Here is a 53,121-nt window from a genome sequence, read left to right as displayed (position 1 = left end):
AGGCCCAACAAAAATACCCTCCACTAAAATATCCGAAATGTCAGATTACAAATGTACCCATCAATATATTTCAGGATTATAACGTTACAAAGTTATTTAGTGCAGTAGTCGTTTCCAAATCATTCAAGATTTGTATCTCTCCTCCTTCTTCTCGTTCATCCAGTTGCCGTAACTGCAGCAACATATTTTGAAAACGAAACTGAAAGAAAAAACGTCGATCAAAAACAGAAACAAAACCGTCGATATATATATATCATCATAACCGCATCATTTGAATCATCTGTACTTTGAAGAAAATAAAAAACAGTGCAAAAATGATCTAAAATTAGGTATTAGTGAGTTTACTGAGTTTCAAGAACAACATAAAGATTACACAGGTAAAAACACTAAAATCCCCATAGATGTATTGTACTTTGTGACTATTTTGGTGTTGATTTTGACTAATTACAGTTTTACGATTTCGATTTTGAAATCAGATTCCATTTGAAGAAAAAAAATTATTGCATGTATGATTTATCATCAATTCCTAATACTAATATGTTTGATTTGATTTGGTATCTAATTAGTTTCATATCGAATTGATTGATTTTGGTTTTAAGTTAGTTTAGGCTGTTTCAGACGTTGGAGTTGATTTTCATTTTCATCAGTTGCAGTTTCAGATAAAAGAGGTAAGGAATGATTTCTTCAGTTGATTTTGATTTTCACACCATATATTGTTCTCTGTGTGTGTGTGTGTTCTTCAGTATTTGCATGTTTATGTCAAAAAGGTATGCAAAAAAATCAAGTTTCAGTTGATGTTGATGTTAATAGGGGGTCAATAATAAGAGTTGATCCCATAAAATAGTTTATTCTCTGTGTTTTGTGAGTTGTAATCTAAAATAATAGCATGTTGATTCTACAAATATTTGATGAATAATGTTACAGTTATCTGTTGAAATAAGAATAAAAAAGTTCAATGAAATAAGAATAAAAAAGTTGATGTTTCAGTTGTTGTTGGTGATGCTAATGGTAGACCATATATGGGGTCAACAATAAGAGTTGATCCCATAAAATTGTGTCAACAACCAAAGTTGACAGCAAATAAATGTTATTGTAAGTGATCTCATTACTTAGAAGTAGTTTTTTTTATCATTTTTGTTGGTGAACATGCCATTCCCTTCTTTTTTTCCCTTCTTTTCAACAACAGAATTTGATCTAATTAATGGGATCAACAATATGGGTTTATTTCATTGATGGGATCAACAATAGTAGTTGATCCCATAACAATTAAAAACCAAGTACAAATATACCAGTAGTTGTCAACAACATGAGTTGATCACATTAGATAGGATCAACAATAGGAGTTGATCCCATTTTACTAACTGTTCAACTGTTGTTGTTGTTGTTATGTTATTGAATGAATAAGAATGCTGACTATATTACTTCTATTTGAAATATAACAATCAAATGAGGAGATCACCGCGGTTAATCCAAAAGAATCAAGAAGAGGATCAACCGAAACAGATTCCAAAAGATATAGGAAACAAACTGAAGAAGTTATTGGAAGAAAAACAACAACAGATTAAAAGAAGTACAAAGTAGAAAAACAACAACAGAATGAACAAGTCAAAGAAACAAAAAGAACAGAAGAGGGACAAGAAGATTCATAAGAAGACGAATCACAAGAGATTGAAATAGTTAAAGCAACAAAAAGAAAGAAGGAGAACAAAAAGAAATTAGATGATGAACAGAAAGAAAATGTGAAGAAGAAGAAGAATAAAAATGAAGAGGAACCATCAGGTAAAAGAAAGAAGAAGATGGTAATTGAAGAATCATAAGAAGAGGAAGAACAAAATTCATACGAAGAAGAGAACAAATCAGAGGAGGAGGGAGAAGAAACAGAGGAAGAAAAAGTAAACGAAGATGCGAAGCCGGAAAAGAAACTCAAAGGTAACAATATTGATTTGTATTTTATGCTTCCATATCATTAAGTTGTTTAACTATTAAAAATAAATAAGTCAATGGTTGAGTTGCATGTATGCAACTAGGCCAAGGGAGAACGAAGTTACATTCAAAGGAGGCCTCATTCCATTGGCTGAAATGGGGAGTTTTCTATACAAGTTGTTTGAAGTAGAAGAAGAAGGAAATAAGAAGAAACCAATCCTTGCAAAAGCACTGAAGACCAATCCTTTGTGGGATTTCTTCAGCCCATTCTACACAGCAGACAACAACAGTATAGTGACTCCTAAATGGTTAGAAAGAATCAATCTTGCAATACGGCTGCTGCTTAGTGGATTTAATAAAGAAACAAACAATATCGCATTTGGAGATCCCAAAAATGAGAAGAATTATACAGAGTGCTCTGTGGAAGCAAGGGAATTTGCATTGATCTTCAAAATGAGAAGAATTATAGAGAGTGAAGATTTTCAAAAGGAGACTCAAATCAAATCACCAAGATTATTAAAGCATTGCTCGGTTGAACCAAACAAGCGTTGGTATGTCAAGTTTGGTTGTCATATTTTAGTGAATTAAAACTCATGTTAAGATTCGCTTGATTATGTATTAGAGTCAACTTCATATAGGTTAGCTTGAAAGTATTAGGATATGAGACATTACAAGTATTGCGAAGTCTTGAAGATGTGAAGAAGCAAGGAGCTTAAACGACAACAATCATCCTTCCACTTGAGGTTAGTGATATTTGACTTAAACTGTTTCATTCCCTAACGTATCTTTCAAGTCGTGCATATTGAAAACATAAATGCGAAGCATATTTGAACTCTAGATAGACATGGTATTAAGGAATACAATACGAGGTTTATTGCTTAACCATTAAACTTCGTAGATAAGACATCGCCATAATAATTTGAACGATATTGTGATTTTGTATGGGTATGAGGTGAGGATTTCATCCTAGGGAACAATGTTTACATGTGTTCTAAGGAAGTATGTTCATAAACTTGTTTGTGGACCGAAAAGGAAATTGCCAGGTGTTATTGGTTTTGTTATTCATTGCATATCTTGTGAACAACCAATACGTGTGATAGAGTATAACCGCTCACAACTTGTTGTGTTCTTGGTAGAACTCTTCACAAAGGCCTGACTTATGTATTGGTATAACTTTTATTAGTAAAACCGATCTTAAGTAATCACTTGTGGTATGATCGGATTTTGTATGTCTGACCAATTAAAAGGAAAGGAGGAACCGATCCTTATAAAGGGTGCAGTATATCAAAGGGAACCGATCCTTGTATAGGGTGCAGCAAGGTTTATAGCATAAAGGGAAACCGATCCTATGGACATGTGCAACACATATAAGTTAGATACCATATATATGTGCGGAACTGATCCTAGTACCTAGTCAACCGAATTTTTGGAAAGCTAGTGTGACTATGCACAGTACTCACATGGAGGTAGAACCGAAACTTGTTTGGTAGAACCGTAAACCCATGATTGTGATTGAATGTTGGTTTGACCAATCACATAGTTCTTAAAAGTCATATGAACCAATTCTAAACTTGTTTGGAAGTGTAGAAAATCGATTTCAAGGTTGTAAATGTGAAAGAGAACTTAAAAAGTTAAGATGTCGACAAACTTTGAACACGTGCTGTGAATGTTTATTTCTTTAATTTTTCAAAGATATTCCTTAACGGCTAAGGGAAGAGAATCCCAGGATCGAAACATAAGTAAGTTAAGAATCTTTCAATTAAGGTTATTAATTTCATTTTGTAGGGAAATTACAGAATTAGTAATGTGCATTTACTAATAAGATTTTCCGAGAGATTTCGATCGTTATTTTTGGACAGAGCATTTCCAGGAATTATGGAAACCGAATTTGTGCTTTAATGAATATCTTGAGAATAATTTCGGTTTTGGAAATTCCTTGGTTTCCAAACTTCCTTGTCTATAAATACTTGAAGTTTGCCTTTCTAGCAAACTAATCCTTCGTAACAACAGATTTACTCTTTTGTTGTTGTTACTGGTGTAGCCGCCTATTCGGAGAGAAGAGTAACCTAATTAGGCGAAATCTCTTACGGCCGCTTAGTTTAAAGTATTCTTTGGGATTGAGAAGCTCTAGCGCGACCCGTTGGTGAGAAACTAGATAATGCGGTTTATCTTTTGTTTTCGATTGATTTGATTGACTAACGGTGGTTGAAATCTGATTGCACCTAGTTTGTTTATTATTGAGAATCTTCTCTTCTGATATAAGATTCACTCAAACTAGTTCAGAGTTTCGACATGGATCTTTAGACTGTTGTTAGTTCTAAAGACGATCTTATGATAATCCATTGTTAACATACTCCGTTCCGTGCGTGATTGATCACAAGAGATTCAAGTGATTGTGTGCAGGTGTTTATTGAAGATTTAAGAAGATTTAAAGACAAAGAATATATTGAAGATCTGACTTGGGTTTTATAATCTTTGGTGTGCACAATACATGTTTCAGTAAAAGAGGATCCAATTAATAACCGGTTTATCCTTGTGGTAGATTGGGTTGATTAATTGAGTAGATCGGCATCAACACGGTTCTTCGGATTAAAGGTGTTGTTGGCTTAAAATTAATCGATTGCCTTTGGGTGATTGAACATAAGATAGATCTAAGGACCTGACGAAGGAGTTTATGTTGAGATAAATGGAAGAGCCTTTGTCCGACTCGTATCACTTGGTTGAATAGAGTTGATACCAAACATATTTGTTGTTCCTTTACTGTTTGGAATACGAACCAAAGGAATTCTTCCAAGTACGTGACTTATTTATAAGTTGGAGGCGTGGGAATACAGAAAGAACTAGGGGAACTATAGGGTTAGTTACTTGGTCTCAACTATACGAAGTTAGTGTAATTTTGTGTAGCGGATTAATCCTGAGAGTATTCAGTTCTGGACTAGGTCCCGGGGTTTTTCTGCATTTTCGGTTTCCTCGTTAACAAAATCTTGCTGTGTCATTTACTTTTATATTCCGCATTATAATTCTTTTATTATAATTAAAGTAAATGACACAAACGTTAATTCCTATTTAATTGATAAGCAATCCTATTGTGTTTGATTAAGTCCGAACCTTTGAATCAAGTAAACATACTTCGTTGTCATATTGTCTCGATCTCATATCCATAGACGATCACACGAAGTGTGAAACGATTAGTTGTATTGTCTCGACTCAGTCCATAGACAATCACTTTCGGAGAAAGGACTTATAGGTAGGAAAAGTTTTAGCTTGAGGTATATTTGGGTACCCTCGCCTTTTCAATTGGTATCAGAGCAGGCAAACACGAAAAGATATAACAATCTGTGTTTGGTGCGATCCAACCTGTAAGAAATGAATTTAATGTCTGATTCAGTTAACGTTGAGCAAGAAGATGATATACTTTTTAAAGAAAGTTTGTTTTCAAAAATTGATAAACAGGTATGTACTGTAAGTTCACTAGTGGAAGATAACAATATTAACCATGATGGGTTAATTAGAAAACAAACTGATGTGGAAAAGAAGTCAGGTTCAGATGTCATTAATGAGATCAAGTTTTTCAGAAAGCTTGCTGAAAAATATAATCTAAAGGATAATACCTATTATCCATCTGCCAAAAAGGTCGTCAGAGATTTCTTGATTCATGTAGGTGCTGAATCTAAAGGCCTTGAATCTTCTCAAGCCAAAGGAGTTATATTAGTTAAAACAAGGATTTGTGATTCTAACATGAAGAATCTCTTGACTAATATACAACATTGTAACACCTCTCACAAGGATCATGATGGATGGATTTCTAGGGATAATCTTTTGACTAATATCCGGTCAAAATCAATGATCATCAATTGTGACAATGATTATCTCTCAGACGGTTGTAATAATCAACTCTTACACACAAAAAGGAATGATTTCAGATCATGCTGTTTTGTAGTTGATCAACTGTCTAAGATTGAATCCAAGAAACAATCTCATCAAATGATGATATCATATTCCAAAAAATTCCTGGGTCGATACAAGAGTTTTGTTTATCACATGACTAAAAAAACTTCATGTCACAATTATGATGATCAAGATGATTACTCTGTTAAATCAGATTACTCTTGTTGTGACACATTGAAAGAAGTTTATTCTTGGAAGAGTCTCAAAAATATATATATTCAAAAACATCTTGATGGATCTTATTTCACAAATTCTGAGTTATCAATAGCTCACACCAACGACTGATGTTAGTTTATAGAATTTCCCTTGATGTGCTTGGTTCAAATAAAAAGGGAAATTATTAAAAAGAGCACAAGAATTTGAAGAAAAAAAATATTTTAGATTCCAGTATATTTAAAGTATTTATGCTTTGAGTATCTTTCTATCCTTGGGAAGTCCCTGACCAAAGTTTTTGGAAAAAATTTCATGACCTTTTGGTCATACTGCCTCGGAAATACTCATGTTGTTTCCAAGAGTATACTTTCGCAAATAAGATACCACAATTAGGTATTTCGTTCTTGGAAATCAAGTTTGAATTATTATATAAACCATCTTTTAGACCGATACTCTTGTCTGCGGTCAAATATGGGTGAAAATATTATATTATATTGAATCTCAACTACGAAAACTTGAAACCTTTCCTGTTGAATTCAAGTGTTACTTCTCTGAGGAACATAAAATGAGTCATATCTCTCTTGAGATTATGCTTGCGTTAATGGGATATTTTCAAGTTACTCGTGAACTTTTGGAAACAACAGTAGTAAATGAAAAAATACTTGGATCAAACCTCTTGAAGTCGATTGTGGAATTGAATCTTCTGAAGCAAAGACTCAATCATCTAAAAGAAAAGAGAAGGTCCAAGAATCAAAACACCGAAGAATCTTTGGTAAATAATTAGAAGTCTTCTAAGAGATTAAGTTATTTGCTGTAATACTTAATCTAGTTTAATAGAAATCAATTTTTGATTTCTTTCATTGATTGTATTGGTCTATTATGAATAAAATCATTTGATTAGTAATTTTTCTTGTGATAGTTTTCGGTTTACATAGCCTGTGCTTAATTGCTTTTACCTTATTGCTATGTATGTTTATGGGATGCTTGATTTCGGTTTTACTACCTTAATATTCGATCTCATATATTGTGAACCCTTATGGTTTGGGTGACTTTTTGATTTAGCGAGATTAAGTTCTATCCCTAGTAGGTAGGCTTTATCAAAGGATCATGAGGGGTTCTGATAGAAACAATATGTGAAAAAGTCACTATATGTTGAATCGGTTTTGGTTTAGCATAAAAGCATATGTGTATCGACGGTTTTCAACTTTTGCTTGCAATTGTTAAAACCGGCTTTCAACATTTCTCTGGTAAAGGTTGAGGTGTGTTGTTATTCTTTTGTTTATGCATAAGGATGACATCATGGTGATATTTCGATATCAATTCTCCCTGGACGAAGATGCTATCATATTGGAGAAGTGGATGCGAAATTTGAGGTAACAATCTTGTTAGTTAATTGTTTTCCTGTTTAAGAAAAGCCTGAGTTTATATTATATATATATATATATTTGTTGCTTTTGCTTAACAAAATTTCGGTTCAATTGAGATTTATTTCATGATGTGTGTGTGGATGTGTGTTTCAATTGGTTCCAGTTAAGAAAAACTATTGTTATCTTGCTTTATTGTGTGGTATCAATTGTTTAGGCTTAAAAAAATTCGGTACAATTGATGTGTGTGTGATTCAATTGGTTCCTGTTAAGAAAAACCATTGTTATCTTGCTTTTGTATGGTATCAATTGTTTAGGATTACAAAATTACTGTGCAATTGCGGTGCTTTTAATGTCTATGTTGTTTCAATTGCTTCCAGTTGAGGTGAATAATTATGCAAGTTGATTTATTTTGGTTTGTATGAATTATTTATGGGTTAACGAAATAATTTGTGTACGGGATGAGTTGTTTAGTCCAATTCGATTCCGGATAAGAAACTAAGTTAATTCTGATCTTAGTTTTTCTTATCAAAGTGAGGTTTCGGTTATTCAAGTCTAATCGAATGCCTAAACAAGGAATGCTAGTTAACTAACCTAGTACTTATCTTGTTTAAAATTGAAAGGTCTAAGTTTAGGATAATTAGAACCTGATGATAAAAATGGAGTTTATCTTTATTTTGGTCTTATCGAATTAAGCGGTTGTTCTTGAACAATCGGTTTAGCAAAGGGACTAATGTGATTAGTTGTTTTTGGCTTGCTAAACTAAATTGGAAAAATTGTTTCAGACAATTGTTTCCTTGGTAACATATCAAAATAAGACTACTTTTAGTTTCAATTTTGATATTGGTTACCAGAATGTGATGTGTGGAACCCTCGTGCCTAACTCTACAAGTTTTCAAGTCTATTAGATTTGTAAGATTCTTTTCGTGTTGTCCTTTATTTTTTTCGTTTCTTTGTCATTTTTGTAACATAAAGGGGGAGAAATATATGGAGTAAACAGGTGATGCTGGCATTTATTTTATATTGATTGGCATCGTTAGGGAAAAGAACATTGGTACTTGAATGTTTTATCCAACGAAAGAGTGAAAGCACAGACTAAGGGGGAGTAACATGTCATATATATTGGTATAACAAAGACGTGTGGACTGAATATCTACCTATCTTCCTTAGGGGGAGTATTAGCTTTGTTATTATAATGTCAACAACGGCATTTTCAAGAATTGAATGTAAGCAGTATTACTGTGCTGCTGAATCGGGAATCAAGCGGATTGTAATGAATTTTTGTAATTTGTTTATCCATATTATGTAAGAGTGTTGTCACTAAAATTGACAAAGGGGGAGATTGTTAGAGCATTGCTCGGTTGAACCCACCAAGCATTGGTATATCAAGTTTGGTTGTCATATTTTAGTGAATCAAAACTCATGTTAAGAGTCGCTTGATTATGTACTAGATTCAACTTCGTATAGGTTAGCTTGAAAGTATTAGGATATGAGACATTACAAGTATTGCGAAGTCTTGAAGATGTGAAGAAGCAAGGATCTACAACGACAACAATCATCCTTCAACTTGAGGTTAGTGATATTTGACTTGAACTGTTTCATTCCCTAACGTATCTTTCAAGTTGTGCATATTGAAAACATAACTGCGAAGCATATTTGAACTCTAGATAGACATAGTATTAAGGAATACAATACGAGGTTTATTTCTTAACCATTAAACTTTGTAGATAACACATCGTCATAATCATTTGAATGCTATTGTGATTATGTATGGGTATCAGGTGAGGATTCCATCTTAGGGAACAATGTTTACATGTGTTCTAAGGAAGTAAGTTCATAAACTTGTTTGTGGACCGAAAAGGAAATTGTCAGGTGTTATTGGTTTTTTTATTCATTGCATATCTTATGAACAACCAATATGTGTGATAGAGTATAACCACTCACAACTTGTTGTGTTCTTGGTAGAACTATTCACAAAGGCCTGACTTATGTATTGGTATACCTTTTATTAGTAAAACCGATTTTAAGTAATCACCTGTGGTATGATCGGATTTCGTATGTCTGACCAATTAAAAGGAAAGGAGGAACCGGTCCTTTTAAAAGGTGTAGTACATTAAAGGGAACTGATCCTTGTATGGGGTGCAGCAAGGTTTATAGCAAAAAGGGGAACCGATCCTATGGACATGTGCAACACATATAAGTTAGATACCATATATATGTGGGGAACCTATCCTAGTACCTAGTCAACCGAATTTTCGGAAAGCTAGTGTGACTATGAACAGTACTCACATGGAGGTAGAACCGAAAATTGTTTTGGTAGAACCGTAAACCTATGATTGTGATTGAATGTTGGTTTGATCAATCACATACTTCTTGAAAGTAAGATGAACCAATTCTTAACTTGTTTGGAAGTGTGGAAAATCGGTTTCAAGGTTGTAAGTGTGAAAGAGAACTTACAAAGTTAAGATGTCGATAAACTTTGAACACGTGCTGTGAATGTTTATTTCTTTAATTGTTCAAATATATTCCTTAACGGCTAAGGGAAGAGAATCCCAGGATCGAAACATAAGTAAGTTAAGAATCTTTTAATTAAGGTTATTAATTTCATTTGTAGGGAAATTACAGAATTAGTAATGTGCATTTACTAATTAGATTTTCCGAGAGATTTCGAACGTTATTTTTGGAGAGAGCATTTCCAGGAATTATAATAACCGAATTTGTGCTTTAATGAATATTTTGAGAATATTTTCGGTTTTGGAAATTCCTTAGTGTCCAAACTTCCTTGTCTATAAATTCTTGAAGTTTGCCTTTCTAGCAAACTAATCCTTCGTAACAACAGATTTACTCTTTTGTTGTTGTTACTGGTGTAGCCGCCTATTCGTAGAGGAGAGTAACCTAATTATGAGAAATCTCTCACGGCCGCTCAGTTTAAAGTCTTCTTTGGGATTGAGAAGCTCTAGCGCGACCCGTTGGTGGGAAACTAGATAATTGCGTTTTATCTTTTGTTTTCGATTGATTTGATTGACCAACGGTGGTTGAAATCTGATTTCACCTAGTTTGTTTATTCTTGAGAATCTTTTCTTCTGATATAAGATTCATTCAAACTAGTTCAGAGTTTCGACAGGGATCTTTAGACTGTTGTTAATTCTAAAAACGATCTTGTGATAATCCATTGTTAACAGATTCTGTTCTGTGCGTGATTGATCACAAGAGATTCAAGTGATTGTGTGCAGGTGTTTATTGAAGATTTAAGAATATTTGAAGACAAAGAAGATATTGAAGATCTGAATTGGGTTTTATAATCTTTGGTGTGCACAATACTTGTTTCGGTAAAAGAGGATCCAATTAATAATCAGTTTATCCTTGTGGTAGATTGGATTGATTAATTGAGTAGATCGGCATCAACACGGTTCTTCGGATTAAAGGTGTTGGGCTTAATTATAATCGATTACCTTTGGGTGATTGATATAAGATAGATATAAGGACCTGACGAAGGAGTTTATGTTGAGATAAACGAAAGAGCCTTTGTCCGACTCATATCACTTGGTTGAGTAGAGTTGATACCAAACATATTTGTTGTTCCTTTACTGTTTGGAATACGAACCAAAGGAATTGTTCCAAGTACGTGACTTATTTATAAGTTGGAGGCGTGGGAATACAGAAGGAACTAGGTGAACTATAGGGTTAGTTACTTGGTCTCAACTATACGAAGTTAGTGTAATTTTGTGTAGCTGCTTAATCCGGAGAGTATTCCATTCTGGACTAGGTCCCGGGGTTTTTCTGCATTTGCGGTTTCCTCGTTAATAAAATCTGTTGTGTCGTTTACTTTTATATTCCGCATTATAATTCTTTTATTATAATTAAAGTAAGTTACACAAACGTTAATTCCTATTTACTTGATAAGCAATCCTATTGTGTTTAGTTAAGTCCGAACCTTTGTATCAAGTAAACATACTTCGTTGTTGTATTGCCTCGATTTTGTATCCATAGACGATCACAAGAAGTGTGAACCGATTAGTTGTACTGTCTCGACTCAGTCCATAGACAATCACTTTCGAAGAAAGGACTTATAGTTAGGAAAAGTTTTAGCTTGAGGTATATTTGGGTACCCTCACCTTTTCAAAGATGAATGCAGGTAATTATTGAATACCAAGTTTAGACCATAGAAAGAGCCAGATTGTAAGGATAAAATAACTAAGACTGAGGTTGAAAACGAACTAAGAATTGCAGCTGGAGATAAGTCCGACCCGGAGTATTTTGTCAGACTTTTTGCCATGTGGTTGTGTGCGGTGTTTTTCTTCACAGATTCTGGAACAACAAGCTTTGTGAGGAAATGGTTACTCATGTTCTACAAATGGATAAAGTGTTATGGCCAGATTACATTGTAGAATTTTTGATTTCGAACATCTCAAAACAAAAAGGAAAAAAAAAAGGATTGTTATTGGATGCACTACAATGATAGCGGTAAGTAAAAGACATTTATTTCAAAGTAAAATGTTGCATCCAGTATATAGTACAATGTTGCATACAATATGTAAAAACTAACCTCTTTCATTTCTCTGCATCCATTATTGGTTCTGTGAACACACTGGGAACTACATCAACAAGAGGCAGGGTTTTGATACCACAACTCCGAGATTCCTAAGATGGAACCAGCACACATTGTGCAAGAAACTTCGCAATGATTTTGGCGAAAAATCTAGAGAGAGAATAGACATGACTTGGTTTAAACATCAAGTAATTTTTTCTTACTCTCTTTAATTTCCTAGTACAAAATACTAATTTTTTTTGTGTAAACAATGGAAGCTGATCCCAGCAAATGGATCAACAACCAAAGTTGACATAAATAACTGAAATCTACTATAGACAAGTATTATTATGCACATTTTTTTGTATCTGGGTATTTAAATTAGAGGTGGTTCAGATTAGGATTAGGAAAAAAAGTGTGATAATAGATGATGGAGTTAAAGAAATGATACCGAGTTGCCATCTGAAAAATATTACAGATTTTGTGTATCAACAATGAAAGTTGATCTCCAATGGATGGAATCAACAACCAAAGTTGGCACAATATTTGAAATGTATTACAGATTTTGTGTATCAACAATGGAAGTTAATCCCCAATAAATGGAATCAACAACCAAAGTTGACATCATATCTGAAATGTACTTCACTTATAGGCCTTGTTTGGTAACCATTATAATTATCTATTTATAATTATAGATAATCATAAACTGAAAAATGATTATATCATAATCATTTTTGAAATAAATTTTAACAAACAACTTTTTGGAATAATTAATTATCAAAAAATGAAAAATGATTAAAATGAGAAGTTGTTTGGTACACATGTTTATCATTATGATTTTAGTGTTTTTCTTATAAACCACAACACACAAATTTAATCATAGTTCTTCAATACACTAGCAATTTGATCTTAGCTAGTTTCGGTATCGAAACCTATACATGGCATCGGCAATTTCATCTCTCACGTGATTCATTTCACTTCTTCTTTGTTGATGTGCGTACATACCACTAAACGCCGGTTCATCAGACGGGGATGTATCAACATCTATGACATTTTCTTCATTTGCATAATATGCAAACAGTTCATCATACTTGGATTCCGTCCTAATGAAATTGTGAATTGCACATGTTGCTATTAATATTTGTACCTGGGTGTTGTATGGAAATGAGGCAGGATCTCTCAAAATTGGAAAACGAGATTTAAGAACTCCAAAGCTTCGCTCGATTGCATTCCTTAATGAAGAATGCCCAAAATTAAACAACTCCTTTGCAGCGAACCTTCCATTGCTTCCTCTTCTATGGTCATGTAAGTGATAACGAACTCCCCGATATGGTGCAAGAAAACCAGGCATGTTTGGATATCCAGCATCAACAACATAATACTTTCCTAAAAATGTAAACAATGTCGGAGAATATTCAACAACAATAACATCGTTAGTCACAATACAAGTAGAGGGAATTCACAAGAAGGAAAAGCATTCTGGTCAGAAAGAAGACATGGTACACAAACGACAGCGTATAGTTTGGGAGCCTAGTTACACTTATTCATCTTAATATGGTTATTTTGTAAGGTTATTACTAGCCATCGTCTATACCAGCACCAGTAGTGGAAGAGGACAACTTAACTAGTCTTAAAGATTTCAGGTTGCTGTTGGGACTGCACAAGCACTTGCTTTATGATTGTAAACTACAAGTTATGCTACTGAAACCGTAAATCTACTGACATACTTTTAGATGAAGGATATGACCTAAATACTCAGACTGCAGATGGTTGAAACTACTGCCTATACTAGATCGTTATGGCTTGGCCAATTATCAAACTGCTGCAGGAATATATTGGACCAGAATATATTTATGTACAGTATTAGGAGAGTGTCTTTGTATAGATTAGATCTTTCTATTTATACGCACAACAACAAGATAAACTATTCTGAACTACCCTAACTGAAATAGTTTATTATCATGCTAATGAATAATCACTGTAAACAAAAAAAATTTCCAGGGACCATTGCAGGAAAAATGTATAGCAAAATTAACTAACCTTCAGGGGCATGAGGAAACATCAAACTTCTATTACCCAAAGCTTCCCATAAAATTCTTGAATCATTTGCTGATCCTTCCCATCCAACGTAGATATATGTGAATTTCAAATCAAACGAACATATTGCCATCACGTTTTGTGATATATTTCCTTTCCTATCGAAGTATGGTGTTTGTTGGGCTAGTGGTACAATCACTTTAATATGTGTTCCGTCTATAGCGCCAATACAATCCTATAAAATATTTATGGATATAAGTTAAAAATGGGAAGAAAAAGAAAGACAAAGCTATAAGAGATATCATCTGACGTACCTTGAACCATGGGAAATATTTAGAGTTGTTGAGTATTTCAGCTGGAGTCTCAGAAAAAGAAGGAGGTTTTATAAGTTCCTTGGAAAGTTCCATGATGGCTCTCAATACTTCATTGAAGTATCTACTTATAGTTTCACCGGAATGTTGAAATCTTTCTTGTAACATTCTATTATCTTTATTATATCCAATCGTGAGAAGGAAAATCGCCAACTGCTCTTCTATGGTGACCCATCGACCGTCACGTAAAAGTTCTCTTTCTCTTAAAATGTGAGTCAACCTTAAGAAAACAAACTTCTCCATGCGATACTGCTCATAACATCTACGGGGATGTCCGTGCAAAATCTCTTGCATGTGTTGATGTCCCGTAAGTATATAAGTTCTACAAGGTTCCTTACATATGCGACCCTTAACGTTTTCTATAACTGCTGCAACCACAAGTAATAAGGTGCGTTCTTCAATCTCTTCTTCGGAGTCCATATCCTAATATATACAAACAATTATTAACAAGAATTAAATTCAATTCTTCTTAGCCTCAGATTCACTACCAGTCTACTGCTCCCATAAACATTAATAGGTATACATGATGGGTGTAAGAAAAATTGAAAACAATAAACCACATGCTATTAACAGTCTAAACCTTGACAACTTTCTACACAAGTGATCAAAGTAGAAACATGAATGAATTCTTTGTAAGTAGAGAGATCCAAATTAAGTAAAACCACATGCAATGTCTTAAAAACACTGAACACTAAATAAGTAAAAAGTTAAAAAAAAAAAACAGCAGATCATAAGATTCATTTCATCTCAAGCATGTACTTACAAGAAGATATATGATAAATGGGTAACAAACAACAGAAGTGACAATTAAACTAAGGCAGAAGCAAATCAAATGAAAAAAAGAGAAACTAATCCAAAAAACAAACTATACAGAGAGATTGGCGGTTGCAATCAAAAAAGCACTAAACACGCACACATGAATAAACCAACAAACTCTTATCAAACCACAAGAAAACCAACCAAATCAAATTCATTTCAATTCCAATGATAAAAAACCATCTAAAGACACATTAAACCAGAACCCCCTTAACCACCAGGTTCACCACCTAATAAACACACATAAACAATCCTATCCAGCACATGAGCTGTTCAGAAATCTAGTTTCAAAAGTATACAATTTAACTTGAATTGGCTGTTGTTATCAACAGTAACGGACAATTTTTGAAATTATACTGAAAAATGGGAAAGTAGTAGTTCTCCAAAAGACAAAACAAAGTAACAGACAATGTATGAAATTATGCTGTCAAGACAGTGTATGAAATTATTAGAATCTAGTCTAGTCTAGCATATTGAACAACATTATTTAAAGATTGCAGACCAACTTTTTAAGTTTCATATAGAGGAAGGCTACCTGGCTGGTAACTTCTTTGGCCATTTAACTGAATTCAGAATACGACCCGTCAAAAACTCTAATCAATGATGTTGTTTAAATGCTTATTATCTGTAGGCCATTTCCTGAAAAACAAATGAAACAAGTAAGAACAAGAGAGAGAGACACAGTAAAGTATGCTACATTAAAAAAGTATGCTACATTAGTAAAGTAAGAACAAGTAAGACAAATTAAGAACCACATTCATAAAGCCAAGTTAACAAAACCAAATCTATTAACTATTAATCAGTAAACCTACTAGTTACTTATAGCATTCATGTCTTTAACATTCTCAAAACAAACAAAAACATCCAATTTTAATCATAAAATGAAACGACCATTTCAACAAAGGTTCAAATGACATAAACATTAGCCTAGTACTCTAAAACCTCTCACAAACTCTAAGACCCGAGACTCTTCAGCCATTCCTTCTGATTATTAGGATCTAGTGACATAAAAACTTGTCTCCATACAGCATCTTGAAACTTCTCTAACGCCCCCATTAAACTTCGAACACTCACGCCATCAAGAGATTGAAAATACTTTGTACAATTTGGAATTGAAAAAGGATCCTTATCCAAATCAATAACATGTTTAGCTTTTGTGGCATCCGCAATAGCAAACAAAGCTTCACTCATACCAGCAGTACTTGTAGCTCTCTTAGTTTGACCATAATCAATTGTTGCTGGAGCTTTTCACTTTCCTCTTTCATTAGCTTTCTCTGTTGAGCTTTCACTTACTTCTTCCACCCCAACAACGGACGACCCCTTCCTCGAGGACTTAGCTGGAGTATCATCATCTATGCTCTGAGCCGAAGCATACGCATTAGAACCAGTTACAGTTGAACCGCCAAAAATGGTACACAACTCTTCATAGATAGGGCAACCATTTGTCTTATACTTTTTTTTATCCGGGTATTCCTACGTCAAAATAGTACAAACTATCTACTGACTACTACCCACAATAATTCACAAATCAAAATACAACCTACAATAACAACAAAGAGGGTGATGTCAATTAAATTTACCCCAAGATATGCATCCCACACTCCTTCGTCGTCAACTATAATCTTTTTATCTTCCGAATCCCATTCAAAGCCACTAAGGGACATGAGCTTCTTCATGTCATTGTGTCTAACCCTGAACAAATTATACCTATTCTTAATTTGATCCATAGTAAAATTCTGTCCATTTTTCTTGTTGAATTCATATTTTACTTCAATCCAAGCTTCTTTCACAAATGATTTAGGCTTCTTACCACCAAGTATTTGAACTATCAAAAGTTCACATAGGCTTTTTTCCAAACTATTACACCATTTGGCAGTCTCAGTCGACATTCTAATGAACCCAATTTTTAAGAAAATGTTAGTAAATACCAGTGGGGCAATTTCACAAACAAGATCAGAGCAAAACACTAAATTAACAAAGAAAAAAATTGATAACCCACTAAAGAAAACTTACCTGATTTTGATTTTGATAAGAAGTTCTTCAGATTTTGAGGAAGATGAATTCACCACCTTAGTTTGGGTTTCAACAGAACTGTGAGAGAAGATCGAGATTAATCGTGAGTTGCTGATGAACAGATAACAGGGGAGATAAATTGAAATTAACAAAGAAAACATTGATAACCCACTAAAGAAAACTTACCTGATTTTGATTTTGATAAGAATTTCTTCAGATTTTGAGGAAGATGAATTCACCACCTTAGTTTGGGTTTCAACAGAACTGTGAGAGAAGATCGAGATTAATCGTCAGGAGAGAAACCAGATCAAAAAAATGGGAGATGAACAGATAACAGGGAGAGTACTGCTGAAGGTGGTGAACTTCGACGAACAGATAACGATTGACGAAATCAAACAGGAGAGAAACCAGATCTAGGTTTTTCTACCCCCATTTTTTTTGCTTCTCTCGTTCCCCTCTCTCGGCTTAGTTTCTAATGAAAAGAAAGAAAAAGAAAACCCGTGTTTTTTTTATAAAACTGAGAATCAATTATTTTAATTTTTAAAAACAAGTTTTAGTTGTTTATAAAAATAATTGGTTTTTTAAATTATGATTAAAATAACTGATTAATATAATTATTACCAAACACCCTAAGAATGGATTATGGCTCACAGAATTGATTATGAGCTCATAATCACTTATTATAATCATTACCAAACAGCCCCATATATTGCCTAAAATAGAGTTTTAGCTTCAAATTCATATACGTCGCACCTCACTCGGGGGATACGCCCCCTCGTGAAAGATATATTAAGGGTAGAATCTGAGAAAAATAGATTATTCCCCAAAAAATACTTTGCTCACTGTATTGCACACCGATTTGAAGGTTAATGAATATTTTGTTGATCTGGTTACAGAAGATGAGATGTATTTGATTGACCTATCAGAACCAGCACGAGAATTGGAAGTATAGAGGCAGAAGAATGAGGAGCTGGCAGAAGAAAACTTGTATCTTGAATGTGACAAGCAGGAAATAACTTATCAAAGAAGGGGACAAACAAGGACATTGATGAACAATATAATCTTCATGAAGAATATTATTAACAATAACAAGGACATGATTCAGTTGCAACCTGCAGATGTAGAGAGACTTGAAGATATTGCTAAACAAATGAAGGAATGGAAAGAAAAGGAAATCATATCCAGAAAGCACGATCAGAGAGTACTCAACAGGAATTCAGAAGAGCAACCAAAGATATCTTAGAGACTGAATTAACTCACGTGGAGAATACAAGTGGAGAACCATCTGGAAAGGAGACTGAAGCTGACTTGAATGTAGACGGAGAACCAGAATCAAGTCAACTGACGTGGTCATTGTCAGATGCAAGTCCAGGAAATTTAGAAAAGAGATTTCAGAAGGGTTTTCAAAGTGGACTAAATATCCAGGTAAATCCTATGTTGAACGATCACTTGGCAAACTGGAAGATGGGATTCTATGCAGGAAAAAAAGAACAAAGAAGACAAGAAACAAATCTTCTGAACAGTTAGAAGAGGAGAATGAAGTCAAAGAAGGAGAAATGAGTATAAACATACATGACGAGGAGATGGTGGGAGATTTAGTTGTTTATTCAACTCCTCCAATTAAGGCTATATTTCCAGAGAGATCATATTATGTCGCTACAGGTACTATTTTAACTCAGTTGAATAATAGCCTGTTTGGATGTGTCCAAAGAAGTAACTTTTCTACTTCTGAAAGTAGATAAGTCATAAGCTCGTTTGGATATTAGTTTTGTAAACGACTTTTAGAAGTAGATAATCGACTTTTTTGCAGAGCCAACATTTTTTGCTTCTCTGAAAAGCATCTTCTCTCAGAAGTTACTTCTTCTCGTTATTTGTGTCCCTAGTTTTCTTCACTCTTCGTTATGTCTCTTCATTATTGATCTCCATACTTTGACATAAACATTAAGGGTACTCTTAACTTATATACCCGTATAGAGGTTAAGGAACATTTAATACCCCACTTTTATCTAGAGTTTTGAAATAGTAAACAATCATTTTTGTGCAAATTTATCACCTTGTATTGGAACTAATGTTATTATATTGAAATAATCTTAAATAGCATATTTCCGTTTCAACCCTTCGAGTTTCCTAGAAATACGGACCCAGTCATTTATCACAGTGGGACTCGTAAGCTTTAGTCAACAAAAATTCTAATTAATTTTTTAATAAACACACTTGAATATCTGATCCGCTATTTATTTTTAGTTAGTATTTAATCCAACGGTCAATAATAATCACATTAAAACCCTAATTTTCTTAGCTATATATATTAACGTTTCTACTGATTTTTGTTTCTTCTTTTGGTAGATTAGCACAAAACAAGTAAGATTTACACATTGCGAGAATATAAATCAAATTTTGTATAATTATAATAATTATGCTTTTGTATAATTATGATAATTATTAAAAAAAATTGGCAAGAAACATGACATGGTGATAAGTAATTCTTTTTTTGTTTTTCTTTAAAGCAAGGATACCTAATTGATTTTTGTGCATTAATTTCTTAAGTTTAAATATAGATTTTATTTAAGGAAGGAAAAAAAGAAAAAAATGAAAGAAAAGAGATAAATAAGGATCATGCATTAGGATTTTTTGTTTCATCATCAATTAATAGTGAGGTGGACTCCACCTGAGTGGAAAGTAGAAATTCTTCTTTTGCAAAGATATATGTTTGGAATTTTTATTTTATCGAAAATATAAAACACGAATTACGAAAATTCTTAATGATTACATTAAATAATTATTAAATTTAAGACAAAAATGGTTATTTAATACCTATTATCTTGTATACCGGTATACAAGATAAGAGGACCCAAGAATTAAAATCAAAAGAGCTATGCTAGAAGAACAAGCTAAAGTTTATTTTTCTTTCTCTCATCATCGTTAAAAACTATTCAAGGTTAGATGGTGGACAAACCATATCAGATCTTTGTGCTTCAATTTTTTTTTCCGTAATTTTTCTCTAATTTTCAATATTATTGGGTTTTTCATTTTGTTTTAGAGTTGAGTTTTATATCTGGGTCTTGATGTAATAGGGGAAATTGATTTTTAGTTAACCAGTTTAATTATTGCAGCATCTGCAAAGACATGACGAAGCCTAAAGCTGATTCTTAATTTTTCAGAGATTTTGAAGATGAAGAAAAATAAGGTATGTCAAATTAATCGTGTTCCTGTAATCATACTTTGTCTTATACCTGTAATCGTACTTCAATTTAGGGTGTGTGAAGATCTGTGTTAATTGGGGATTTTTTATTTATCAATTGGGGATTTCTGAATTTTGGTGTAATGGTTTAAATAGATTACAATCGGGTGATTCATTCCATTCCATGCTTCTCGTATTTGAATCTTAAATAAATTAACTAACTCAATTTTTGTGTGCATGATTATACCATCTTGTTTTCTAGTTTTGGGTTGCACAAGGGAATGGAATGTCATGTCTCTTGTACTGATTATATATGTCAAATGGGGGTACTTTGGTTCATTGTTTTAATTAGTCGGTGGTGGGGATAACTGATTGGTCTTGCAATCAATTGAAGAAGGGTTGATACAGATGATGTAAAGGAACATTTTAATGGAGTGGTCTTGTCTGCAGCTAGGTTTCAGATGATGTAGTTGGCTTAGCTCATGTAACTAGTAGTGGTGCGACTTAAAAGTCTGGGGTCAAAAACAAGAATGGGTGCTCTAGACTTATGGATGGATTTGGAATGAAGGAGATGGTGACTGTTGTGGCGGTGGTGGGTTTTTTCTCTAGCATCTGCAGTGAGTTTTGGATGGAATTGTCTAAATGGTGGTTTTGTGGGTGATTCTGCAGACGTAAATGAAGAAGAAAATATGGATTTGGATCATTTTGGTGTGGATTTAATGCCAGGAAAATCAAACCCAAGTCCTGGTTTTGTTGTTACTCAAACAAGTGATGAATGGATGGGTGTTGAGATGGCCTGTCTGTTGGCTTAGTCAATTCTGTAGTGGGAGTTATCGGTTGTGCTGGTTGCACTCGAATTTGGAAGGACATGAAGTAGAAATAAGTGTTATGATTGGACTTTAGAAGGGTCTGCATTTGGAAGTCAGGCGGTGATTGAATTGGCCTTTGGAAAATTATTTATTCGATCCAGATTGGAGTCTCGCGGCACCTAATGTATTTGCACAATGCTTCGGAAAATGGAGAAAAAGAAGTTGGAGAAGCTCACACGCAAGGTACGTTGGTATTTAATCCCATAATGCTATTTAAATAGAAAAACAAGAATTTAGCTTGAGTTGTTATATGTAAAATGCGGAAATTCTTATTTATTTTTGCTTGCAGGGACCTGAAAATGCAACACCAACCCCATCAGCTCTTGTGTCTGAAGCAAGGATTACAACTTCCAAACCAAATGCTGCAACTTCCTCGACTTCAAAGACATCAACTCAGCTGACGAGAACCAATCTTATGGAGCAGGACTAAGGATAGGTTACACCGAAGTTGAAACAGTTAGAAAACCATTGTTCCCTCATTTTTTGAACTGTAGATAATAAAAATCTGATGTTAGTTTGGATGCACAAATTTTCTTTGCAACAAACAACAAAATTGATGATGTTTTCTTAATTTTTTTTATTGATAATACCAAATATATTTTGACTTCTACTTTTATTGTGTTGCCAAACTTACTTATTGACTTTTCAACTTATAAGTCAAGCCATTGCCAAACTAGCTTATCAACTTTTTAACTTCTGAGAAGTCCAGAAGCACTTCTTGCTTCTACTTCTGTATCCAAACAGGGTTTAAGTAATCAATTTACTTCTTAGTGTTTAATTCTGTTAGCTAACCGTACTCTGTTCGGCAAGCGTTAGCTAACCGTGCTCTGTTCATAGTCTGCTCATTGGTATTTGGTTTAAAAAGACATTAGTTATTATAAGAATTGTATGCAAGTATGTTTATGTTATGCACAATTTGGATGATCTATTTGTAACGATTTGTTACCAATTAATATTAGTATTAGTTTGGTTTAGTGATTACATCCATAATAAATGAAAATGAGTGAATGTTAGTATTAAAGATAGTAGTTATGCACAGCTAATTGAGTTTACTTGAGTTTACAGATAAAACCATGTATTTATTTATTAAGTGTCAACAATGAAAGTTGATCCATGAAAGCAATGGGTCAACAATAATGAATGATTGGTTTGTTATCAAGAGAATGAGTGTTAACATTGTAGAGTATTTACACATAATGGAATTAACTTGTGCATACAGATAAAATCATGCATACTTTTTATATTTTTTTAAGTGTCAACAATAGAAGCTGGATCCAATAATGTGGGGTAAACAATGGAAATTGATCTCATGAAAGGACCAACAACAATTGTTGATCCCAAAACCAATAGGTCAACAATGATAGTTGATACTGTTTACAGGCGTTAGTGACTTGCTGATGAAGTAGATTGGCTTCTCGTTATTGTTTTTCACATTGTGTAGTACTGCACTTTGAGTGGTTGCATGTATACATAAATCTCTTCACCCCTTATGGGTGTTGATAGGATAGGAGGAGAGAACAAGTAAGCTTTATTATTATCAAGAGCTACCTAGCATTCTTCATTCCAATTGAAGTCTTGTTGCTTGAAGAGTAGGTTGAACAATGGTCTGCACTTGTCTGACAGTCTCAAAATGAACTTGTTCAGTGCTGCCAGTTTTCCTGCCAACTGTTGTATCCCCTTATTGCAAGTTGGAGGTTTCATCTCCATATTTGCTCTGATTTTTAGTGGGTCAACTTCAATTCATTTCTGGTGACCATGAAGCTTAGCAAACTTCCACCTCGGACTCTAAAACCACATTTTGAAGGGTTGAATATTCATGTTGTACTCCATGAGTATAGTGAAGATCTTGCGTATATCCTTAGTGCGATCTTCTGGTTCTTTGCCTTTCACGACCATGTCATCTACATAACATTCAATTATGCTTACGATGAGGTCTTTGAACATCTTGTTGATCAGTCTCTGATAAGTCGATCCTACATTCTTTAGACCGAAGAGAATTTTTTTTAAACAATATAACCCATCATCTGTAATGAATGCAGTATGCTTCTCGTCTTTCGGGTTCATTGGTATTTGATTGTACCCCGAGTATCCATCCATGAAAAAATGTCTGTCGTACCCTAGGATCACTTCCACCGTTCTGTATATGTCTTGAAAAGGGTAACTGTCTTTGGGGCACGCTTTATTTTAATTTTTAAAGTCTATGCAGACTCTTACCCTGCCGTTCTTTTTCATAACAACCAAACTATTGGATATCCAGTCCGGATATTTGCATTATCTTATGATTTTTTCCTCCAACATTTTTTTAATGTCTGTTTGGATTGCATCATACATTTTATTTTTTATTTTTCCTTTCTTTTTGTCTCACTAAATTGAAGTTTGGACCGATCTTCAGAGAGTGGCAGGCAATACTTGGATCGATTTCCACCATGTCTGACATTTTCCATGTGAAGAGATCTGCATTTTCCTTGAGGAATTGATGCAAGTCTCTTTTTTCTTCAGCCGTGAGATCTTTTCCCAGATAGGTTATTTTTGGTCCATCTTTTGAACCGATGTTAACTTCTTCCAGTAGGTCAATTAATTACTTCTTATTTGAGTTATCTGTCTGGTAAATTAATCAGATCTTTTTGTGCTCCAGGCTTCGCAGTAAAGGTCTGCTGGTGATATTGTTGTTTGGCTGCCAGGTAATTGAGTTCCGCTTCAGCTTTAATGAGCTTTGAGATTTTCCATGGAAGCTTTAATTGCTCTGGAACCTCCATGTTGGTCTTCCTGCTAAGTGGGGAAGAGAATACGCAACTTTTTAAACACGGCTTGATTACCTTTAATGACATACCCACCTTTGTTGGTCATAAATTTTAACTTCTGATGATACGTGGAAGGCACAACTTACATTGCGTGGATCCAATCCCAGAGTCACTGAACGGTGATTTGGCATTGAGAACCAGAAAATCCACGTTTTTTTTATTGGGTCGACTTCAACTGTGAGAGTAATTTCTCCCATAGATATGTCTTCAAGCCGTTGAAACATACAATAGTAGAGCCGTTACTCTTTAGGACACCATCTCGTGTCAGTTTTATCTGTTCTGCTGCTTGAAGGTAAATGACATCACAGGCGGAACATTGGTCGATTAGGATCTTACGACAATCCTAGCCATTTATGATGAGCTCGACCACCAGTGCGGCATAATGTAGGAAAATGACCCCAGCTAGGTCATTTTTTGTGAACCGTATATCATTTGGCGGTAAAATCAATCCTTCACAACTGAGGCAAAAACCTGTAACGTTTACTTCGAGGAATTCCTTTTTTTATTCGCGATTTCATTTATGGGTAAAAAATGATTCTGCTGATAATGGTAAAATGGGGTAGATTGATGAAAAACGAGTTTAAATCCTAAAAAAATGTACTGCACATGAGTACTTTAAATTTGAGAGATCAATCTGTACAATTCTGTCCTAAACCAAAAAATGGCCGTTCCAGTGTTACTTCAGTCACAAAGGAAGAAGAAGGGTTGACCTTAGGTATGGAAGCAGAGAAAGTGTTGAGATCAGAGTGGTAAACTCTGTGAAGTGTAATGGTGTATGATTGTGTAACAGAAGATAGAAGGTGATTGATTCCCTTGATCCAAAATATTATGAATGGTAAGATGTGTGTTCTCTTTGTGTTTCTAGGCACTTGTAAATATTGTGATTGATTCCCTTGATCCAAAACAGATTGAAAAATCTATTTGTGTGAAACCATGATTATGCATCGTGATCTCGTATGAAGTAGAAGTTGTGAAGGAGTTAGAAGGTGGATATTGTGGTGGAGTGGTGAAAACCGTGTCCTTATTATGGAGGGAAGACTGGACGGTTACATACCCACTACTCCTCTAATCGTAAACCATCCGCATTTCCTGACACTTTCTCACAATGGATGTATTGCAACACCGCATGTCATGGGCCGCCAGGCCAATACCCTAATGAACATCCCCCTATTTGTGACATTGTTGATGCCTCGAACGTTTTGGTAGAAAATACTAATTTGATATGAAGTCGGAGGTTACCTGCATGGCTCTCATACCTAACTGATGCGGCTGACAAGCTGTGAGAGTATGTCATGCCACATCTTTAACGGACCAGTAATGGAACGTGTTTGTGGAGTGAGTCCAATACCTCTCCTTGGCACCATGAGGAGCGGAGAAGAGGATGTACGGTCATCCAAGCAACTAAGTGTGTGTAGTAAGACGTACATGTGGGGCCTACATGGAAATATATATTTCAACCAATCACGTGCGAGTTATGCTTCATGTGGGTCATGAGTGACAATTCAAGTTTCATGAAAATATGACTTGCCGTGTGCAGTGGTCCAAACCGATGCATGGTGCTCTTAAATAAGTCTAAATTAAACAAGTCATTGAGGTGAACTGTTTAAGTTAGCCACATACTTATAAAGAGTCACAGATGTCTTCCCGGCTCCAGATATATTGCGGATCCCATTTATAATAATCGCGACGCTTGAAAAGCGTTGTCTCGTCATAAACTTTAAAACTCGCAATGTATTAAAATACCTCGGAGTTATGAAGCAGAAGCTTTAAACGTTGGAACACTAATATTTACAAGCATTATGTAGTTTTTAGATTTAGTTCGTAGAAGAGGGATATTTTTTTACTTTTGCTGCATATTAGGTCCCCTACCTACACTTAGAACATTTTAATCTTAGGAAGTCCTCAAAAATTTTCTACCACAACCCCAATGGTTTTACTTAAGTACTTGGTCACATCTATATCTTGGTGGCTTAAGTAATATCTCATCCCTATTTTATAGACTTGCTGTTTGAATATGATTATGTTTCTTTTCTTTTTTGAAACAAAATGTGATTCTGTTGATTGTTTTGCCATCACTAAGGCGTTTAAGATCCTCCGACTGTATTGCACTTTATATGTTTAACTTTCTCATTTGAAGACTAAGAACGATATATTTTATGATGAATTTGCACATTAATGTACATTAACAATAACACCATCAAAAAGGCAATGTTCCCTCCGTTTTTTTGTTAGTCCTCCATTCTATTTTCGTGTGTCTTGAAATAGCTGTCAGCTTCTGTTTGTAGTGATATCTTCTCATTAAACCATCTAATATACTCTTAGTTTTTTATAATTATAAAATTATTTTTAATATAACCCAATCTAAAATGTTAAACTGTATCTCTGTAAATAAAGAAACAAATTCTAATATTTTTCCTATTTATCTTCCTTTAATTTCTAAAAAAAACATTTATGAGAAATTAGAGGGAGGATATTATTTAATCTTATAACACAAAGATGAATGTTTTATCTTCTTTTTGAATATTTCCAAATATATTAAAAATACCACATATATATGTTCCTTATATATATATATATATATATATAATTTTAATTTTAATTTTAGTAATAATATATTCCCTCCGTCTCAAATTAATAATCCTAATTGACTTTGTCAAGATATTAAGGAAATCCTGTAAAATGTCGTGACTAACCCTTGACTAGCTCTATTTAATGTTATGTTGTTAACCAAAATTAAAATTAGTAGTATTAAAAATTAATAAGTTGGATGGTATTATTATTTTTTAAAATAAATCATAAATAGATGGATTATACCAGCATAAAACCAAGTTACAAGTTTGGACTACAAATAACTTGTCGACAACCTAGCAACTAATTGAGCGCCAACACCTTTTTTAATAGTAACTCCTAATCCATGGAAGAAAAAAATCACCAATTTTAACATTTACATCATGACTATTTACAAAATGCTTTATTCTCTTCAATAAATCCACGGTCTCATCACCTAACTATCCCAACATCGTGAAAGCTATAGTAGCGAAATCGTAACCATGTGTAGTACACTTGTCAAGATACTTGTTCCGCTTTCTTGAAACCGCATTACATACAGCCTGCCCTGGTACGAAGATATTAACTCCACCTCATGTATTATTATTTTAAGAAAATAAAAATTAATAGTATACTATTTTTATTATGGAGTCCATAATTAGGACGGGATGTAAGAAAGTAGAAATTTTATTAGGAATTTTATAACTATCCATAGATGTTTTTATTCAAAAAAGAATGACAATTAATACAAAGATATTGAGTAGATTTTTTCCTTATATATGGTGATAATATTTAATACTTTGAATTAAGTTTATATTAAAAATGATTTTATAATTATACAAAATAAAGGGTATATATATGATAGTTTAAGGGAAAAGTATGTGTATAAACAGAGTGGACAGATAAAAAAAGACAGACCAAAGTAGAAATTAGGACAGATAAAAAAAGACATAGGGAGTAGTATTTAAAATGGGTAGTTTTGGTATTGTTTCGCTCATATTTTTTTTTCCATTTTGGAAGGAGAAAATCTATTGGTTGCAAATTAATGAGTTATATGTCTAGCATCTTCATAAAATTAGAAATTGATCTCAGTAGGAGAAGAGCATGTCCATGAACTACTAAGTTTATCCACTCTAGCTAATTTAGAGATTATATCGGCTACTTTATTTCTCTCTTTAGGCCCATAATAACATTGCTAAGAAACAAAGTCTTTAAAAAAAATCTAAAATCTCTAGTAAAATTGCGGAGTCTCCAATCTTTGAATCCATTTTCTTTGTTAACTGCACCCACCACCACTTTAAAATCTAGCTCAAAATCAACCTTCTCCAAACGTAGATATTTTGCTAATCTGATAGCTTTCCACATACCCATGCACTCCGCTTGTTCTGCGCTTATGATGTCCTTCAAGTGCATGCATTTTTCTTCTTGTTGTGTACCTGTAAATTTGCGTATTATAAGTCTAATGTCACCTGTTTTATCGAAATCACAGTCACTAATTAAAACATCTAAATGAGGAGGTAACCAATGTAAGTTGTTACGATTCACTCTAGTGGCCCTATTTTGTATGGGAGAGTTTCTAACTGAATGTTCTTAAATCAATATTATACATCTCTTGATAATCTTCTCTGGAGTTGAGTTGTTGTTCTGAAACACCTTGTCACATCTCTCAAACCAGATACACCGATCTATAATTTCCCTCTTAATTACTTCAAATTATGTTATTTGGTTGTTATGAAGACTGTCAACTCAACTGCAAATTCATTCTATCATATAGATGAGTTATTGGAAGTTCAGCCAGTAGTGGAGAACCTGATGCAGACGAGCACGCCATAGCCTATTTGGAGGCAAAAGATCCGATTGTTGTAAAAAAGCCAAGTGGGTACCTATTTTGATGGGAGACGGCCCAATTATTATGACAAGGGGTCTATGAACATCTTGGTATTCTAAATTTATCCATTTTCGATTGTCTAGGGTTTCTAAGGCCCGTTTTTGCCGTTTTAGGAAAGTTTTATTTTGCTAATAACTTCTTCGTTAAGAGTTCGTTTGAGTCGCCGTTTGTGGACTGTAGTTTCTTTTCATAAGTACTTTCATTATTTAGGAAAATCTTAAGTTTTCCAAAATGATAATTTCGGGTTTGAGTCGGTTTTAGGTTGTTTTCATACTTTCTTGTAGTACAAGTTAGGGATTTTTCCAATTCTATTAAAGAGTCTTATAGTTATTTTATGAGACAGTTGATTTGATTAATACAATTTATTTTTTATTGAACTTGTTCAAATTTAATTCTAATTTTTATTTATAGTCGGGAAACCGGGGTCTAAATAATTATCTTTGTTCATAGTTCGAGGTCTGAACAAAGTATCCCTTTGTTTCTTTTCAATATTATCCACTACTTTTTACTGTATTAAGAAAACAAATAATGGAAGATATATGAGGTATGTTGGTTTAACATAAAAATTTGCATGAAGAAGAAAGAGAAGAAGAAAACGATAATGACAATCCTTTTTCTATTGGAGTCATCCGACGTCAAGATTCTGATCTCTGGAGGAAGGAATTAAAGTAGAGATTTCGGAATTTTTATGGTGATTAAAAACCGGGAGAGCTTCTTTCTTGGTTGAATACGGTTGAAGATATTTAGGAATTTAAATATGTGCCAGATAACATACAAGTTTTGTCAGTAGCAACTATGTATCGTGGGAGGTCTAGTTCGTGGTTGCAATAACACAAACTGCAACGCAGTCGTAAGTGAAATGGGAAGTTTGTCTCATGGGAGAATACGAAAAAAACATATGAGAGATGATATTTTACCACATAACTACGTTGGCATGATGTACCAGAAGCTACTAAGCCTAGGAAAGGAGCACTTTCTATCGACGAGTACACCAAGGAGTTTTATCGACTACTTACTCTTAACGACCCGTTGGAGACGGATGTGCAAACAGTCGCTCTTTATGTAGGAGTTCTCCTTTGAAAATATTAGGAAAAACTCAACATGTTTGGATGTGTTTCTATTTCTGATGCACATCATATAACAAGGAAGATAGAGAAACAAGTAGGGCAAAGAAACTCAAATTTTGTCTTCAGCATCTCCAATAAGTAACCGTACTACTTCAACAACATATACAACTAGTAAACCTAATTATGTGTCCGCACCAAATAAAACCACAATTAATACTTTTGGAGGTTGATATCATAAGTATGGATAACCTGGACACAAGGGAAGTGACTTTCATACCGGAGAACGAGTGAGTAAGGTGTTGCTTGATGAGTTTGTAGAAGTGATAAGAAAAGTTCAATTCTCAGACTTGTTGAGTTTTGATTCTAGACTTAATTCTAAATTAAACAAGCAAATTTGTATAAGATAATGTTAGAGAATTGCTCGGTCGAACTCGCATGCATTGCTATCTCAAGCATGTTTTTCAATGTTAGTGATCAAAACTATGAGTCTTGATTTCTAGTCTACTATATCTAAGTCTCGGACTAGGATAGAAAGTGTAGTTGAGCTTAAAGACTTCATGGCGATTCATCATACAAGAAGAAGAACTACTCAAGGAACCGGTGGAACTTTTTGACAAAAAGGTATTGAAGACTTGAACTTATCTGTCACTCAAAAGTCTATCTACTCTATCTCCTACTTCTTGAGACAAAAAGCCGTATGTTATATATAGAATTAGATTATACACATTTGGTATTTCGAGCCGAGTATACCTCGCCTATCTATATCTCTAAATATGTGTTGGTAAGTGTTTCGCTTCGACCATGTTTATCTTTACCTAGTGACGAAAGTCATGATATGTTTCAATCACTTTGAAAATTGCTTTGACGAGAAATGGTGTAACAACTATATGACATCCTCTAAGAATATTTCAATGGTTGGAATGAGAGTTTAGATTACATAACCAATGATGGACATAAGTATTGTTGTGGAAACACATATGTTCATAAGTCCTATCCCTTGAACCAAAGTTTGCGAACTTTGTTGATCAAGAGAAACCGGAAGAATGGCTTGTTTCCAAGTCCGCGAACTGCCAAAATTCTCATTCCGAGAAATTCTGCTGGAGTTGACAAACTTGTTGCGTGAGTACCAGTCTATGCCCGGTTGCTTAAGTCCGCGAACCTAGTGTGCAAACATAAGAAAGTTATATATCTAAAGATGATTTCTGAACTTAAGCTTATAAAGACTAAGGAATGCAATTTGCAAACCGTGGCTATAAAGTTCATGAACCGATTCGAGTGAATCAAATCATCTTTGCTTCAATTGTGTCTTGTGTAGTACATAAGATTTCCTTGCAATTGAACAACTCTCTAACTAGTTCAATTGAGTCATTTGAACTAGTTATGGTGAAGAATAATATGGTTGGTATGAAATGCTCATATGGCTAACCTTTTGGTTAACTATTGTTGAGCCAACAATGTACACGTTTGGGTACGGTTAACAAACCTAGAAGCGTGCAGTTCATTTGTGTATAACAAGCTAAGTTTTCGATCTAACGGTTGAGAAATATTTGCTTGAATCTAAATCAGGTTTTCATCTAACGGTGGATATTGTTTGCTTTATGACCAAGGCGAAACCATGATTTGAAAGACTATATAAGGGGACATATAGCAACTCTGTAAAAGTAATCCCCACACTTCACGTGTGATACTAGTTTGCGTGCTAAAGTCGTTTCTCCTTTAACCTTTGGTTTTCTTCTTCTAAAACCGGGTTAACGACTTAAAGACTTCATTAGGATTGTGAAGCCAGACCGATACTACTTTTATTGTAGCTGTGTGATCTGATCTTGCATCTTCTATCGTACGAGTACAATCAGATTGATTGGCTTGAGATTAATATCTCCGATAGGAAAGATATAAAAAGTAGTCATAAACATCTTACTCTCATTGTTTGTGATTCCGCAACATCTTGTTTCGCTACCATACGATTAAGATTGTTGTGAGGTGATTGATTTATCTAGGCTGTTCTTCAGGAATATAAGACCGGATTATCAATTGGTTGATGTTCACCTTGATTATTATCAAAAGACGGAACAAAAAATTTAGGGTTTTTCTGTGGGAGACAGATTGATCCTTATAGACTTGTCTGTGTGAGACATATTTGTTTATTGTCAAAGCCTGCGATTTTGGGTCGTAGCAACTCTTAGTTGTGGGTGAGATTAGCTAAGGGAATCAAGTGCGCAGTATCCTGCTGGGATCAGAGGCGTAGGGAGTAAAACTGTACCTTGGATCAGTGGGAGACTGATTGGGGTTCAACTACAGTCCAGTCCGAAGTTAGCTTGGAGTAGGTTAGTGTCTGTAGCGGCTTAATACAGTATGTGTTCAATCTGGACTAGGTCCCGGGGTTTTTCTGCATTTGCGGTGTCCTCGTTAAAAAAAATTCTGGTGTCTGTGTTATTTCAGTTTCCGCATTATATTGTTTTATCTTTATAATTGAAATAATACAGGTTGTGCGTTAGATCATCAATTAGAGTAATCCAACCTTTGGTTGTTGATTGTCATTGATTGATCCTTGGATATTGGTCTTTGGTACCATCCAAGTTATTCCTTGTATTTGATTAGTACTCGCAGTTTCTGTTTGAGGAAACCAAATCAAGAGAGAGAGATATAAACTCGTTGATGTACTTTTAATTGATTGAGTCTTGTTGATTCTCTTAAAAGTATGTTCGAGTTTGTCCATACAGATTGCTAATTGAAATATTGGGTAGTGTTGTTAGACCCCCGCCTTTTCAGATAATAACAATGTTCGAGAGATATTGGGACTCAGGATTCTACCAATTTTCATATTCACGTGGTTCAACTATTAATTCTCGATAATTATAGCTCATACAATAAGAAGATATTTACTCTAATTATTTGCCAAGGTAGATTTTTAAAACATTAAATGTAAATTATACATAAGTATGGTGCATCAAAAGTACTTAAGAATAAGAACGCACCATCAAATAAGATAACAAATAGTTAAGAAAAATCATAATGCAATTAAAATTAATGCAAAAAGTTGTATAAGAATTAAATAGAATTACCACAAACATGAAAAATTGATTCCTCCATTGTCCCGATGTTGGGATTTAGATCCATATGGTGAAAACACTCTCAAAATAATTTCACATTGCTAAATTAGTGTTTACAAAGAAGAAAAGGAAGAAATAATTAAAACAACGAGTTTGCAACGCTTTATCACCGTTACAGACACGCCGTTACAAAGCAAGTGTTGCGGAATGATGTTATACATTGCAAATTGAGCGTTATAAAAGAACGATTGTTCTGGTTAGTCTGTTCTTTGTGTTCTTAAGAACGATAATTCAAAGCCATATGTTCTTCATGTTATTCACCTAGTGAAAACGCGAGGGTACCAAAATACACCACCAACTTTTTCTTAGGCAACCTGTATGGACAAAATCAAATTCAATTTCGAGTGTTCAACTTAATGAATCTCAATCAAGAAAGAATACCCAGAGTGATATCTCTTTCTCTCACAATCAGAACGTTAACAGAGACAAGTCCGTGATTTACCTGTGAGAATTTTGGGTGATTCCAAAAATCAATTTCTCAAGTAATCAATCAAGTCGTATCCAATAAACAGGAATGGATGTATCTACTTTGATTGATTAATGCACAATCTGTGATATTTCAATTATAAAGATAAACAATATAATGTGGAAAAGAAATAACACAAACACCAGAAGATTTATTAACGAGGAAACCGCAAAGGCAGAAAATCCCGGGACCTAGTCCAAATTGAACACCAAACTGTATTAAGCCTCTACAGACACTAGCCTACTACCAATTAACTTCGGACTAGAATGTAGTTGAAACCGAATTAAACCCTCCCAACAATACAGTTACAGTCGCGTTCCTTACGCCTCTTGAATCTCAGCTGGACTCCATGCAATTAATTCCCTTAGATGACGTCACACCAACTAAGAGTTACTTCAACTCAATTGAAGGCTTTAAACCAATCGTCCTCCCACAGATAAGCCTATATGTGATTTCATTTGCGATCAAAAAGTTTGATCAAGGTAATGGAAATCGACAACAATAGATAAATTCTAGCTAACCTCAAAATCCGCACTTATGCAACCCGAAGTGCAACCTAGATTATTATTTACCTCACAAATATAAAACTTTTGGAATCAACAAAGTCTGAGACGAAGAGAACTTTGATGATTTATATCTATCTTGTTCAAGTGAAAAGCTCAATAATCGAATAAGATCAGGATACTCGAGCTATCAAGATAAACAATAGCTGGACCTGGCTTCATGAATGCCTGTGAAGTCTTTGTAGTCGCTAAACCCTAAAAGGGTTTTAGAAAGAGGACAACTCTAGTTATAACTAGGACACACCAAGAAAAGTAGTGTTGGGATTCAAAAATCCTAATTGCTTGAAGTTCCCCTTTTATAGACATTCAAAGAAAAGGTTGTTTTAGGTTTAAGCTAAGATAGCTTTGGAACCAAGCAAACAATATCCACTGTTAGATGAATCTTTGGATCTGATTTACATAATCAAGATATACACTCTGGTTAGGATGAACCGTAACCGAACCATGTATAATACCACTCCCATGAATGGTTAGCCAAAGCTATCCAACTGAACTATAAGAAAACTTAAGACTTAACTCAAAACACAATCAAGTGATCAAATATGTCTATGGTGTTTTTGGATATTATTCAAATGCAAATTATCTATGAAAAATAATTTATGTGCATAAGAATTTAATCGACATGGTAAGTAGGTGTACAAGGTATAATCACTTAACCTGTTTGTGAACAATTATGTCGGTACGTGTACCAGTATGTAAACCTTAAGACATAACCGAGTTCCGGAGTCCACATAACTTTTCGGTATGCGTACTGGTATGGATACCATTTAAACATAACGAGTTCTGCATCCCACAAAACTTTTTTGGTACGCGTACCGGTATGGATACCAAACCGGTTCCATAACTTACAGTTCTATTCTAGTACGCGCACTGATTTGCATACCGATCCGGATTCACGAGTTCCCATACTTTTAAAGGCGTGCATATGAATATGCGTACTAAAAAATATGTTTGTAGACATATAGTTACTCTGTTTCGTGTGCTAAGTACATGCATTACGGCTTCGGACTTATGACAGTTTTCCCAGTTTGTAAGATTGATATATACACTGTCTTATATATATCCGATTCTATAATAGTTCTATATTTCTCTAAATCGATTCGAAACATTCCCGAATAACATCAATGACATATATCATTGTTCCAGGCTATTTTCAAATGATAAAACTAAAATCATGATTTTGATTGTGAATAATAAATTGTCTTTAACCGAAATCCATCAAGTATGAATGTGCATTAAGCTTAGTCATATTTCGAGAACTATTTACAAGATGAATCTTGACTCGAAATTCTTGAAATGCTTATAATATTATAATTAGTTATGCGGCATCGTCTCATAGATAGAAAGATGAATATAACTTGAGAAATAGGTGGTTCAGTCTTTACTTACCTTTTGTTGAAGAAGTTCTCCAAAATCTTCGGTTAATCTTCGCATTCAAACGGTAGAACGCAATGATGACTTCCGTGATGTCCGTTTCTCAACTACACTTTTATCCTAATATGAGATTTAAGTAATTGTAGACTAGATATCAAGATATAGTTTTGACAACTGAATTTGACAACAAGCTTGAGATAGCAACACTTGTGATTTCGACCGAGAAATGCTCTAACACTTTAGTTTAACCGAGCAATGCTCTAACACCTGCAGTGATATTTTCTTCTCTGTAGCCTCTCCCAACTCTCGATAAACTTTTCTCTGAACTCAAGCAACTCTTTTATACCCAACAACACCTCTCAATCCCCCCAATAACTCGAGAATAATATGATTTTACTCCCCTTCCATATTATGTGAAATATTTACTTTTTATTTCTCCGCACGCATCTGTTGGTGTTTTTCTCGTGATGGTTTGAAGCTTACACTCTATGGCCACCTGAAATCCTCTCAAATATAGCACACAGAATCCCGAGAACTATACTTCTCTATTTAACTATTCTTCTCTATTTAACTATTCTTCTCAAATATATTCCTTTTTTAACGAAAAAAACATGTTACCAACCCTGTTTCGCTTAACAGGCCAATACGTGCCCAACTCCAAAATCTCGGTCAAATCCAAATCAACAACTCTCCAAGAAACTGTTTATTTTGAACCTGAATTTCCCGCCAAAATTATTTAATCTGTGAGGAAGAAGGGTTTCCCCTTATTGATCTATGGGGTTCCCGTAATAGTGGGGTGGCCTTAGCCAAACTTGGGTGCCTTTATCAATTTTATAGGGTGCCTTTATAACTTATCTTGGATGCCTTTAACACATTTTCTGGGTGTCTTTATTAATTTCTCATGGGGGCGCAAACATCAGTTTCGAGCAACTTTTTCCATAAGAGTTTATTTCTCCAAAAACACTTGCAAAGACATAAAATACCATAGAAAGTACAAAATTGAGTACCAACAATACATAGAATTGAGATCAAATCAGATACAATAATGTATTTATCATTGCTCACGGAAGAATATAGTGATGATGATGGTAAACATATTTTTGATGATACTACTGAAGATGATGACCCTACTGATGAAGTTGTTCATGGAGATCAAGGATTTAAATTTTAGTGAGAAGAAGTTTCCTTACTCCACATCAACAAGATGGTGACATGTGGCTACTCACCAATATATTCCTGAAAATTTGCACGATAGAAGGAAAGGTTTATCGTCTAGTTATTGATCCTGGCAGTTACGAGAATCTGGTTGATAAGAGGTTATGAAAAGATTCAAGCCGGAAAAAAAAAAAAAAAGCAAATCCAGATCCAGATCCTTATAAGCTTTTCTTGCTTGAAAAAGGGAACAAGATAAAAATAAACAAATGTTGCCTGATTTTTTTTTCAATTGGTAACAAATATAGGGATAAAGTCTGATGTGATGTTACTAGTATGGATGCTTGTCAGTTGTTGTTGAGTTGTCCATGGGAGTTTAACTGGACAATTAGTCATGATGGTTATAAGAATACCTACAACTTATTATGGAATGACTTCTATATAGTACTTGTACCTAGTAAAGAGATTTTTCCTAAACCATCTACTGGACAAGCTACCAATCTCTTATCATTCAAGTAATTTGAAGATGAGACTGAAGATATAAGTGAATTGTATGTGTTGATTGGCAAAGAACAACATGTTGAAATTAGTATTTCCATTGCCACTCAACTTTTAATTAAAAAATTTGTGGATGTCTTCCCTAATGAATTTCATGATGAGTTTTCACTGCTCCGGGATATTCAACATCGCCACCAAGCTGAAGAGTTTTTACAAAAGGGATTGATCTGACATAGTTTTAGTCCTTGCGCAGTACCGACATTACTAATCCCGAAGAATGAAGGTACGTGGAGTATTGTGTTGACAATCGTGCTATCAATAAAATCACCAAATACTATTTTCATATTCCAAGGTTGGATGACTTGTTAAATCAGTTGAGTGGAGCGAAGGTGTTCAACAAGTTAGACTTGAAAATATGATACCATCATAAGGATTCATGAAGGTGGTGAGTGGAAGATTGCTTTTAAAACTCGAGAGGGTTTATATGAGTGGATTGTTATGCCATTCGGTTTGACCAATGCACCAAGTACATTCATTTATACCATGAATAAAGTACTAAGACCTTTTATCGGTACATTTGTGGTTGTTTATTTTGATATTCTCGTTTATAATTCTAATATGAACTTGCATGTACAACGTGTTCGATAAGTGCTTTCTCTGTTACACATGGAGAAACTATTTACATCCATTAAGAATTGTTCCTTCATGACATATCGTTTATTTTTCTCGGTTATGTTTTGACCAAGAACATGATCAAAGTAGACGAGACCAAGGTTGGAGCTGTTAAAAAATGGACTAAACCTACTACTTTGCATAAGTTAAGAAGTTTTCATGGATTTGCTTCTTTTCACCGACGTTTCGTTCCCCCATTCAGCACTATTATGTCCCAAAGCACTGAATTGATGAAAGGAGGAAAGTTTTTATAGTCCAACGAAGCTGATGAAGCCTTTGAAGCTATCAAAAAAATAGTTGATTATTGCACCGCTGTTAGTGCTACCTGATTTCATCAATCCATTTGAATTACATTTTGACACATCGAAGGTGGGGATTAAAGCTGTTTTAAGTCAAGAAGGACGACCAGTAACTTATTTCAGTGAAAATTTGAATGGTGCTAAGATCAACTATAAGTACCTACGATGTGGAGGTCTATTAAATAGTTCAGGATTTGAAGCATTGGCATTAATATCCTATTCATAACGAGTTCGTAATTTTTTCTGATCATGATTCTTTGAAACACATCAATAATCAAGAAAAAATTTCTTTTGGATATGGTAACTGCGCTGGTTATCTACAAGAGTTCAATTTTATACTTAAACACAAGGCTGGATTGCAGAATCAAGTTGTTGATGCCTTAAGTCGCAGGAGTCCGTTCCTCAATACTATGATAACTAAGGTATTATATTCCGATTCATATTCAAAGCGATCCATATTTCGCGGAGATTGTGAATGTTCTCCATACAAGATCAAGAAGTGACTACCACATGCATGATATTTTTCTCTTCAAGGAAAATCAGTTATGTATTCCATATTCTAGTCTTTAGGTAAAGGATATCAAAAAGTTACATGACAAATGACATATGGGAAGAGAAAAGACTTTTCAACTTGTTTCGAAATCGTATTACTAGCCTATAATGAGAGGTGAGGTAGGTATATTTGTGAATATATGTTGAGTATGTCAATTATCGAAGGGAAAAAAGTCTTACGCAGGTTTCTATATGCCGTTGAAAGTTCCATGTCAACCTTGACCAGATTTGAGCATGGAGTTCGTGTTGGGTTTACCTCGAACTCAGAGGAGAAATGATTCGATAATTTTAGTTGTTAACCATTTTTCAAAGATGGCGCATTTTATTACTTGCAAGAATACTACTAATGCACTAAAAGATGGCTTAATTGTTCTTCCGTGACAAATATTGATCGTCTGCATGGATTTCCTTGTTCAATTATTGGTGACCGGGTCACAAGATCCCTTAATTATTTCTGTAAGACTTTATGGAAGTTATCTAATAAGAGGCCTAGCTTCAGTAGTACGTATCACCCTCAAAGTGATGGACAACAGAAGTTGTAAATTGTTCATTAGGTGATATACTACGATGTTTGGTCGTAGAAAATCATAAGAGCTGGGATCAGAAACTTAGTGAAGACGAGTTTGCATTTAATCACTCGGTAAATAGTAGTATGGTACTGAGTCCTTTCGAGGTTTTTATGGATACAACCCACGAGCACATGTTTCTGGTTTGAATAGAATTGAAGCTAGAGTATAAGAGTGTATCCAACAGTTATAAAAAGTTCACAAGTTGGTTGAAGAACAGTTAATTCGGTCTAGTGAGAAGTATAAGAAGGCAGCAGATATGAAGCGCAAAAACGTGAATGTTGAAGTAGGAGATTTTGTATGGTCGGTATTAACAAATGATCGTTTCTCTGTGGGTGAATAACAAATTGAAGCAACGTAAGATTGGTACGGGTGGAAATTATTGCTAAGATTAACCCAAATGCATATAAGTTCAAGCTTCCTATCCATATCCGTACATATGGTGTTTTTAATGTAAATTACTTGGTTCCGCATCACGGAGATAACTCAGAAGACGTAGATCAGCAAAATTCGAGGACGAATTTATATCAACCCTAGGAGAATGATGCAAACGAGAACGCTATAGCATGTTCCTACTTTTGTGAAATAGGCCATTGGATACCTATTTTGCTGGAATCAGTCAATAATTATGGCAACGCGGTCTACGTATTATCCATTTTCCACTGTCCAGGGCTTTTAAGACCCGTTTTTGCCATTTTAGGAAGTTTTTATTTTGCTAATAACTTCTTTGTTAGGAGTCCGTTTGAGTTGCCATTTATGACCCATATTTTCTTTTCATAAGTACTTTCATCATTTAGGAAAATCTCAATTTGCCAAAAATAGCAAATTTCGGGTTTGAGTCGTTTTTGGGTTGTTTTCATCCTCTCTTGTCGTAAAGGTTAGGGTTTGTCCCAAGTCTATTCAAGAGTTTTCTAGTTATTTTTTGAGAAAGTTGATTTGATTAATATAATCTGTTTTTATTGAACTTGTTCAAGTTTAATTATGATTTTTGTTTATAGTCGGGAAACTTGGGTCTAAATAATTATTTTTGTTCATAGTTCGAGGTTTGTAAATTATCCCTTTTCTCTCTTTTCGATAATATTCGCTGTACTAAAACCAGATAACTCTAGAAAATTTACAATTCACGATGATGTGAGCTGAAGTCTTTGATTGTTGATCACAAAAAGGGCAGGAGTCTATTAAGCTATTAATAACTCCAGCAAGAGTATCTTTTGTAGGGAGAAAGTTGTAGATGCAATTCCACAAAAATTGACATATTCTTGGTAGAATAGGCAGATTCAACGGGTTTTTTCTTATAGATCTTCGACCAACAGTTGCAGTGAGATAGGACTCTTCATGTATCTTTCGATAACAAGACTTGACTGTAAGGTTACCATTTTTCTCAATAAGAAGAATCTGGATTTACGTTTCAAACGATTCTTGTATTTCTAGTTCTGAGCTAATACCTCTCCAAGACCAAGTGGAGTTGCTTCTATTTTTTAGATATCTTGACTTTGTCAAACCGTACTAATAAATAAATACGGGGGGAGCATGAAATATCAGTCTTCTAGTTTCACCAGTTTATAGAGAACTGACCAATATACCTTTCCATACTTTGTTCTTCCTATTATTGACTTTTTCGTGATTTATGACCAACACAAGGGTATTTGGATGTTGTTTATTTTCTCCAACAACCCATCGAAAGAAAAAATAACTTGAAACCCTCCACTGCTACTTTTAAATTCTCTATCAACTGATGATAATCATATCGAACCATGCCAAAGAACAACACTGTCGTTTTGTGATTCTGAAGCTATGTTGGAGAACAATTACTCAATTTCATCAGTAATAGCTAAAACTCAATCCAAAATCCCCAAATTAAGTGGTCTGAAAAAATTGAAATCTCGGCTGAAAAAATTAAAGTTCGACGGTTGAATTGGAAACCCTAAGAGTTGAATTTTATACGTAAGAACCCAAACCTAGAACTGAGGTAATGATTGTGTTGTTCATATATGCTTTGAATTAATGTGTTTATATGTTTCAAATTAGGAGTCTATTTGTTGGAAGTGTTGTCAGTTCGAACTAGATGGGAATCGAGTATATTCCCTTTTTTTTTTTGGTTTATTTTAATGAGGTTTTGGATTTTCGCTCTTTGTCTATTTTAGTTTTTTAAATTGGAGCAAAACGGGGATTGGGATTTTCTTCTTTTCTCTTTTCTAATTTTATTTTTAGATTGTTACTTTCTTAATTTTAATCCATCGTGCATGTTTTTTGATTTTGTATACAATGATTAGCAGACATAGCTATGACCGGAGGATGATTACCACTAGATATAATTATTCTCTTACAAAAATAATTTTTACCATCTTACTATCCCTTCTTAGGCTTTCCCATCTTTCTTCATAATGGAGTTCTAAGCATTTAGTATGTTTTTTATGGAAGCAGTTGAGTGTGAGGATTGAATTGAGTATTTACCAGTTTTAATAGAAAATTCATAGATTTTTCATTTCTTCCACACGTACCAATTACCTCGAGGATTGTGTCTTTTGTTTCTTGATGATCATGTACAAAGTCTGAACTTTCTCGGTTGCGCAATACGATAAGAAACATTCTATACAGTAATTTGTGCAACAAGCTATCAAAACTTCTCCGCACATTATTACAGTCGAACCAAACTGTGGTTTTCAGAAACATGTTGTGATTGCAAAGACAACTAAGTTACTCATTTGAGTTTTCAAGGGTAACTACACGGTTCTCACGATGCTACGGGCACACGTTGTGAATCAGTTTAACCAGAGGTTATACCATTCCATTCCATATTTGGGTATAAGTTTTGTTTCTTTTGTCTGTAACCATCTATTATTCTGCCTAATAATTTTAATATGAATTTTTAAGTAGGTACATGCCTCTAATAATATCATATTCGTTACAAGAATTGAAAGTTTTGTTACATAGGTAGACATGTTAATTAGAGTGTTATTCGTTCTTATTTGGGTGTTTTGTTATAGTTTCATTTGATTTGTTTAGAAATTTTAAATTTCAATCTCCGATTTCCTTTATGTTAGCCTGCAATTTGGCAACTATGAGACCTTTAAGTGCCGGACCTTGCGGTTGAACAGGATCAAATCATCCAACCTAGGTTCAAAAACTTACAAGTAAAAGTCTCTCTAGCTTCCAGCTTTTTTTCTGTGGGTTTGCTTCTGGTACATGTGCCAAAGCTGTTTATCACCCCCTTGATATGGGCAAGAAGAGCTACCAGATTACATGGCTTCCTAGGGACTCAATTTATCGGTTGAACACCACGCTGGTTGAACACCACGCTTATAATGTGATTTCGTAGTCTGTAATAATCCTCATTTACAAAAAGAAAAAAATTTGTTGTATCTACCAATATATTGACTTATAAAAAATAATTTTCCAAACACTGGCATCGCCCGTGCGTCTTTGCTAGTTTACCATAGAAGTTTTTCTGATTTTTGGAATATGGGCACAAAGGCTTGAGAGATAAATAAATAGGTTGAAAATTAAAAACATTAACAATAATCATCATACTATTAACGCAGTCCAAGGTAACATAACTATTTTTCTTAAAAGTAATCAGATGTATAAAATTTTTATAGAAACTTTTTGCAATTGTTTTACATTTTCATCTCAATTTTGATGAAAAATAGTACTCCTTCCGTTCCATTTTAGACGAGGGTTTGAGAATTTTTTTTCTAGTTTCATCATACCTGAGGCTTCTTATAATTTTCTACAAACTTCCAAAACACCCACATTTTGCCTTGGAACTATAACTTGTTATTTTAAATATAGTAATAGCAATTACTGTTTGAATACTTTTCATCTAATTAAGAGCACCTCCAGTAGTGGGTGCTAAAAAATCTATGTGGAGTTTTTTTATTTAAATCCTTATTGATAGGGTTTTATATATGCAGCAAAAATAAAAATGTTATGCTCATAAACCATCTCCAATGGTGTGGGATCTTATTTTTAGGATTTGTTTTTTTCCATTGGTTTAGAAAAATTTATTTAGAAATAATAATTAAAAAAATTGTTTAAAAGATGACATGAAAATCATTCTGAAGGTCTAGGTAAGACTTTCTCTACGACCTTCGTATTTATTTTGGAACCCCTCCTACTGTATAGGACCTACTATTGGAGATGAATTTAATTTAACCGAGGGTCTAAAATCTACGTGTCATTAGAATTCTCACCTTTTGTCGGAGATGCTCTCAGATATAAATGGAAAAAAATTATAAATGTCTTTCCATTTATTAAATTGTGTAAAATACACCAAACCCTCGTCTGAAATGGAAATTGTTACTCCATGAATTTGCTCCTCAAGTAACCAATACCACATACAAGTAATCAATACCATATCGACATGTCTCTATTTTTGACCCATTGGTTTAAATTCATAGATCTATCTCTATTCAAATGATTATCAGTTGTGACAAAGCCACAAGTTTGAAGAAACTAATATGTAGTACTGATTTTCCATGAATCCTATATATATATATATATATATATATTGGTGGTGAAATGGAAATCCACATACATGGCCAACGAAAGGAAAGGCTTTAACCCATGATAACTCAAAACAAGTAACTATTTTATCAAGAAACAAAACTCCATGGTAATTTAAAAGAAGTAACTATTTCATCAAGAAACAAAACTTAACATCACTAATTCAACTTATATGTTTACGTGCGACGCTGGCGGACTTTCAAATATGTTAGCACCAATTAGAAATGGTTTTTTAAAGTAAAATGAGACCTTAATTTTCAGCAACAAGTCAATCACTGATACATTGATGAAAAAGGGATGACTCCAGGTTCAACAATATTAATATATGATCTAATGCAACAAAAATTGCTTGGATCCAAAATCACTCCTTACAATTTTTTAATGTAATCAGATATTCAAAGTACTTCTTACATTTTTTGATGCAAAATCACTAATTGCAGTCTTATAATTATCTGTACTATATATATATATATAATAATTTGTTCTACTCATTAGTAGAGTAATTTCTCTCAACATGAAACTACAGGCGGTTGAGTTAGATCGCAGGAGCATGAAAGAAGAAATCAACATGAAACTAGAGGCGGCTGATTTAGATCGCGGGAACATGAAAGAAGAAAAGAGATGTAAACAGAAAAACTTTTGTTTTAGTTAGTTATTATTTTTTAGTTCGTTATAATATTTACCAATGACCCAGTAAATCATTATTTATATTATGCCCCTTTCATCTCTTAAATAATCACGTTTTAGTCCAAAAACTATAAAATCCTGATTACAAACCCCTTAAAGAATGCCTTTTTTTTTGATGCCCCCAACAGGTGCTGCCCTCAAAGTTTGACTTTGCTGACTTTGCCTCAGGCCCGACACTGATGCAACCACGGAAGTATTCTAGCCTAAATAAAAAAAAAGATGCATTTTACTGATAATCCAGTTCCCTCATATACTAATCTGACATCGTCCATCTCTTTAATCAATCAACTCCACAACAAATCATAGTTGAGCATAAAGAATGCAACAAGAATATTACCGAGACATATAATCCACACCACCAATTTTTCCAGGAGATATACCAAAATTTAATTATCCAATAAAAGATAAAAAATTATCCGCAATACCGATAGGCTAGACTATGCCGAACATCAACTGGATCAAAATTAACACACATGGAGCGGGATTCATCTGCAGAGATTCAGATGCTCGAACTCTATTAGCTCTAGCACAACCACTTGGAATTACGACTGCATTAACTGCGGAAACTTGGGAAATGCTACTAGCTTCAAGAACAGCAACAGAGAGACAATGACCAAGAGTTATCTTTGAAACCGACTCAGAAAACCTGCTACGTTTCATCACATCATCTACACTACCACCTTGGAACATAGCAGGAATGATCGAGGAAATAAAAATTAGATTCCAACAGATCCCGCAAGAAGCCATACAACACAACTACAGAGAAGGAAGCCAAGCGGCAGGCGGACTAGCCAACCACGCGATAGATGGAAGTCAAACGGGAAACTTAACAACCAAAATATGGGACTAGGCAATCCCAACTTTCATTAGTCAAATCTTATTTTTTGACTCAGTGGGTACCACATACTCGCGACAAATTGTAAACTAGTTTCCTTAAATAATTTAGCATGCTTCAAAAAAGAATCTTGTTACTCTTTCTTATATATAGAATAACACATGTCTGATCCAACTGCGATATTTCAATGTGCATAAATCAAATGGGATTTATATTTTTCATATTTTACACCTTTTAATTTTTTTTTATAGAAATCAAGTGCTCAATTTCGGCAGAAATTTCAAACCAAAAATTAAACAATAAATCATGCAGAAAAAATATTTAGAATAGTGCCCAAATTATTACTAAATATATGTTAGTTTCCTACAAAAATACTTCTTTTCCTTTTGTCTTAAGCCTTTTTTTTCTTTATAATCGGTAAAGAATATGTTGTTGATGATTTTTGAACTCAGATAATGGTACCATTACTCACCTACTTTACCACTATATTGTAATGACGCCGGCCCCGTTATCCTAACTTTGTTTAAGTTGAGTATCAAAAAGGGTTAGGACGAAGCAAAGGCTCAATCAAAATGGAGTGTGGGCACCTATTGCCAGACTTCGGGAGGAGCCGCTCCTAAATCACCACTCTCATACATGGGTTCTTTTAGGTAAAGAAGCCATTGATAATTTGATATACAAAAGACAATTCCAAACAACAGATAGAGTGTGGTTTGTGTAGAGACGACATACATATATGTTAGATTTTGTAAAACACATATATCAAAATAGTTCGTGTCTCTTTCATTAATTCAATCTGCCTCTTATACAAGATACACAACCCTAGTTTTAGACCCTAGAGTTCTACCGTACAATGGACTGTCCATAACAGTTTAAGCATTGGACTGTGAAGATGGGTCTCAATCTGGAGACTGTGAAAATGGGTCTCAATCTGGAGACTGTGAAGATGGGTCTCAACCCAACAGTCTCGAGCCCATATATAACTTTCCTAATACCCTCCCTCAAGACGGAGCATGGAGATCACACATGCCCATCTTGGAAATAAGAAACTGAAACTGAGCTTTCCCTAAAGATTTAGTAAAAATATCCGCCAATTGCACTGTTGTAGGAGTGTAAGAAGGCGTAATAAGCTTCTGCACGATAGCATCTCTAACCAGATGACAATCAACTTCAATATGCTTTGTTCGTTCATGAAAAACTGGATTCTGAGCAATATACAAAGCCGATTGACTATCACAGAGAAGTCGCATTCCATGTGGATGATGAACTCCCAAATCACCCAGTAATTTTTTCAACCATTTTAATTCACACGTCGCCGCCGCCATAGATCTATATTCCGCTTCAGCTGACGAACGAGAAACAGTATGTTGCTTCTTAGTTTTCCAGGATATTGGAGAATACCCAAGAAGAACAAACCAACCCGTCAACGAGCGTCTAGTTAAGGGACAACCAGCCCAATCTGAGTCACACCATCCTTTCAAATTAAGACCACTATCAGAGCGCAACAGAATTCCCTGCCCAGGATTCTTCTTCAAATATCGAACCACACGAAGAGCCGCTTCCCAATGTGCTATTCTCGGCAGTTGCATGAATTGAGACAAAATATGAACAGAATATGCTAGGTATGGCCTGGTCACGGACAAATAGATTAAACGCCCAATCAGTCTTCGATATTTTTCCACATCCGTGAACAAATCTCCTTTGTCCAAAGAAAGACGATGATTAGTTTCCATTGGAAATTCTGCAGGTTTTGCACCTAATAAACCTGCTTCCATGATGATATCCAACGCATATTTGCGTTGACACATATAAAAACCTTGTGCACTCGTGCCACCTCCAAACCCAGAAAATACTTCAACTTTCCCAAATCTTTCATCTTGAAACATTGTCCCAAGTAAAGTTTGAATTGATCAAGCGCAACTAAATCATTACCCGCAACAATCAAATCATCCACATACCAAAACATTAAGTTGGGTTTTTCCCTTAGTCATGGTAAAAAGAGAATAATCGGAATATGATTGCCGAAACCCATAATTCTTCAAAGCTGCAGACAATTTTGCAAACCAACACGAGGAGCCTGCTTTAAACCATATAAAGATTTTTTCATCCTACACACCATATTAGACTTACCTTGAGAAAATCCAGGTGGTATTTTCATATACACTTCTTCTTCCAAGTCTCCATGAAGAAATGCATTATGTACATCCATCTGATGCACTTCCCAATTCTTAATTGCTGCCACAGCTAGGAAAGTCGCACTGTCGTCATTTTCGCCACTGGTGCAAATGTCTCATTGTAATCCAACCCTTCTACTTGATGATTCCCAAAGATCACCAGTCTAGCTTTGAGCCGCACCAACTGTCCATTCTCATCATACTTCTCTGTGTAAATCCATTTACTACCAAGAGCTTTCTTTCCCGGCGGTAATTCTTCTAATTCCCATGTTCCTTGTTCTTCCAAAGCTCGTATTTCTTCTGCCATTGCCTTACGCCATCCTGGATGCTTCATGGCTTCTTTGAAATTTTTAGGCGCAGACCCAGCAGTAATTGCTGCAAGAAACTTTTTATGAACTGTAGAGAATTTATCACAACTAACATAATACGTCAAAGGATACGGCGTACCTGAGGATGATGATTGTGGAGAGTGAGCATGGATGGACTATTTTGTCGTACAGTGTGCGTTACAAAACCTTTGAGCCGACTAGACGGAATCTTCTGTCTCCTTCCTTTACCCATACTAGCTTCCGTCACTTCCTTCGAGACCACAGGGTTCTCAGTAATATATTCTGGGTTCTCAGTATCATCGTCCAGGTTCTCAGTAATGTCTTCCGGGTTCTCAGTAATGTTTTCTGGGTTCGCAGTAATACCTTCCTGGTTCCCAGTAACATATTCTGGGTTCGCAGTATGTCTTCCGGGTCCTCAGTAATGTATTGGGTTCTCAGTAATATCTTCTGGGTTCTCTTGCTGCACTATTTCTTCATCATCACTCCAACACACCAGTCATTATTAGCCTGAACTATCTCAGTTGACTGATCAGGTACCCTAGATATGTAAGGAAACTGATGTTCATGAAACTCTACATCCCTTGAAACTAAAAATTGTCTTTTGTCTAAGTCATATACTTGCCATGCCTTCTTCCCAAAAGGATAACCCAGAAAGACGCACCTTCTTCCTCGACTTGCAAACTTATCCCCTTTACTACTTTGATCATGTGCATAACACAAGCAACCAAATACTTTCAACTGACTATATGGTGCCGGTTTCCCAAATAGAACTTCATATGGAGTTTTGTTATTTAGAACCGGTGTAGGCGTTCGATTAATCAAATACGCTGCTGTCAAAGCACATTCTCCCCAAAATCTGATCGGTAAATTTGCTTGAAACCTCAAAGCTCTTGCCACATTCATTATGTGCTGATGTTTTCTCTCAACTCTTCCATTTTGTTGAGGTGTTCCTACACAGGATGTCTCAAAAACTATTCCATTAGTTTAAAATAGCCACGCAATGCATTAAATTCAGTTCCATTATCACTTCTAACAATTTTGATTTCTTTACCAAATTGACGTTTCACAAGCGCAATAAAGTTAAGAAATATCGTTGCAACCTCAGTTTTGCTTTGAATTAAATAAATCCACACACCTCTTGAAAAATCATCTACTATTGTCAGAAAATATTGTGCTCCAGAACGAGCACGTCTTATAAGGACCCCACAAATCTATATGAACCAAATCAAAACTACAACTGGATTTGCTCAAACTACTAGCAAAACTACTTCTACGATGTTTTGCACGTGGACAAATATCACACGCATCATTATTTTTCTTCAATAATCTACCCAGACCTGGTAACCGTTGTAACACTTTCTCTGATGGATGTCCCAATCGCTGATGCCACAGCTCATACGTATCCTCATCACCGTAAGCACTTTAACTGGAGGCACACCACAGAACATATATAGTCCACCTCGTCGCTCACCCACTCCAATCACCTTCCTCGTCAACCGGTCCTGTATAAGACATAAATTGTTAGTACATTGAACATTACATACTACCTCATCAATGAGTTGTGTAACAGAAATCAAGTTACAAGTTATCTGTGGCACATAAAGCACATTGTCCAATCTCAAACCACCAGGAAGAATAACTGTTCCTATTTTCTCAGAGTGAGCATATTTTCCGTCCGGCAGTCCCACGACATGCTCTAATATCTTTCACATTTATCATATCATCTCTTTTACACGTGACATGATTTGTAGCTCCTGTGTCTATAATCCAGGATGTTTGATTTGTCTTACCTTGGAGCTGGGAACTGATTTTTCTTGAATTTAAATATTCAAGAACCTGCTGAACTTGACTTGCAGTCACGCCTGTCAGTCCTGATGCATCTCCTGAAGATCCAGTGGCAGGATGAGATGATGTGTTGCTGCCGAGATGTTCAAATTATGCGCACGTATATTGTCTTGTCCTCTACCTCCTCTGTGTTCACAAAACCGCACCAGCACGTCCTCTACCACCAGCTCTACCACCAGTTCGGCCTCCTCGACCATATCCTCTTCCACCTCTTTGTCTGTCACCCCACCATTCCGGGTATCCAATCAGCTGAAAACACCCTTCCTGTGAGTGCCCTTCTCGGCTACAATGCTTGCAAAATTTGTTAGGATCATACATATTATTGTATGGACGCTGGTCTGACTGAAACTTGAACGCCATAACATTGTCCTGTGTCTGAGACGCCACAACTCTTTCCCCCAATTTTAGACGTTCCGAATTAACCACAGCTTGATAAGCCACATCTATAGATGGCAGTGGTTCTCTTGCCAGTAATTGTTCACGCAGGGAGCTATACATGGTATCCAAACCAATCAAAAAATAGTGTAAGAAATCTTCTTCTCTCAACGTACTAACCTGTGTTGCAATGTTACACGTGCACAAGCCACAGCTACACTTTGGTATCTTCATGTACGTCACCATCTCATCCCATATCTTGTTCAATCTCCCATAGTACACTGCAACCTCCTCAGTCTTCTTCTGTTTGCATTCGCTTAAGGCAGCTTTCAACTGGCAGATCCGAGTTCCACTTACAACACAAAATCTCCTCTTCAAGTGCGTCCATAACATGCTAGCATCATCATAATCCCCCAACGTTGATCTAATATTTGTCTCCAATGTATTGCTGATCCAAGAAACCAACATTGAATGCACTGCAATCCACTCCTCTAACTCCTCAGGTTCTGTTGGTTCTTTAACGGTTCCATCAACAAAACCAAATTTCCGTTTGGCTATCAATGATCTTCTCACTGCTCTAGCCCATTCATCATAGTTTGCTCCCTTTAATACAATAGGTGTGATGATAATCCCTGGTCCATCACTTGATCCCAGATGATATTCTGGTTTCTTCTTTTGCATATTGTTTTCTACCTCTTTTCCTCTTTTAGATGATTCTGTATCATCCACCATGTTTACTGTTCTAGGGTTTTCTTATTCGTGTTAATCAACTCTGGCTCTGATACCATGTTAGATTTTGTAAAACACATATATCAAAATAGTTCGTGTCTCTTTCATTCATTCAATCTGCCTCTTATACAAGATACACAACCCTAGTTTTAGACCATAGAGTTCTACCGTACAATGGACTGTCCATAACAGTTTAAGCATTGGACTGTGAAGATGGGTCTCAATCTGGAGACTGTGAAGATGGGTCTCAATCTGGAGACTGTGAAGATGGGTCTCAACCCAACAGTCTCGAGCCCATATATAACTTTCCTAATAATATAATAGGCTTCTCATATCGTTTCTTATCGCGAGGTTAATTATTTTTTATGATCGAGTGTTTTGATATGCTTAATTAATAGCCTCAATTTTTGAAATTAAGGCTTAGTTTGGTATTGTTGCAGCTTTTGTAAAAGCACTTTTCTGCTATGCGTTGTTGTGCTGTGCTGTGAGACGTTTGGTAAAGAATTAATTAAAGTTAAAGTTGATTAAAAAACCAATCAAAGTGTTTGGTAAAATATGAGATTCAACCATTGTTGTTATAGCAAATGACAAAAACAGACATATCTAAAAATAGTTTTATTCAATTTTATTAGGGTTAATAATATTAATTTTTTACTATTAAATATAAATAAATAAATAAATATATATATATATATAATATTAAATTTATTAATTGTCATTATTATTATGATTGTTAAAAAAATTGTTTTACTTAACCACTTTTTAATATACATATGTATATATATATATATATATATATATATATATATTTTTTTTTTCAAACAAAAAAACAAACTAAATAAAGTAATTATTTATTTGTTTTAATTTTTATTATTGACAAATTAAATGAAATGATATATAAAATAGTATGAAAATAAAAAATAATAGTATTTAAAGAACACATTATAAGAAATAAAAAATTGATTGTATATAAATTTAAGGGTAACATCTGTCATTTATAAATTAAATAGGGATAAAAATGATAAATCAAGTACTCCCTCAGTTTCTAAAAAATAGGCAGGTTTCCCTTTTTCGGTATGTCAAAAAAATAGGCTTGTTTCCATATGTGGAAAGTCAAATGTGATGATTTTACTATTATATCCTTAGAGGGATCACTTCTCTCTCTCCATTTTCTCTCCTAATACAAAAAGGGGACCACTTCTCTCTCATCTTTCTCTAATAACAAATGAGTGGAGACCAAATGATAGATTAGGAAAAAACATGGAAAAGTGGCTCCAATAATTAGTTTTCTTAATTTTTGTGAAAAACCAAACAAGCCTAATTTTTAGAAACGGAGGGAGTATTAAATTTTGGTGGTACCAAAGCTCATGCCTTTGTATCTTGGCCTAAGCTTACTATGCTTATTTTTCTAATGGTGGGTGTGGATGTAGAATTTTTAAAGTGAGATTTATGGATCTATGGGATTTGGTGGAATTACATTTCCTTTGGTACGTTTAGTTACGCAAATCCCTGGAATCACGTTTCCCACGGGATTCAATGTTCCAGCAAATCCTCCATATGGAGTCCGATTCCTCTCCCAAAGATTTGTTGGGAAACTTATCAAGGGACTTATGGACCCACTTTTTTTAACTTCAAATCTCATATATATACAATTTTAAGATTGTGAAGGTAATACCAAATGATACATGAACTTTAAAACAAGATAACTCCATAAATTCTAAATTTTTTAAATGAGTTACCAATTACATGAATCCAAGAATTTATAATTCCATGAAATAATAAATCCTCAGAAACGTGAATTCTGCAAACAAACCCACCATAAAACTTCTCCTGTTTCAAATTTTCTACCAAGGAGGACGGAAATCAAGTTGAGAGTATGTGACGCATAAAGGTTTCTCGAGATGATTATTTATAAAACCAGAATGAACAATGATGGATAGGGCAAATAAATAGCCAAAGCCATTTATTCCTCCAACGGCCCAATTTCTAGTGAGACACGAACATAGAGTTTTAGAAATATTAATGATTCTTATGTCAACCATACACATTCAGTTTTATTCATGTTACTATTAATTCGGTTACTATTAATGTTGAATTTTCAAAAAAATAAATGATAAAAGACATTAACTGAAACAATAAATAAAAGAAATAAGAAAAATCAGAGAGATTAGTTAATGCCATGGCTATAAATACTACAAACAAAGTCAATTTTGATATAGTATCGTGGCTATCACACAAATCATTCATATAGCTGTATCTTCTTTAAACCTTTTCTTGTTCAGTGTCCGTATATCACTCCTTTCCGTTCTTATTTATTAGCAACGGCGTATGTACAACTGTTAGGATACCGATCCTAAACTCGTCATAAGCCCATGGGTAAAACTCAAATCGAAAACCGGTTGAATAGATGAGCGATTCTATTGACTTATAAACTACCCAATTAAGTCCTATCTACCAATGTGGGACTAAGATCCCAACATCCCACCACGCTTCCAGACCCAACGTTCTCGTTGGCCCACTCTATCGACACTGACCGGACGATAGCTCTTTCTCTTATGACAGCTCCACTAGCCTACCAGTATTCAATGCTGGTGGAATCTACGCCCATACACAGGTGTCCCTACACTTTAATCTAGCATATAGGTCACCACTTCCGTGGAGCGGGCATGTATCGTGGTGGTTGGCTCTGATGCCAAATGCTAGGATACCGACCCTAAACTCGTCATAAGCCCATGTGCAGAACTCAACTCGAAAACCGGCTGACTAGATGAGGTAGGGTTGTGCAAAAAAACCGGAACCACGGATTTCACCCGTATCCATCCGCAAAATTACGGGTGAAACCCAATCAGCAAAAGTTATGGACCAGACACGGATAGGATTCTC

The 53,121-nt window shown here is 34.7% G+C and overlaps 2 protein-coding genes and 1 long non-coding RNA gene across 4 annotated transcripts; 1 reads left to right on the top strand and 2 right to left on the bottom strand.

Moving 5' to 3' along the window:
* Window positions 1-12,829: 12,829 nt before the first annotated feature.
* On the bottom strand, window positions 12,830-14,086 carry LOC113290892. Its single transcript, XM_026540479.1, has 2 exons — window positions 13,957-14,086; window positions 12,830-13,302 (listed from the first exon to the last, which is right to left on the bottom strand). The coding sequence occupies exons 1-2, from the start codon at window positions 14,084-14,086 to the stop codon at window positions 12,830-12,832; spliced, it is 603 nt and encodes a 200-aa protein (XP_026396264.1).
* Window positions 14,087-16,094: 2,008 nt separating this feature from the next.
* LOC113290891 lies at window positions 16,095-18,199 on the bottom strand. The gene is made up of 6 exons (XM_026540478.1): window positions 18,048-18,199; window positions 17,340-17,417; window positions 17,154-17,231; window positions 16,721-17,030; window positions 16,434-16,613; window positions 16,095-16,352 (listed from the first exon to the last, which is right to left on the bottom strand). Exons 1-6 carry the CDS (start codon window positions 18,197-18,199, stop codon window positions 16,095-16,097), a joined length of 1,056 nt encoding a protein of 351 aa, XP_026396263.1.
* Window positions 18,200-19,952: 1,753 nt separating this feature from the next.
* Window positions 19,953-21,813, top strand: LOC113287879. 2 transcript variants are annotated; one of them, XR_003330373.1, is made up of 4 exons: window positions 19,953-20,091; window positions 20,267-20,340; window positions 20,597-21,386; window positions 21,493-21,813. It is a non-coding gene; the product is annotated as an uncharacterized LOC113287879 (long non-coding RNA). The 2 variants fall into 2 exon arrangements; XR_003330372.1 differs by having other exon boundaries at window positions 19,996-20,340.
* The last annotated feature ends 31,308 nt before the right edge of the window (window positions 21,814-53,121 follow it).

The sequence above is a fragment of the Papaver somniferum genome, chromosome 6 (assembly GCF_003573695.1).
Source record: "Papaver somniferum cultivar HN1 chromosome 6, ASM357369v1, whole genome shotgun sequence".
Lineage (NCBI taxonomy): Eukaryota > Viridiplantae > Streptophyta > Magnoliopsida > Ranunculales > Papaveraceae > Papaver > Papaver somniferum.
The sequence above is the reverse complement of the archived record's forward strand: the minus strand, read 5'-3'. Positions and strand labels throughout refer to the sequence as shown.

Bases quoted from the DNA above. Each gene is read 5' to 3' on its own strand.
- LOC113290892 (XM_026540479.1), bottom strand. From the start codon at position 14,086: ATGGCAATATGTTCGTTTGATTTGAAATTCACATATATCTACGTTGGA. The intron at 13,303-13,956 runs GTTAGTTAATTT...TTACATTTTTAG, and splicing joins GTTTCCTCATGCCCCTGAAG to GAAAGTATTATGTTGTTGAT.
- LOC113290891 (XM_026540478.1), bottom strand. From the start codon at position 18,199: ATGTCCTTGTTTGTCCCCTTCTTTGATAAGTTATTTCCTGCTTGTCAC. The intron at 17,418-18,047 runs GTAACCAGATCA...CTTCTCTCACAG, and splicing joins TCAAATACATCTCATCTTCT to TTCTGTTGAAACCCAAACTA. The intron at 17,031-17,153 runs GTAAGTTTTCTT...TGGGTTCATTAG, and splicing joins CTTATCAAAATCAAAATCAG to AATGTCGACTGAGACTGCCA.